Source organism: Rhipicephalus microplus, chromosome 9 (assembly GCF_043290135.1).
Source record: "Rhipicephalus microplus isolate Deutch F79 chromosome 9, USDA_Rmic, whole genome shotgun sequence".
NCBI classification, from domain to species: Eukaryota; Metazoa; Arthropoda; class Arachnida; order Ixodida; family Ixodidae; genus Rhipicephalus; species Rhipicephalus microplus.
In genome coordinates this window covers 37,447,966-37,520,054 of record NC_134708.1, presented here as the reverse complement: position 1 = coordinate 37,520,054, position 72,089 = coordinate 37,447,966, and the positions used below count along the sequence as shown (strand labels likewise).

Sequence of the window (72,089 nt, the reverse complement as noted above, 5' to 3'; positions counted from 1 at the left end):
ATTTTTGGAGCCCTCCACTACGGCGTCTCTCATAATCATATGGTGGTTTTGGGACGTTAAATCCCACATATCAATCAATCAATTTCAACAACCTTTCCCGAGTATCGCTCAAAGTGTATTCTGAGGCCATGCGCCGTGCGGGCGCCTGTTCTCTTTCATATCGCTCGTCATACTGCCTGTTACAGTGCACGACACTCACTCAACAGAACATAGGTGGCACGTTGTTTATTCCAGGTCAGCCAGAGCTTCGGCAAACCCGAGCTCCCGCAGCGCGCTTGCGTCCCGAGACGGGGGAGCCGCGCTTCTTGCTGGTGATGATGATGTTAGTCTCCGACGCCACAGCTTCTCCCCTTAAAATTTCAAATGACCAGGAGTGCGACGCTTTCCCGTCGAGGGCCGCAAAGTTTAAGTTACCGGAATCGGTGAATCTCGCTTTCACCCGAAAAATCTTGACGGGCCGATAGCGTGTTGGTGTCGCACGATTTGTCAACTGAAACGTCCCGCCGTCGCACTTAGTCAAAATGCCGCCGTTCCGTTCCCTAAGTTGTGTCCAGTGTGATCATGCGCTTGTCCAGCTGGTTCCGCACGGTACCTGGTATCTACGTTTTCCGTGGCCGGAACATTCGTGTGCAAACACGCTGTCCTACCGGCCATCGCTGTTCTCGTTCGTTGCACGGCTATGCTCTAACAGCATCTGTGGTCGGCATAATGCAGTCGAGTTTTGTTCGTATTTGGTAACCCAGCAAAAGCTCCACTGGAGATTTACCCTTTTTCACTGGCGTGCGGTGGTAACGGAACAGAAATCTTGAAAGTTGATGTTGTAGCGGAATTTCTTTATTTTTCTTCAAGGCTTCCTTCAACGTTCTTACGGTTCGCTCCGCAAATCTATTCGATTGGGGATGATAAGTCGCTGTCATCAAGTGTTTTACTCGGTTCTTAGCTAGGAAACTGCAGAATTGGAAACCTGTGAACTAAGGTTCATAATCCGCCACAAGAGTACGTGTTAGACCGAACCTCGCCAACACTGCCCTCTGTGCTTCCACTGTTACTTCTGCTGTTGCAGATTGTGTTAGAACTGCTTCCACTAACTTTGTTTAAGCATCTACAACTACCAATATCATGTGTCCATCAATAGGACCTGCATAATCTGTGTGCAACCAGCTCCATTTCTCTCCTGTCGTGGGCCTTGGTACAGGTGTTTGCGCTGGAGGCATCGCCGCAGCCTGCACACATGCAGGACATCCACGCACCAATCGCTCAATCTCACTGTCTACAACCGGAAACCAAAACAGAGTTCTCGCCACGTCGCCATACCTGGGTGTGTTTCATGAAGCAAGTCCAAGATGCGTCGATTTAGAGCGCTCTTTCTGTCTCGCCTTTTTTTTTTCTCTTGGTCAACCTTGCGCCACGTATTTCAGCCTAATATGTACCAACTAGCCCAACATAACGTACTATTAAGGTGCATTGATTTGCCTCGAATGGTGGCGTCCCTGGACCATTCGAATCACGCTGCATGGTAACAAGGCCACTAACACTACTCGTCGCTTCGTTGCGTCACTGATGTATCGAAGTAGGCTTCGAGGCGAACTTAGAGCGTTGACCACGTTCCCTCAAACACTGGTGGTCGTCCACCACCCATGGCTCTGCGGGTCCAGGACTGGTTGAGGTCCTCGTTGTCCTTGTCGCCATTGTTACAGTGCACGACACTCACTCAAGAGAACTTAGGTGGCAAGTTGTTTATTTCAGGTCAGCTAGAGCTTCGGCGAACCTGAGCTCCCGCACAGGCGAGCGTTCCGAAATGGGCGAGCCGTGCTTCTTGCTGGTGATGATGATGTTGGTTTCAGATGTCACACTGCCAGTAATGCCACGCTATACACTAGTAGAAACAATCACACAAATCGGCCATCGGTAATTAGTAATCACTGGTGTTCGTGTAATCTCTTGAAAATGGGCGCTATCAGGGTTCCCCCAGCAGGCAGGCGAAGTTTTACCTTCCCCGCCCCCTACATCCCCATTATCAATGGTCGAGTCCTGAGGTCAATGGTCGAGTCCTTTGCCTGCTTAGCAAAAATGAAACAAAAAATTGAAGAAATAGGATGATTCTCTTAATGGCTTCTTTTTGTTCCTTGACTGAGCTTCAGTAGTAACCTCAAAGGAACAGTTCTTGGAATGCAACAGCTGGGGTGCTTGGTCGCCATGATCATCAAAAAAGTATGCGTGATGATGACCTAGCTCTTTAGAGAAAAAAGAAATAGGTGCGAGTGAGGCAGCACCGTTTGTATACCCTCTTAAGTGATTCGGGGGACGAGGGGTTGCATATTACCCTCTGCCTACCAAGTGTGCACGCCATGCTAGCGAATAATCTTGACTAGTCACGTCCTGCGCGTCACTGATTTTATTGTGATGACATTGACAATCACAAGCTTGCCAACCATTTTTGCGCGGTTTGCATCGAGTGGAGCCGGCAGCTGTCATGGGTGAACATCCGATTAAACAAAAATAAGTAAAGGCGCATGACAATGGCAATGCCGAACTTTCCTGAGCAGGCAGGCTGTTTTCAGTCTTGAACACCAGAATAGCTGTCCCGCTAGCTTTTTTTGACTTTCCAGCATGTATTTTTTAGGAAATCGGTCCACTCTTATATGGCACCCACTGTTTTTGTTCAGACACCCCTCCGTTGGTGCAGATGCTTACAAAAGCGTTTCACAGAAAGAGTCATTCTGTTGCAAGGCACTGCCTGGGTAACAAGAACAAGAACTCCACAGGCGATAAAAGAAACTCGAAATTTTTCGCTTCTGCAAATCTCATTGATTCCAATTGAAAAGCCTTGTCACAATTGTTTGGCCGGTACATCGAAGGCTGGGTATCACCTTGTACATTCAATCACTCCTTTTAATTTCTTGCATATACCGCCCACTCATACTTCGCATAAGGGCTGGTTTTGCCCAACTGTTCTAGTAATTATTTTCTATGTTTCACGTGCCGAAACCATGGTATGACTGCGAGGCAAACTGGGCCCGTTTAATCCACCTGGCACTCCTTACCGAGCACCATATTCTGCCCACACCGCATCAAAGGGACTTCCGTACTAATACGTTTGCCAACCCGGCATTTCTTCGCACTTCTTAGCCAATAATGTAAGGTGACCGATTTACATTTTTTGGAGGCTTTCTTCGAAGGACAACTAAGCTTGTACCTTTTCACGTGGGAATGCCCCAAGCCACCCAGCCTACGTAAATGCCCATTGTCTCTATCTTTCCGGAGGTAAGCCGCTCTTTCCATGTCATCTTTAAGGCCGTTCGACGTGACACAAAACGAAGCGATTTTCAGGATGTGAATTGGCTCGCATTGAAGAAACGTGTTCTTCAATCCCACTGCAGCAGTCAGTGGCGAGCGATCAACATGGTGGAAATTACTCGCTCTGTTCGCAACGGTGTAGTGACATTTCGGCCGGTACCTAATCGAAACAGCACCAGGAAGGTCGAGTCGTTAAAATTGATTCGTCGCGTTTGCTTGGGTCATGACCGATGTCACGCACTTTGAAAAGAACTAAGATCGAAAGGTGTTCCTAAAGGACCAAACATGCGGGCTCTTCATTACCTTTCATGGAAACTAAATAATAATATCGTAACATACAGATTATATTTTTATATGAGAAAAACATTCTTCACCATCTGCCGCTAAATATGGCAGCAAGAGACAACGCTCGCTGCGCCAGTCGAAGTGTGACAATCGCAGACCGTTTGCAGCTCGTGTGAAACTAAACTGCTATTATTGGTGGTTGCGAACAGATTAAACAAAGGGAGTTTTGTTTCGCTGCTTTCGTGACATGTTAAACAGCCTTATACAGCCAGCCAAACTCGATTGACCGGGCCAGTCAGATAGCTGTAGCAAATGGGGCCCTGACTTAGTACTCCATCCTATGACAGTCAGCAAGGACAGTGGAACAAAATGAAGTTTTGTACTACTACTACTACTACTACTACTACTACTACTACTACTACTACTACTACTACTACTACAATTACTTTCCACTAGAAACGGCATGCTAAGTTATTTGGTTGGATTTTTTGGCAAGTCCTGTGCCAATAAATCTTTCGCATCAGCATGGAGAAAAACACACACTTGATTTTTCATGTTTCTGTTCTCTATCAAAAGTCATTGCTCCATGGCTGAAGAAAGATACGATACGTGCAATTCGCTTTTGTTGCCAGAACAAGCTGTCTCTGTTTTTTTAAAGCCATAGTTCAAGTAGTAAGATCATGGCCGATACCTCTGTCATAGTAAATGGTACAACAAGAAAGTGAAACGTGTCTGCACAAAGTAGTTTAGCATTGATTGTGTATCATTTTGCCAGAAGGGTAAACACAGGTGAGGGAACGAATGCTATAGCAACAAATTTCAATAGCACGCGAAGAATGGCAAGCAATTCAAAACTCGGAAACCAGTTCGACAGATAACTTCCGAAAAATCGCGCAAAAAGAACATATATAGTACGCGCGTGAACTAACAACGCTCACAATAATGGTTACTTCTTTGTGTGTGAGTAGCGCGCAGCTCTTGCAAACCTAACAGCCGCAGGGAGCGAGGTGACCTTCGTGCTCTCTGTGCCTTCAACGCATGCTTAGGTTGAAAGCCGTTGAAATATTCCACTGAACTAAACCCGACACCCATGGAACCTCTGTTGATTACTTTAACTACAGCTGCCATCAAAGAATTCGTGACGTGACGCTACAATGCTGCGTCGGTTGTGGGTTGACGTAGCCTTTACCAACTCATTCAGTTATCACACTGGTATATAGGCCTGTTCTTGAGTACGCGCCGGTGGTATGGAGCCCTCATCAGTATTATTTAAAGAAACAAATAGAAAAAAATTCAAAGGTACGTGGTGTGATTTATATGCTCCCGGTATCGAAGGACGGAATCAGTTACAGAAATGCTCCATCCTTCTGGCCTCCATTTGTTAGAAACGCCCAGACAGAAAAATCGTCTGAAGCTATATTATTTCAAATTCTAATGCCCAAATAAATATTAGCAAGGAAGTATACTTACTACCACCAGGTAAAAAGAGCTCAAGAAGCAACCACAACAGGGCTATTCAAACGTACAGGACTCGTACGAATAGATTCAAATACTCCTTTTTTCCTAATACAATTGAAATGTGGAATTAATCGCCGGTAAGTGTTGTTGACCAGAACGATTTGTCGACATTTGAACAGACCTTGGATGAATATCTGTACAATTGTAGCGTTTGAACTTGATCCATCCTGTATTTGTGCATTTGCTAATAATGTTCTTTTTACTATAATGTTTTGTTATGTTACCCTCTCTGTAAGAACTCTCGCATGAGAGTTGACAGTATTGCTAAATAAATAAAATATATAAATAAAATAACTATTATAACTAATACCAATATCTTACTGGGGTCAGCAGCGTCCTGTCTCAAAGAGCTGCGCGCAAGTATTTAAGGCAGTGTTTCTCACATCTCATGTATAAAAAGAAGGACGTTACAAACCACCTTTGGCTCAGCGCGTGCATACATAAAGTGGTAAGAGCAAAAACTTACCACCTGACAAGGAAACGTGGAAGAATCAGTGTGAATAGTTTTGAAAATAACAGCTGAATAAAGTTAACAACATGTAACTTTATATCACGCAAGTGATGCTAAGCTTAAAAGTTTTCACGCTAATCTCCAGCCTTTTCGCTATAGGGTGCAAGCCACAGTATAGTTGCTTGCTGTTAGGGTAAATTTGCGGGCAATAAATTTTTCAAGAAAAGTAACTCAAAAGCAGTAGTCTACATTTCTATAATTGTGCAGTTATGTTTCTGTGGTTCACTAGTGTAAATATTTAAAATGTAAATAAATTGATTTTATTTGTAATGAGTTACTTATTTTGTCCGATCTGTACTAATCTTATATTATATGGTGAGGGGGGTGCCTCAGGACAAAATGTGCTTGAGATGAGTCACGCCTGGGTAGCCCAACAAAATACTTATTAGACAATTGCATAAATTCAATATAAATTAAAAGGCTCGCACCCATTGTTAGATACAATTGTAATGATAACCAACAGATAATGATGACAAGAAATGCATAGGCGTGTCATCAGGAGTAATTAAAGGCTAAATGAAAGAAAAGCAAGAGAGAGAGAAATAAATAAAAGGAAGAGACAGGGAGGTTAACCTAGACGAACTGGTTTGCTACCTTGTACGGGGGTAACGTTCCACCGGCCGGGCCCAAACCTGAGACCTCCAAATAACACTTCCGACGCTCTACCACTGAGCTACGCCTGCGAACATTTCTCTGTCCATATTAAAGGGAATGTTATGATGCATAAAGTCGCAGGCTCTTGCTTTTGATTTCCGCCGGGACAGCTTAGGGCTCTTTGATAGTAGAATACATCGTACTGTGAATCGTGGAGCATTTTTGAAACGCCTTTGATCCATTCACTGATAAGCAAAACAAAAATAATACGACGTAGTGGGCACTTGACAACTATGCTTGCAGTCGGCATTCAATGATACTTTGAAATGATTCATGTAGTCATTTGTTTTTCTTTTCTATGACATGACTGAGGCATGCACCGAGAACAGAAGACCGAAACAGGTTAGCCTTTCAGAATACGATGCGCACGCGGCCCGATTACACTATCGTGATCTGATCTCGAAGGCGAAGCTCAAGTGGGCTCCAATTTCGGTATACATACATACATACATACATACATACACACATACATACATACATACATACATACACACATACATACATACATACATACATACATACATACACACATACATACATACATACATACATACATACAACCATACATACGTACATACATACATACAACCATACGTACGTACATACATACATACAACCATACGTACGCACATACATACATACAACCATACGTACGCACACACATACATACATACATACATACATACAACCATACGTACGCACATACATACAGACAGACAGACAGACAGACAGACAGACAGACAGACAGACAGACAGACAGACAGACAGACAGACAGACAGACAGACAGACAGACAGACAGACAGACAGACAGACAGACAGACAGACAGACAGACAGACAGATAGACAGATAGATAGATAGATAGACAGACAGACAGACAGACAGACAGACAGACAGACAGACAGACAGACAGACAGACAGACAGACAGACAGACAGACAGACAGACAGACAGACAGACAGACAGACAGACAGACAGACAGACAGACAGACAGACAGACAGACAGACAGACAGACAGACAGATAGATAGATAGATAGATAGATAGATAGATAGATAGATAGATAGATAGATAGATAGATAGATAGATAGATAGATAGATAGATAGATAGATAGATAGATAGATAGATAGATAGATAGATAGATAGATAGATAGATAGATAGATAGATAGATAGATAGATAGATAGATAGATAGATAGATAGATAGATAGATAGATAGATAGATAGATAGATAGATAGATAGATAGATAGATAGATAGATAGATAGATAGATAGATAGATAGATAGATAGATAGATAGATAGACAGACAGACAGACAGACAGACAGACAGACAGACAGACAGACAGACAGACAGACAGACAGACAGACAGACAGACAGACAGACAGACAGACAGACAGACAGACAGACAGACAGACAGACAGACAGACAGACAGACAGACAGACAGACAGATAGATAGATAGATAGATAGATAGATAGATAGATAGATAGATAGATAGATAGATAGATAGATAGATAGATAGATAGATAGATAGATAGATAGATAGATAGATAGATAGATAGATAGATAGATAGATAGATAGATAGATAGACAGACAGACAGACAGACAGACAGACAGACAGACAGACAGACAGACAGACAGACAGACAGACAGATAGATAGATAGATAGATAGATAGATAGATAGATAGATAGATAGATAGATAGATAGATAGATAGATAGATCCGCATATCGTGCGCATCGTTGCATCGCTAAAAAAAGACTTCCACTTCCCATTTAAAATACACACTTTAATCGCTTAATCGCACTTCGAGGGTCAATATCTGTACACCCAAACTATGTGCAATCATTGCCATGGTTAATGGAACGTTTACGCAGGGTTATTGTTCCGGGGCACAAAAAAAAAACATACCCCACGTGAGAACTCAGTGTAGGGCAAAAGATACATCGTTTAATTCACTTTTATATTTTCATAGAGTACCAACGTGTCGCCCCCTGCTCTATTATTTACGGTCACGCCATTTCATTATTGCTCGCCACAGCTGCCTACCCTGAAGTGTTTCATTATGAATGCAGACGTTATGAATGCCTCTTGGCTGGCATGTGTACGATGAGGAGCTGACTGCCGTTCTAGTCACTTTATATGGACTTATACAAGTATAATCGGCGGCACGTGTGCGGCTTGTATTGGTGTTTTCGACAAGTATAGATAGAGGTAAATAACGCGTGATATTCGTAGGGTTTTAAAATGGCTGTGAAGCTGAATGTATTGACAAAAAATAAAAGAAGAAAAGCACTGGTTTTGTAGACGGGTTTTTAGGACACTTTTCATAATAAAAAAAGAGGGACAGGAGTCCACGGAAGCACAGTCTGGATCCCAGTGGTGCCACCGAAGAAACTACACGTCAGTGACAACGAAAGAATGCATTTACAGCTTGCACACAATGCCATGGAGGCAGGTAGTCATAGTGCTAGTTCTCCAGACTGGCTGCTTATCTTCCAGGGTGGTCCAGTGGCAACTGCTGATCCACAGGTCGCAGGATCAAATCCCGTCCACAGCAGCCGCATTGTTGAAGGATGCGAAAACGCTCTACCTTCGTATACTTGAACTTAGGTGCACGTTAGCGAACACCAGAAGGTCGAAATCTCCGGAGCCCTCCACTACGGCTTCTGTCATCATACTGTCGTTGTGGGGGTGCAAAAACCCACAAAGTATTATTAACATGGCGGCTGTGATGACGTTGATATCTCGTTATCACCTGATGGCTGTTTCGCTTCAAAGCGACAACTACTCCACCGAAATGTGATTAGTCTTTGGTGCGTGAACAAAAAAGAGTCTGTACGTAATGTACTAACAACATTAACCTAACGTGGCGGAACAAAAATACGCTTTTTTAGTGACATCTGTGAAAACAACCCAATGGCCAATTCGTCGCTGTTAATTTCAAAAGAAATGGTTGTGGCTACGTTATCTGAGCACGCACCCTTATTTCTGTGACTTCACGTCATAGCTTCTTCCAATAGCTGAATTACGTAGGGATTCAATATTGGTACCACACAGCGCAAATTTATTAGTATTGTCCTTAGGGTGTGCTCATGGGCGTATAAGAGGAAGCTTGTGCAAAATTTTCTGCACCGCGTGACTTGACGTCAACGTGTGAGCCCATATAAAACTGTCACTAATGAAATGGTACTACTGACAAAGATGGCGGCGTTTTTCGCAACGTCGGAAAGCCTGCCTGAGGCCCTTAGTTTTTAGTTAAACATGGTAAACCATGTTTAAGTAAAGAAGAGGAAGAAATCGTGAAGTAGAGAGAGTTGACAGGGAAAAGATAGAAAGAAAATCATGAAAGAGGAAGAAATATTTGAAAGAAAGCCACGCAAATCTAGACACAAAAAAAAGAGAAGGAGAAAATGGGGAAAAAGAAATGAGGAAACAAAATAATTGGAAGAGTTTTATGTTTTGCTCATTTAAGTGATCACCAAAATTTCAATTTAAAATTTGTAATATTTTTATTCTAGAACCTTCATCACTCTATTAGTATATGTGATTTCATAAGACCACTCAATTTTTGGGCAATAATCTCAGGGGATATGAGCAACGATAAAAGGTGAGCAGCCGTGTGCTTCCTTCAAGCTTGGCATCCCTATTGCGAAGCTGCTTTGAGTATTGTGAAAACGTCATAGAAATTGGCGTTGGCAGAATAGACAAATTATGCTTACGTTGCAAACTGGGAACGTTATATGATTAACAACTTACTGTACTTTAGGATCACATTCACACCGCAAATGCTGAAAAGAGTGTAAAGGGCCGACGTTTCCCCGAACTAAATGATTTATGGACAGCCCGCGCTGAAAGCATGAAGCTAATATAAAGCAAGAAAAGCGAAAACTAATATTTTCTTTCTTCACGTTCATTTTGTTTTAAACGTTGCGCAGATATCAATCAATCCCTTAGCCAGTTGGTGAATAGAAGCACCATCAACTAAATTTGCGCAGCGCACGTCACTGTGTTCAGACACGCAAATGATATTCTGTCGTGCTCACAAACACGTGGTGAAACGTTTCGCTCTATGAAGCACATTTCGGTAGAGCGTGCAAACAAATCAACGCCCTTTTATAACGGTAGGAACGAAGGAAGGGCACTATTCGCACATGGCAGACATACTACCTGAGGTAAAGTACTCACGCATTGAAAAGCGAAAGGACGTATCTCGAAGTATGAAGCAACTATAGCATAGCCCGGTTCCAACAGAGGGTTACATTACCCGAAATGATACATTCCGATTGCCTACACATGCGGCATGGGGTGTCACTATTAAAACAAGGTGACAATAGAAGTTAACACTCACTGTGACTAGAGGACTGGTTTCTCATTTATATCCTTCACAGCTGTAATCTTTTTATGTGATGCAGCATGTTACTTTCTGTACGTTGTCTTATAAAGCGCATATGTTTCTTTAGAGTCAGCTGCGAATAGGCTAAGTGCTTTTTAGGTTTATTTTTCCGGTTCTTCTGCTTGGTCTAAGGTCACTGTGTATCCATACAGTAAAAAAAAATCTAGAGGGAAAACATAACGTGTCTTCTGCTTCTGCACTCCAATACATCTGAACAAAAATATCCCATTTTAAACAATATAACAATAGAAAAAAAAACAAAATACTAAAGACACATTTCATCATCTCCCACTAAGGGGTACCATACCTAGATGCCAGACAGCGAGCGCTAACGCTTACACTGGCGGCGACGTTGAAAGTGACATTCATCACGACGTTGCGCAGGAGATAAACCTTGGGAGGCACACAGCACGTAGTGATGGACCAGTGTTTCCAACTGGAACACGCCAATCGCTGATGATGGGCAATGAGAGACCGATGTCTCCGATTGGACACAGAGACTCGCAGTATGCTTTCGGTTTACGTGCGTGCTGCGAATTTCCATTGCTCGACAAGGAACAGAATTCTCCCACTGACACTACCTTGGAGGTCAAAATGCTGTGCTTATATGTAGTGTCGACAGTGCACTGTTGTGCAGCGTGAGCAGTCGGCTTTTTCAGTCAAAAAACTTACTAGTAGAAGCTGCCTGTGTCGCCGTCACCAGGCAAGAGAGACGGAGGGGACACGAATGCACAATGTGGGTGTAAACGCCGCAGGAAGGGGTACCTAGATGAGAAAGAGGGAAGCGAGCGTAAATTAGCAGACGCTTCCTGCGTCGGCGTTTGGAGGTGAGAGAGGGACAGCAGACGCGCATGCGCAGTAGGGGTGGTCACGCCATACACCGGATCGACCTCGACAATAAGCTGCTTCGAATCTAAAAAAAATCTAGTTATCAAGACGCGTTCTGCTTAAGTCAACGGTAGCCATAAACAAAAGGGAAGAAATGTATGCGTTTTAATTGATGTTCGATGCATTTCTCCATTTTATTTCAGAAAGCACCAGCACAATTCACACACACTCGTCATGTATACATATATACATAATGTGCACACAAAAAGTTGCGGAAATGCTGACAAAGAGAACGTGACCTGCATGCATACACTAATTGCGTGTCAGCTCCCGTTTTATTTGTCAGCGTTACTTTAAGGTCATAATAAAATATGCTATATATGTTTTCTGGCTCCAGTGAGCGGAGAGTATCGCCATTATGGTTAAAAAAACTAATTATAAGGTAACGTAGTCACGAGTCGGCTCACTCCAACTCTGACCAAGCCATGAGTCAGTGAGTCGGGCTGAGTAATATTTCGGTGAGTTTGAGTATGAGTGAGCCTAATTGAGGGAGGTATTATGGAGTGTGAGTCCGAGCACATTTGCTTGAAAAAAAGTCGGAGTTCATGTAAACCCCAAGCATAAAATATACTTCTTGGGCCCAACAGAACAAATCCCACCAGAACACACCACACCTAAGTGATAATCCCACCAGAACACAGCAGATCAGGTTTGTGTGTCCACCGGAAAACGCCATTGTTCTCCGGTGTTAATATCAAAACGCACCACAACACACCTAGCAAACTCTGGTGGGTTTTTCAACTGGATGGTAAGAATAAAAGAATCGCAGTTAGAAGATAAGTTCGTTGGCAACCCAAACAAAAGCATTAAACGACAATTCTCAGTACAAAATGTCAGAAAAGAGGACATCACAATTGATGACAAGGAAATTATACCGACACAAACAAAAGAAACGAAATGAATAATTCAACATTGCGGAATAACGAACCCATGCAGGTAGTTGCTTGTGCATGAAGGATTCTTGACATGGCTGTCACCTAAAGACACTTATATTATCGTTATAGAAGCTCTATTGGATTTACTGCAAACAGATTCACTCAATGTAGATGCCGACCGTTCGGTTGACTAACTAAGTAGTAGAAGTAACGCCCTTTTATTAGATACCATGTGTTTATTCCCCAGTCTGTTATAGTATTAAGTACAAGTTTCCAGAACGTACTTTGAAATGTTCATGAAGTTAAGCATGGTATATACTGACATGACGAAAACGGAACATGAAGTGCACATAGACAAGCCTCAAAGACAGGCTTACAGGGCACAAAAACAAAGAAAATAAGGGTGGAGATGGCTCGTTATCCACGCATTGTCGCACGTGTGGGCCTGTCTGTGACACTAGCTTGTCTGTAGTCATGCACAAAGGTGAGACAAAGTGGTCGATCGTAGAATCGGCTACCATGCATGAGCTAGGCCAGGAAATGTGTCAGGGCACCGTCATTATGATTCTTCCGAAAAGAAGTGTCATTTTTTTGACTCCTCTACATATGTGCACGCCCAAATCCTTTATTTTCATGCATACAATCAGTGATTCGGCTTTCAAAAAGATAATGTTGAAAGTTAGCACTTGCGCGTTTGTTCTTCCTGTCGCATCGTCGTCATTTCAGTGCCAAGCTTAACATTGCGAACGCGTTACGTCAACAAGGTCAACAGTACATTCTTGATAAATACTGGAAGAGTTTCGGTTTTCACGCGATAAAAAAACAATTTTCGAAGAGAATATTTTCGTTTCGTACATCTCCTCACAGTGGGCAACATCGTGGCCGTGATACGCTCGCTGGCGTTTCTGGTGGTGCCTGAGCCTGACGCACGACGTACTCTTGTGGTAGCATTGGACTCGGTTGACACCTGCTTAAGGTTAGCGGATGGTCTTAAGCTGGACTACCTCCGAGAGGTGAGTACCATAGCACCTGCTCCTCACCGAAATTTTGAAAAAAAAGAAGTGCAAGAAAAATCAAGGGAATATTGCCGTGACAACTTAGCCGAAATTCGTTTGCTGTTGTAGTTTACTCTTACATTTCGTTGTTTTATTGCAGTTCATTGCTGCGATTCCGAAAGCTCCAGACTGTATGGAAATGGTGTTCACGGCCAGGAGCAAGAGGCAGCAAAGAAAGGTAATTAGATTCATGTCGACACCTGAACAGCTTTTATATCGAAATACACAATATGTGAATTAGAAACTAACTTCACGATGGCAGGAGTTAGCCGTTTTTTTGAATGGCAAAGCCTAAAAAGAGCATTTAGCCCAAAATGAATGCGAAGAAGAAAAATAAAAACGGGGAGGGGCGTGCTACGCACTCCTTTAACCATTTGTTATCGGACATAACAGAAGGTTTGAAGTTTCAAAACACTTGAAAAAATGCTGCCGATACCACAAACGAGCCAGATGCTAGCATAACAGATTTTCGGCGGTCAGTTAGAGCTTCGTTTTCCATATTGGGTCGTGGCGTCGTGACCTGATATGTTTCCACGTGGTAGCAGTGCGTTTCACAGTTTTGACGTTTATACTCCCCTTCTGCGTTGCAACATTGGTTTTAGAAATGAGTGGAAGAAAAGCAGACAACTTAGGCTGCTGGAGTCAGTGTCTCAACGGCTTACTGTGCCACTGAAGTCGACGTCAGGTTCTCGATAGAGAGCTGCTTATACCCGGGTAAAGTGCGAAAAAAATTAGTGTCCTGGCTACACCTAGAAATTTTCGCTGCACCTGAGTAGGAGGGTAGCAGGTGACCACATACAGAGTAGTGACGTCGTAGAGAAATAATGTCTTTGAGATCAAAACTGGTTGCGGGAAAGATGACGTAAAATGTGGTCGAGGTACTGTCAGACTTCTGGGAGAACTTCTTGTTAAGGTTCGGGTGTCTCGGATCTTTGGTTTACGCAAAATAAAAATAAAATAAAAACACCAGTCAGTACTTCTTCTCAAGAAAATAGGACTTTTTACACTGTCCCAGCGATCATTGTTCTTGCATATTCTAAAGCTGAGGGTAAATGAAGGGTTGGTCGCCATTTTTCTGTTATGAGTGCTAAAGCAAAACTTGTGCCTTTGCTTCCTCTTTCTTCACGCCCGCTATATCTCATAACAATGTTCACGAATAAAACTTAGTGTAAATTTTTTTTGCGCAGTGCAGTTTGGCCGATCCGTGCTTAAATTGCAAAAATTGATACCTCATTTAGCTCCGCCAATTTCTATGATTCTTTCTTAAGTTTTTTTTCTCTAAAGAAATGCATCATTTTTTTCGAACAGGCAGCAGGTTGCATCATGAAGAAAATTCTGATGTTCGAGGTAAAAATATAAATTTTGAGATCAGCGCATTCAGCTAGATCAACATATATTACCATCTCCTGAGTAAGAAGGATTCATTTCTCATGATGAGAAAATTTGACAAATAACAATGTCACTTTCCGTATAGTCGTCAAAATATTCGTGTAAATTGGGAGCCGTGATTCCATAGACGACTAACGTTGAAATTTAAGTGAACTGTTTATGTTGTTTAAGTGCAGTCGCCGTTCAACGTACTGAGCACAACGACACTCTGCGCTTCATTGTTGTTGCGAAGCTTGTGATTGTGTGCAACAAGAAACAATATTAACAGAAAAGTTAAAACATTTCACCAGCATCATGAGAAAATTATCATTGTTGTTATGTATACGTCTTTTTTGTTGTCATTGAAATTGGATAAACACAATATACCAATGGATCAAATCATGAAAGTCGCCACCTCCATCATACGTACCACTAAAAATATTGATCTTTTTTTTGGTATGACTGTTAAAACTTGGTAGAAAGTCGATTTCTTCTAAGGTGAAGATCTCATAAGTAATCAGAGCAGAAAAACCAGAAAATTTTTTTCTATTTCAAAAGTTCAATGAACGTTACATGATACGTAATCATGGGGTAGATAAGCACAATAACAATTTTTTTTACTTTGTGACATCAGCTCCTCTAAAGTCTTGAATACTAATATGGTGCTCACATTAGATGGAAAGAACACTGTACATGGCAGTTTCCTACCAGGAAATATATATTTTTGACATGTTATGAAGCCATAGAAAGTCACTTCATGACATATATGGTCACACTTAATAAGTTATCTATTACATAAGTCTGCTATATCACTAGTCTGTTAGGTATAGTTCTAAAACAAAGAGAGAAGTGAACGCTTTTGTAAAGTAGGTCAGATTTCGGATTTGCCAGCATTGTGTCTTCCCTTATTCACGTTCAAGTACCGCTAACGAGCAAGAAATCTCATAACATATATCTTGCCCAGTGTTTTACGTGTTAGTTCCACGATTTGAATATGCGGCCCGTCACAGAGCTGGGGAGGGGGTTGAAGAAGGTGTAGTATCAAACCTATTAGCCGGTGTAGCACTTTGCTATGAAATTTAAGTGTCACCATCATGGCTGGCAATCGAACCCGTGTCCTCGAGAGGGTTGCTTCAAAACACGTAGGAAAAGTGAGATAATAAGAACTTCGGTGGAACAGTCAGTGCACCTGTGCCAGCCAAGAGCACCAGAAAGCTCACGCCAGCATCTCGGTCATTTATGTACCATTAACAAAGACATTATTTGCAGATTTAACTGATTTAACACCGGGAAAGTGGAGCTGCATACATCAACGCATTTTTTCTTCTCTTCCACCGATGCTCCGTGTGCCCTTCCTACCTCTCTTCTATCACCACCACCAAATATACTTCGGTACGCGCTACCATTGGTTGAATCTTTTCACTTGCACAGCCAATCGCACTCCTGCTCTCTCGTCTTTACACTGCCAGCTCAGCTCCAGCGGGTTCTGTCCTCGGAATAGCTCCACCATCCATCCACCTTTTTGTCCTAGCCTCTACACGTTGCTAACCTTTATTTACCGCTACCAGCTCACTACTCTGTGTTTTGGAACAACAGAGAGGTGAGCAGGTTGGTAAGTATCTATTGTAGAAAACAAGTAAAGCATTCAAACAAGGACACCTGAAGGAAGACAAGACGCCACAGACACCGACTAACAATTGCGAAGACGCAATACGGTGCAAGAGAAGGAAGACATAAACTCAACAAAAACCATTGTGCGCCTTTGCAGTTGCTAGTCGGTGTCTGCGGTGTCTTGAATTCTTTCTTCCGTCCATGTCGGCGAGTAGATTAGTGGTGTTGCTATGCTCTGTCTTTAGATAACACACTTTTCTTCATTCTCCCCCGCAAAAATTTACCCATGCCCTTCTTCTCCTAAGGCTTCGTTCTCGCACCTGGATTAGAAAGTGCGGATGATGATCCCGAGAGATTTAACTCTGACGCTAAAAATCTCCTCTGTTTTAAAAAAAGCCGCATATATATACGGATTATTAGTTTAGCCGATGTACAGTTGATTGTTAACTGATTAGGTATCACAAATAGCCAGCCCTAGAGGCCGCGAGGTCGCCTTGTTGCATGTCGTTTTGCTTTTGGCGTTTTTGCAGATTTTTGACGACAAATATTTAAACACCTGAAAACGTACAGTATTCCAAGCTTTCTTTACGAACATATACGAACATGCCACCTCGAGCATGACGTAATAGTAACACTGTCGCAATACAGTGATGGTTGCTTATAATACTGTTTTACTTCCTACTTTTTCTTTCATCTTTCGCTTGCTCCCTAGAGTACAGTTTTGTAGCTCACTGTAGTACAGCCGTGTTTGTCTGGTACTGTGTGTTTAGAACAATTGAATAACAGTTTAGAGTTCTGCGTGCTCTACTATGGGAGAAATGGGAGAACATAGAGCCATCCCGTGGGCTTCAAACTTGATGAGTGCCTGTTGACAAAAATTACGTCATTACCGCCAGCATGCGAGCTGATCAGCGCGAACTTGAATTTCGCAATAAGCGACGTTGGGGACGTTCAGGTTTTCGAAGCACTGCATTGTCACCGGAACCAAATACTAAACCACGCTTATGTTATCTAATCCTGAGAAGCCTACATGCTCGATCTAGTTACTTTGCAAGGTTCTGCCTATGAAAATATTTTATTTATAACCTTGTCAACAAAAAAGACTGAATTGCAACAATAAATTCATTATCAATGTTGGTCTTTGATGTAAGAATATCAAGGTAACGAAAATATATGAAGCATGTAAACAGGAACAAGGGGGTAGAACATAACTGAATACAACATCGATACTGACAAGAACTGGCGGATTGAACACACACAGACTGATCTTCAACAAAATGAAATCAGCGCTGATTTCATTTCGTTGAAGATCAGTCTGTGTGTGTTATCTTCCCCAATCCTTGTACGCGGCCCTGTAGTTACATTAAGTTATGTACCACTAACTTGCCCAAGCTTTCACGCTTCTCGAAAAAACGTATTGAGTGCCAACAAACAGGAAAGTAAGAGAGGCGACAACATAACCTGGACATTTCGACAAAAATGTCTGGATGTCGACCTGTTACACATCTACTAGAAGTTCTCTAGCAAGAGAAAACCAGGTTCAGCTTTAAGTAGTACCAATTAGTACAGCAATGTATGAATGAAATAAAATGCAAAGTCATTCCGCTCTGTAAAGACAAGAATACGCGAAAATGAAGTCAACAAAATAAATAGAAGGCAGCGCGCCCAGCAAACACAAGCAAGCCACATCCGAAGCCGCAACCTCCTAACGTTGTTGCTTTGGTCCAAATTCTCAGCATACCCCTGTATTCATGTTTTTGTGGCGGGGCTTCAAGATTGCCACGTTACGCTCCCCTTTGTTTTTGTTCGCCCAATGCCAGGGAAGTTGTGGAATGATAGATGGCGGTATCGCAGCGCGGGTCACACCTTCGCATCATAGAAGCAACGAACAATGGTCCTAAGACAAGCCCTCTCCCCTCCCCCTTCACTATTTACGTTTATGACAAAAAAGTGCTTTTTGCCTCCTCCCACTCCCTCTCTACACACTTTATGGCGAAGAAATTCGAAAGTGGATTTGCACAATTAGGAACATTGCCTTCTGGCTGCTGCTAAAACAAAGATGGCTCCTGTCAGTACATAATCTAACCCCCCCCCCTTTGCAGGCATGCTTCAAAGAAACCTTCCTGATGTGAAGTGCTTCAGGCATTTCTTGACGGTGTGTTCAAGCCTCACCGTGTGAAAAGAAGTACACACGAAGACATGCGCGTAGGAATTGATGAAAAATGTTTGCATATAAAGTTTGAAAACAGAAAGGAAGACTGAAGAAACTCAATAAAATCATTAATCAGGAACATCACTCTCATAACGGGAATGTCGCCTTGACGCGACAAAACTTATGTCTCTTTTCCTCACTTTCTTGAACTTGAATAAACGCATATTACATCATTCTGAAGACCGCACTAGTTTTTTCTTAAACTTCGATGAACACATTGTCACAAGTATGATTCAGCGCAATTGATGAGAAATTTTTGAGTAGCAGATGTTGGCGGGTCCAAATATTCGAGAAGTGTTTTCTTCTTCAAGACAAATAATGAGAACGCTTGGCGATGAACTTTCTAAACCACCATGCGAGTCTGAGAGACGCTGTAGTCCTGAAATCCGAACACCTGGTGTTCTTTAGCGTGCACGTAATTATAAGTACACAGGCCTCAAGCATTCTGGTTTCAATCGAAAAGATGGCTGCGATACCATCTGGTGGCCTTCTGATGAGCACTCAGGCGCCATGAGCACTAGACCACCCTGCCAAATGTTCAAGGTAATTTGATGCCTCAAAGAAGACAACGTTTGTTGAAAGGCTGGCTACAGAAATACCCCCGCGTTCACGAATTCTTAAGGCGAAAGCCCTAGATCTAGATACCTGCTCAAACACGAAAACTGAGTGGTGGCGTCGGTGTTCCCCGTTAGGGGCGTGAGAACGATTGCAGTAAAAAACATTATGCACCATGTTCCCGAGGGAAACCCTGCTGGGATGCGAAGCAGCAGTAGTGGGCACGGATTCGACCCTATTGAAGTGGGCTTGAACTCGGGTGCTAGAAGAACAGTTTGAAGTGAAACTCGGTGTACCATTTACTTGAGTGAACGTTTGTTTGAAACGCAAAGACACGGGAAGCGGATTATGATTCGTGTATGTTCCATCGTAGATAAATGAGCCTAAACAGTGTTTCCACTCGATGTGCGGTCGAATACTGCGGGCGGTGGAGAGGGTGAAGTGAGCTAGATTGTGTTGCGAGTGAGCGGAGGAGCCGGCTGCTGTGAGCGGCGGAAGTGCTGCGAGTGAGGGAAAGAGTTATGTCGGTTTGCACCTGCGAGGGAAGTGTGCGAGAGAAGCGTGGCATCAACGCCCAGCTGCAGTGTGACCTACTTGGCACCACTCCAGCATTTGTGGCGAGAGAAACGCGTTGCTGCGCATTCGTATGGACACTCATACGTATGGTGTTACACACGTGAGTCAAAAAGCTACTTCGCATCTAAAATAATGATCACGTGATAGCGTCTTTATTTGCCACCATTGTTACAACAAAAATCACCAAAATTTGTGATGTCACCATGTCAACATTACATCAACTAATGTGACGTCACATGATGACGCAATGAATGCCATCGCCACTTAGTCGAAAATGGGCAGATGATAGAGGCAGGCCAAAGACAGGTGAAGCGCAGAAAGGTCGCAGTTCATCCAATTCTATATGCGATACAAAACCACACCAGGTGCATAAGGCTATTACAAGGAGTTCGAGACTAAAAAAAACAGAAGATCGCTTCCGCCAAGGAGTCGCCTTAGGCGCATGCACAAGGGGACCCAAGTGATTTTCGCTACTCTTTAAGCCACGTTTCAAGGTTTCTTACCAAGTTCCTTGAAAAAAGTAATTCACGAAGCCTGAGCCACCCTACATCAAAGCCACAGCAAATATCTGTAAAAGAACAACCATATATATTTTTTGTTCCATATTTCTCTGCTTACACTTCCGCTCTTGCGGTTTGATCTCTTTTCTTCTGCAGAACAACCTGTGAGTAGGCAGTACAGTGGAGTATGGTTGATATATTTTTCAAGGATGGTCATCGTGAACATGTATTACACAAAATTTTTATCCACAGAAGTGGTCAAAAAAGGAGAGCAAAGGGATAATGTGTAAGCGACTCACTTTTATTGAGCAACATTGCACTAGCTGCTCTATTCATCATTGGAGGTAGTTGCCATGCCTTTCAGTCTCAAAACCAACGAAGCTGTGACCTCAGCGGCTCTGCAATGTGCCAAAAACCGCTTGTTGGAACGCGTTTGTGCTAGTATACACTCTGAAATGATTTCGGGAGTAATTTCATGGTGGACCAAAAAGGGCGCTTTGTTCGCACGAGGGACGAACGGCGAGCAAACTTTTTCTCACCACATGGCAACAAGAACGCTTTGCTCCCTAGAGGGAAGGAAAGCGCCCCTTTTCGGAGTAAATGCAGAAATGTATGTCCCGTGTGCAAACAACCCCCATCGGTGCCTACATAACCCTGTTTCCCTCGAGAGAGGGCCGTAGCAAAGGGTGTTGTGGTTGGTGCACAGACGGCCAAACCTCTAGCTATCGAGCGACCACTTTTTTGTATGTCAGCGTCATATGACTGAACGAAGATGCAAATATTTTTTTGTGAGCATGGGCTCTGTGGCAAACAAATTTCCGCATTATTTTTGGAACTTAGTTCAGTCATTAGAAAAGATACATAAAAAAACTACCGCTCCGGCATGGTAGTTAAAGGTTTGGTTGACTGTATGCACATGCTAGTTCACTGATCGTAACATGAAATCCCTTGCGGTTGCATTAAAGTTCTTGAAATTTATTTCTGAGTGTGATGCCAGCGTATCGACTGTACATGTTATCACATGCATGTAGAAACCTCGAATCGCTGGTTATGTCAACCAACAACTGTTTTTTCTGCCATTGAGAAAATCACAGAGAAGCGTGGGAAAATTGCTTCGATCAAGGCGTGCAGTGGGCGTATGGCGTAGAAGCTGCAGTGGTGCTCGCGTTCTTGGGTGAAAATCTCTTATTTTCTGTCAAGTTGTTTTTGTAATGCCTTCGTAACAAGTCGCCCAAACTCTCAGTCCTACTTGAAACAGCGGATACTTAAAATCATTCGGTTCAGACAGGGTAGTTTATTGCAAACTGGTAACAACATTTTAGGCGAGTACAACTGTCTGGTGTAACAAAATCACTTCAGTGGCGCGTACGAACAAGAGAACATAGACAGGATGTAACACACAGCACTTGAATATTCTCACACATCACGAATAACTAAAAAAACAAAGAGAAAAAGAAACGAAAAAAGCACAAAGTTGGAACTGGTTCACCTATTACGTGTGACAAGAAGAAATTCCCCCCCCCCCCTTTTCCGAGTTAATATGGCAGTAAAGGAAATTCAATATTCCCATTCCAAACTAAAAAAAACGTGTATGCCACCTTCTGATGAAGGCTTCTTCACTCTGAGTTTCAATCTGTTCGGTGAGGTGTAAAACCATGAATGATCATGCTGATATTCTGTAACGCTGGGTATGCAGCTCGTTGGGGTCGTCGCCGTGCTTCGGCCATACAGCGGTGACGCCACAAGACGAACATTGTGACGTACAATACGAGTTGCTCAAATGAGCCCCTTCTGCGCTGTTGGCCCGAAGGAATTGACACTCCGAATTGACGACGCATGACGTGCCACACGCCTTCGGCCGCTACGCATTCAAACATTGTGTGGCGAATCGTATCTCTTTTCCCCCAGTTTGGGCAGTGGTCATTGGGAACGGCGCCCCACTTTGACAGTCTCTGACGAGTGGGCAACACATTTCATCGCCAGAGCCAATCAAATTCCCTAACTATTTCTGGTACGTGGTTGTTCCGCCATTTCTTCCACTTGCTGGACCTCTATCTCTGTTTTTCCTCGTCAGTAAACAAGCGACTGATTAACATTTCGCTAATGCGTGCAGGTGCGACCTATGCAAAGCTTCAGACGATTCAGACGATTCTTCGGCGGCGTCGCCGTCAATCGAACGCTTGAGGCCCTCTGCCGCTTTATAAAAGGAATGTGGGTGTTCCGATTGAGGTCCCCGGTACCTTTCCGACGTGAATGAGGCTCCAAGAGTTACAGTCCAATAGAGCAATAAGCTACGACCAGGATAGTCACTGTCCTGAAACAATTTGTGAACTGTTTTAGCTGCAAGTGCCTTTGTGAATGTCGCAACATCTGACAGACTGAGTCCTCCACAACGTTTTGGGAGCTTCAGGAACTTTTGTTGAACTTTCGGTGTTTTCCCGTCCCATAGGAAGGCTACAACCAATGACGCAAGGCGGCTCGCAAAAAAAGTTTAGGTATGAGTGCAATGTGCCCGATATGAAAAGCATATGCGCATGCTTTGGTTTTCACTACCATCACTTTGGCGTCAAGTGACAAATTGAATTGATTGATTGATTTGTGGGGTTTAACGTCCAAAAACCACCATATCATTATGAGAGACGCCGTAGTGGAGGGCTCCGGAAATTTAGACCACCTGGGGTTCTTTAACGTGCACCCAAATCTGAGCACACGGGCCTACAACATTTCCGCCTCCATCGGAAATGCAGCCGCCACAGCCGGGATTCGAACCCGCGCCCTGCGAGTCAGCAGCCGAGTACCTTAGCCACTAGACCACCGCGGCGGGGCAAGTGACAAATTGAAGTCAGTGGCATATGCGAAGACCTGCGTGGCTCAATGTACGGCGTCCTCCAAATATCTTTTGGCCACCTCTTCGTCTTGAAAGTACACCCCGGGAACTTTTATGGCAACCACGTATTGAATACCAAGCAGCAAAAAGCCGTGGAAGCCACCGAAACGGAGGGCTTGGCTTTTCTCCGAATTCAGGAAAGCACTCGATAAACTGCCACACTCTTCCAACAGCTCCAAGAAAGCGCGGTAACTGGCTTGGTTTCGCACGAACACAGAGATGTCATCCGCATTAGCGCCGATTCTAACTGACCCCAGACCTGCCATTAGAAAACTCTGAATATTAGTGCACTTTGCCACTTTCCTAAGGAGAGGATCTAAGGAAAAAACAAAGAGCACCGGTGTGATTGGGCATTCCTGGCAAACACCTCTTGTTACTGGAAAGCTTGTTGTCTCCACGCCGTTGATGAGGAGTCGGCTGGTCATGTTGATACAGCGGACGTACTGCGCAGGCAAGCAAACATTCTAAGTACGCATTATAGGTAGTTATGTTCGACCCTGTCGAAGGCCTTAGCTTGGTCTAACGACACGAAAGCACCCGTAACGTTTTTGGCGTTGGCATGGTAGAAAAAATTTCTTATCAGAGTCAGCGTCTGAAAAATCGACCTACCCGGCACTGCACACGTTTGCGTGGGTGACACTATATCAGGCAAAAAAAGGTTTTAGCCTCAAGCCAAGGATCGTAGCTACAAGTTTGAAGTCCCTGTCAAGGAGGGTAATTCGGCCTCCGTGACCGTGGATCGTCAGGATCCATGCCTTCCTTTGGCAGCAAGACTACACGGCCCTCACTGAAAGACCTCGGTTTTTCCCCATCAAAAATGAACCCGTTAATCATGTTAGTAAGTGCGTGGCCTAGGACGTCGAAGAAAGTTATATAAAACCCCGTCAGTAATCCGTCTCGACCTGAAGCCGTGGTAGTGTTCATTTTCCTCAAGGCTTGCCAAACTTCATCTTTCATCGCCTCAGCGCAGAGCATATGAGACGCCTCAGGACACAGCGTGGACAAGCCTTTACAAAAGTCTGCGATTATTTGATGCTCGTTGCTGTCTTTGGAGCGATGGTCTGCAGAGTAGAGCCTTTCAAAATGCGCCCTGAAGACCTCCTCGATTGATTTGATATCTGTGACGATGCTTCCACACTGTGTCCGCGCTGCACCGATAATACTGGGCGGGTGTTTCCTTCCCCCTACTCGCTGTGCGTATGCCAAGTTACCTAGTTCATCCCTAGGCAGGTGCAGTTCCTCTGTGCGTTTAAAAGCCCCGGACCTTGCCCTCAAGAAAAGGTCGTACTTAGCCTTTTTGGCCCCAATGTACTCTTGCATTGTGCCGGTTAGATTACCTGCGCGCTCAACAATTTGAATATGCCTCAATGCTTCACTTATTTGTGCTGTTAGACGTGAATGGCATATTTTCCCTGCCTCGTGCGCAATCACACGCCATATGGCCTTCAAGAAATCCCATGCTGTCGGCGTAATTTGCGGCGTGTCTTCCAAAGACGCATAGATATTCATGCGCATTTCAGATACCGAAACTTCATCATTTAAAATTGATGAATCCATTCGCCACAACTTGGAGCAATGCCTTCCCAGCTGGGCCTTTAAGGTGAACAGCACTGGCATGTGGTCACTGAGCTTGCGTTGCCCAGGCGCTAAAGAAATGACATCGCATGTCTCTAAACTTACAACGAGCTCGGTAGGGATATAGACTGTCAATCCTGCTATGAGACCAACCCTGAACGCGCGTGGCTCCAGAGGTGTTCCCGTGAAGCGTTGTCCATGCATCGACAAGCTTCAACTCTCCACATATTTTCTGCAACTCGTTTGAATGGAATGTGCTTCGTCCTTGACTAGGGCCTCGAACATCTCGAATTGTATTAAAAACACAGTTGAAATCACCTAACAACACGCACGGTGCTGAATTTAGCAGGAACCATGGGGTCCCTCTAAAAACGTCATTGACAAGAGACCTATTCGCGGTGCGTAAAGGTTGGTGAATCGGATTTTCTGGTCGTTCATCTACATGTCCACCGCAATAACACGGCCTTCTGCATCAAAGAGGCTATGCGCACCCCGCCTGAGCCTCGGATTGAGAAACAAAACACCGGTGCCACGTGACTTCGTCTACGCAAGGAGAAAAAGGCTTCAACCGAAAATCTAGTACGGAAGGTCATGACGTCATACCGCGTTCGAAAGTTGGCATCTTGCAGAAAAAACACGTCGACCCCGAGCAAGTGTGCAAGGTTCATTATTTCGCCTTCTTTTACAAGATCCTTGAAACTACGAACATTGCAAGTCATAAACGATAGCCTATTCATTTAAAATAAATTTAGGGGGAAACTAAATAATTGTTTTTTTTTCTAACAGCGTTGAGTCAGGGGACGCCATGGTCTCTCCTGTGTCTAGCGGCAGTAGATGAAGTCAACGTGATAATAATCGAAGGACCGGTACTGCGATTTTATTCTTTTTTATTGGTAGTGAACTGGTTGCTTTATGACTAGTTCTTTCTGTCCAGCTGCCTTATTTTAAAGCCCTTACCATGCAGATGAAAATATTTTTCATCAATGTAAATTTCACCTGTAATTCTATGAACGATTCAGCACGCACAGTGTGCTTAGGTCGATAAGTGCGTTTATGCACACTTGTTTTAACTGAAGGAAGTTTTATTGCGTTATATTGTACGGCGAGACTCAGTTTCATTTCAACTCTAGGTGCGAGAGCGCATTATTAGCCCTACTATTGACTCACTCGATAATGAACGCTCGCCATCGTTCAGCAGCAGTATATTAGGATAAATGCGCGCGAGAGCAGCAAACAAGGCATATACGAAAGAATGATTCGACCAAAGTAACGCTTTAATTTTGTCAACTTGCTCTATAGCTATTGCTGATGTGTTAAATTGAAAATCAGTGCATTGCTCCAGCAGATTTTCTTAGATATTTTAATCTGATATCATGGTTCGAGCCTAAAGAATCCCTAGTAATATTAGCTACCTTTTCGGTTCGACTTAGCTTCGATCAAAATTAACGAAATAAAATTTCACCCGAAGTTCGATACCTATAATTGAAAGCTTCACGATAAGATACCGTATTGAAGAGATGGCATCCGCTCTTAGCGACACCTTGACAGAATAGAAACGAATAAGTTGAGGAGATTAAGGCATAATGTCACTGTTAAGAAGCTCGAAGGCTTGTTCGAAACAATGCAATGTTTAGGCATTTCAATACAAGAAGAGGAGAATATGATCCGATAATACCTTGACTAGGGAGAGCTTGATTTATTCCTGGAGAAATGCAGTGCTACACTTGGACTAAAACACGAGTCACAGATAGACACAGACTAGCACTGGCTTAGAGCTCAAGATGGTGGTCATGTCTATCATTGCCTCCGGCCTTCTTTAAAGCCACGCTACATTTGAATAGGGTGTTTTGCAACCTCTTAGTGCAAACCAAGACGTGTTATAGGCATTTACCTGCATCAATGGAATAGGGCAGTAGAAACACGTAGCACGCAGTGGCACATATGACCAGTTAAACGTGGAGGTCATAGCCGGACTAATGGCCAAGAGGGCTCAGTCCTCCTAACTACAATAGGTCCCGCCATAGTGATAAAAGGTGTTGCTCAGAGTCTGTACAGTGATTTCCTGCCCATCTGGCTCATGACGTCAATCTATTTCGCACCCGTTGGCACAACCTAATAGTCAACCTTTTTAGATGCGGAGCATCTTATACTCGCGCCTTGTAGTGCGCCGTCCGCGTCGTCCGCGCCGTCCACACCGCTTCTCGAACATTCGACAGCTGACGCGCGCGCATGCGCCGTCGCGCCGTCGCCCACTCTTCCACCATCTGTGCATCCCTTCCTCCTCTACACACCGCGCGCGCTTCACTCCTCCACCATCTGTGCACCCTTCCTCCTCTACACACCGCGTTCGACATCTACAATTCTCCTGATTCTCCAGTGGACGCGCATGTGGCGTCGCGCTTCGAGAACATTCAACAGCTGACAGTGCATGCGCCGTCGTGCTGTATATATACTCAAGGTCGGCGCTCGCTCGCTCGGTTGCCGCTCGTCGGTTGGTTTGTACGGCGCGTCGACGTCCAAGGTCGCGGTGAAATGAATTCCAACGAATCCACAAACACAATGATCGACGTCCCTTCGACCAGCGCCGCCCTTTCGCATACGTGTGTACGTGTTCACTCAGTTAACACCCCCTCCTACAACCACGTTAACCAATTTAGCCATCGACCCAAGTAAGTCGCAATTTAACACCCCATTTCACAACCACGTTAACCAATTTAGCCATCGACCCAAGTAAGTCGCACTTTAACACCCCGTTAATCAATTATATGGTCCGCATCCTCCTCAGTGTTCCCCCGAGGGAAGCTGCGGGCAATTTTTCAGAAAGAATCTGCGCTGGCCTCTGAACTTGTACGGAATGAAAATGAAAGTACCTTTGTTCACAACGTTAGAAATAGCTGTGGCATGCAAGGAGGCGTTATATGCTTGAATTAGACGCTATAAATAACAATACTGAAAACCTTAATCTCGTTCGAGTCATTCGTAAAAGACAGATAAATGTACTGACCTATATGTGAGCAGTACTACTGTACTGATTAGTCCCGCAAGCAGCGGCAATTCCCCCAGTGTATTCGGTTAAGCCGGACGATAAAGTTGCTTTCAGGCGTTGCAATTGTTGAGGTATTAGTAACAGTGCAGGGCAACGCGAGCCATTCTAATGAGAAATCGATAACAACACAAAAGAATGGAGAGACCCGCTTATCATATCAGCAAGTTCGTGTGATGCTAGGGGGGTCAACGCAGTAAGGTAAATATCTCTTGTCTCATACACTCATACACTGTTGACAAAGCGTTAAAACAGCTTTATCAATGTTGCTGCATTGTTGTGTCATTATTTGGTGCTACTAAGGATATCATTAGGGTTTTTATAAGGCAAGCCTACGATCACATTCTTCACAGTCTACGAACATGTCCCAGTATGTGGGTCTTAAGCCTTTCACTGCCAGACAACGCTCCCGTTGTGCCATATCCCATACCTATATATATATATATATATATATATATATATATATATATATATATATATATATATATGTGTGTGTGTGTGTGTGTCTTAGCACTAACTTGCATGTTCGACAAGACGAACAAAAGTAAAAAAATCAAAACAAAAAGGATCTATCATCAAATAGAAATAATTAGCTCCTCATTAAGCATTATGCAAATAAAAATAGAAAAAGAAACATTTTGAGAAGTGTTTGATAATATGTGCAGTTTAACGTTCGAAAACCCCCATATGATTATGAGAGATGCCAGGTGGGTGGCGGCGCCGGTACTTTTGGCCACCTGGGGTTCTTTAACGTGCCCGCAAATCTGAGCACACGGGCTTACAGCATTTTCACCTCCTTAAAAAATGCAGCCACTGGATGGAGCTGGCATTCGATTCCGCAACATGTGGTTCAGCAGCTGAGTACAAGCTGTCATTCGAATTCTACGGGGTAACTTAGATAGATGTCCAAAATGCCACTGGTGTGTAACAGCGGATGTCACTTTTCAGATGTACGGTTGACATGAAACACAATATTCGGTAGCAGACAAGTTTTCATTTTCTAAAATCTGTAATATCCTTATTTTTAATACAATGGCATACTACTTAGCATGTTGTTCTCGCTCATATTTTCGTAACAGAGGCCAAATGGTAAATAGCACTTTAAATGATGTCAACTAGTCCATATTTATTTCCGACATCCTATAGTCATCAGCCTCTCACTTCTACTCATGCAATATTGTTTCCCAACTTAGAGAGAAAACTCTTGCATTAGATGTGCCTTACAAGAGGAGCTTACAGAAAGTATTTTATTTAAATCTTCTTGAGTGAGTGAAACACCTTTATTGACGATCCGGCATAAAGGGGGAAGGAGTAGGAGGATTAAAGCGGGACGCTAGTGTGCTCGGACGTCCCGGAGCAGCAACCTACTCGCGTCAAACCCGTGGGGGCCGCTGCTTTCGGCCGCTGGCGTTCCAGGATGCTAAGTACGTGCTGGAACACGTCTCTTTGATTGCCTGGCTCTTGACTGATGATTTTGCTGCTTATAGCAGTTGGCATTACTTCTTGGTTACCCGGCGGTGGTGCACAGTCGCAAAGCAGGTGTCTCTGGAATCTTCTTAAATAAACAGACATGAAGACTACGGTGTCCACATGTCTGGCGCTGCATCAATTTTATTTTATTGGAAGGTCAAGAAACATTTTGAAAAATCGCGAAACTGTCTCCTGGACCAGGTAGCAATATAACGCTGATAACGCATCGGTGCCTCGTAAGTGTGAGGCCCACGGGACGGTTTATGTTCTCTTGTAGTAGAGTTCCAAGTATACTCTAAATTGTCAAACACTCTTTGTACCACGTCCCCCAGCTGATAATACTAATCCACAAGTAAAACAGTGTTTGGAAGTCATACTTGGGCTCTTCAAATAAGCAAAATAAAAAAAAACTTTCGCTGCAGAGGTACATGCCAGGACAGGTTTATGTTATCGGTGCGAGATCACAGACTGTTCAAGATCTGAAAATTTCATGATACTAACAACGATAGCTGAGGATTTACGCCTTGAAAGCACGGTATGATTACGAGAAACATCGAAGTGGAGGGGTCGAGAAATTTCAACCTTCTGGTGTTCTTCAAAGCGTTCTGACGTCTCTCTACCCAAGCGCCTTTAGCATTTTACCTGAATATAAATGCGTCATTTTCATCATCTAACCTGGGTACGCAACAGAATGGCTTATGACGTGTGCTCAAAGCTACAAACGCCAACGCAAAGCTTGGCGCATCTTATTCTAAATCTCTCTAGCAGCTTTCTGCCTGTTACAGAAGACAATGTACTTCCTTTTTATCATCAAAGAACTTTGCAGGGCTTAGACGTAGTAAAACACTTGTGACGCCGTGACGATTGTGGCGGATACTTCAAGAAGGCGTTGCCATCCGCGTTTTTTTTTAGTGCGCGTGTTCTCCTAGTACCAAGAAGATAGGAAAATAGCAGAAAAAGAAAGGCAGACAAGTAAAAAAGTTCAGGACAACTGGTTTGTTACCCTACACGTGGGAAGGGGATGAGGATGATTCAAACAGAAGAAGAAGGTGAATGTAGGCGCATGACACGGCTCGCACACATTGTCTTCTCGCAGCAAGCTTGGCGTTTTTGGTATCGTGAATGAGCAATTAGCTTATGCAATAAAAGTTGTAATTCATTTCAAGATACTTTAAAGTAAACTAATTTAAACCTCGCAGACGTACTGACACAGACATGTTTTATGTCACCCCCCCCCCCCTTTTTTTAATCAAATGAAAGGTGAAGCCGCTACATGCTGGTAAGTGTAAGTGCGTTCGAAATATCAATTAAGACGTATTTTTACCTGCTAGGTTTGGTCCATATGGTACTCTAACGCTACGACAAGAGAAAGCGACGCTACCCGTGCTGCTCAACTCTAATGGTACGGTGGCTACGCACAATCGGCTTTTGTTTCTGTTTTAGGGGCGAAGCTCCTTAAAGCGGCACCCGTTCGTCCCTCATAGTCGTAGTCGTAGTCGTACTCGTAGTGTGTAACCAGTCTCACATTTAGACCTGCAAGGTGGTGCCGGTGGGAAATTTCTCCTGTGCGTTGTTGAACAATAAAAAGTTTGCAGTGTGCGCGTTAACTAAAAGCCGAATTCTCCTGTCTCTCATTTTTCCTTAGCAGCCATTGGCATGTACATTGAGCACTATCTGACAAAAAGGGTTGGTACGTTTTACTCGCTGGGCGCAGCCTCATTGGATTTAGAAAGGTTTAGCAAGCGTTGGGCCGCAGTGCCATGAATACAGTGAACTTGTATATACCATGAACTCGAGGTGGTTAAAGGTGGGAAGTAGACCCGAAGCGCAAGCCGTAAGAAAGTGTGCGTGTGCCACCTCTCGTTTAGTCCTTCGAAAGTCCGCTGGATAGCGGTGCTTCTGTATAGGGAATATATGATGAAAAGGTGCGAGATGGTGGTACTTGGAGTGTTGAATAGATGGACGAACGGACACACGGACACATGCATAGATGGGCGCACGGATGGCTGCACGGACGGATGAACGCATGGAAGGATGCAAGGGTGGATGCATGGACGAATGCAGTGACGGACGCACAGATGGACGCTCGGACGCATGAACAGACACACGCATGGACGGGCGGATGGACGCAAGGATGGTCACACAGACAGACGCATGGACGGATGGAAGCAAGAACTAATGGACGGACGGATACTTCGCCCCACTCTCCATCATTCACTCCGTGGATATGCTGCCATTTTTTTGTATCTGACATCCTCACATTTATGCTTAATGATGGGCTAAATCACCCAAATTGTCACGGCAGCCTGATGGCACGGTAGTGTCGATGTCAGTATCTGCGCCTTGTGAATATTGCCTAAAATCAAAATACTTTTTTATCAGTATTTGCAAAAAGCTGATAAGTAGAGCGAATCAGTATGCATGTGCGACAAAATGAGGCATCGCGGAACAAAAAACTATTCACAGCTAAAGGAATGAGGATATCAACGCTTTTCCTGTAGTAAGGCGACAACGTTAAAAAAAATGAATTTCGCAGCAATTCCGCTGTAGGCGTCAGTATCATTGGTTTCGAGCGAAACATCGTATTGTCCGCGAGCGAATAATCAACAATTATGCTTACGAAATAAATAATAAAATAACATAACAAATGACAGAACTACTTCGGTTCGAATGAGAATTGAGCCCAGGCAGTCTTTGTGAAAAGTTGACGTTCTACCCAAAAGCTGCGTTATCGCTTGAACCTTGATCGAAAAGAAAAATAACACTATATGAATGTCGTGTATACAACATGTTATCATCAGCATCAGAGAAAACATAAGCAAAATCAGCAGCTTGAAAGAGATTCGTGTGTCGCCTTGCAAACGCGAAAAGGGCCCTTACCTGATTCACGAAAGGAATAATTATTTTGCAGTGGTCACTTGACTGTACTTGTAGTAGACCCTCTAGGATAGCTTGAAAAGTCTAACGTTACTGGCGCAGTCATTCATTTCTATGCATCACGGTTCAGGCATCACCGAGAATCATGGCGACCCGGCTAATAGTTGAGAAGCTGATGTGAATGAGGCCCTACTAAGCTGTCATATCTACTCTCGAAGGCGAAGCTCTAGTGTGCTCCAATGTTCTTTTGCGTTCGATTTGTTGTGTATGTTTATTTTTTCTGTTCCACTTTATCTTGTTCCATTTTATCCTTATTTACTGAGGTTCACTGGCTCAAAGCCATATACATGTACATCATATTCGCACGGTGGGGCAAACTCAGCTTCGGAGATCGGTCTTACTGAACCTTAAAATATAAAAGCTTTTTATGAACCTTTCCGGATGGGTGGACAGCAGCCACCTTTTCCAAACAATCACGATGCTTCGTCACACATTCGCACCCTTCTTCAGGCATTGTCACTATCAATTGTGGAAGAGGCGTTGTTTCTTCTCTCACCTGGTACCATCTATTTCATCGCGCCACTATGTCTGCGCACGTATACTGCGCGCAACGCTCTAAACAAGCGCTTATTTTCAGACCGGGAGCTCTGAATGTACGAAAAAAAAAGCCTCCTCCCCAGGTGAAATTGACACATTCAAAGAAGGAGTTTGCTCACAAAAATAAACGTTACGTTGGAGACAATGATGTTGCAGGTGTGAGCATACACTGACTGGAGAAGCAAACTTATAGAGAATGGAAGTTCGCAAAAATAAAACGCAAGCTAGACATAAACGACAGTCGGCTTCCTCCCTCAATAACGACAACGCCTGGAATGATGAAGAGTGCCGAATGGTGGCCATAGAATTTACACAAAAGGCTCAATCATGCGTGACTGAAAGTTGTCGAAGCCTTTGTGAAGGAGCCTTAAGAAACGTGAAGAGAATTTTCATTTTTGTGCGTAGTAAATGCTCCAGTTCATACGACCAGAAAAAGAAAAGGGAACCTAGCGGGCACCGTTGTAACGTGGCGCACATATTTCCTACCTTAACGCTTTCACCGAAGAGTACATAGGCATAGACGCTAGTCGCAACCGAGCTTGGTAGTTTCGGATCATAAGACGTGCGGGACGCTCGCTACAGCACGGGTATAGGTAAGAGATGAAGTCCATGTTTGTTTTGGCTTTGAGCTTCGCCACCGTTGCTTCGTACGCACAGGGCGAAGAAGATCCGGTGGGCGGAGAAGCCCTTCCACCTCCGGACGTAGGTGAGTGATCTTAGAGGAGAATTCGATAGGGAACTGTGGCGCTCTGTTCTCCCACAGACTGGCAATTTGCTGTTGTTTGAGGGCTCGATCCCAATTGGCCACGCCGGAACAACTGCGTCCCCCAGTTGGTGATGCATGTTGTATCACAGCGAAGTGATAAGAAGGTATCCATCAATAACTGCTGGAGTTTTCCGTGTCAACACCGTAGTTTAGGGTACCGTAAATTCTGAGCACCTAGTGCTTATTAACCTGAACACACATTCCAAACCTCCAGCTCTTCACATCCTTGTTGGATGTTACTGCCATGGTCAGGATTACATCCCGTGTCCTGCAGGTGAGTACACGAGTGCCATAACAATAAGACCACCTTGTAGGTTAGGTCGCCAAACTAGTGATCAATCAGAAATGCAACTTCACAACACAAGGGTGAGGAAAAGTTCGTGAATTTGTCAACGTTTTCTCAGAATCGAGACGCAAACGTTGAAACAGTAGAAAACTGGATACCTCGTTGAAAAACTGCCCCAGCATGAGATGTGTCCAATTTTGATGACTAATTGCGATTCCATTAGAGGCGTGAGAGGGCATAGGTCTACGCAGATTTCATTTAGATGGTATTACCGGGTGTCATGAAGTTTTTGTTTTTGCGGGAGAAGTCTAGGAAGGACGATTAAACTAAAATGTTAGAAACACTGAGTCCTTCCCTTAGCAAGCTCAAAAGCGGACTCTCTCGCTTTAAGAAGTGACATTTTAACTTAATTTCAACCCCAAAGTGCCGCTAGACAGTCTTGAGAAAACCAGAAATAAACCCGGCTGTCTAGAAGCTGATTCTTGACAATTTCTAGGTGAATAGTTGCTGAATATTTCTGAAAGATTCAGTTCCTTTGAATCTTCCAGGAGCGTGCAGGTTTTATTGGCACCAATATTCGACACATTCCCAAGATTCAGGCGAAGTGGGTGCCGCAATGTTTCAGCTGTGAACAGCGAACATTCCCACGCGTCAAGAGTTGTGGCTGCCCAATGGAAAATTCTACAACGGCCCAACATCACTCATATGTACGTGACATGGTCCCTTCCTACAACCAGATGTTTTCCAACTAGAAAAAAACAACAACTTGAAGGGACATCATATCGCCCCGCGGCGGTGGTCTAGTGGCTAAGGTACTCGGCTGCTGACCCGCAGGTCGCGGGATCGAATCCCGGCTGCGGCGGCTGCATTTCCGATGGAGGCGGAAATGTTGTAGGCCCGTTTTCTCAGATTATGGTGCACGTTAAAGAACCCCAGGTGGTTGAAATTTTCGGAGCCCTCCACCACGGCGTCTCCCATAATCTTATATGGTGGTTTTGGGACGTTAAACACCACATATCACTCAAGGGACATCATAATCATCACACTTTTGACGTCAAACATGCTGTTGAAAGCTGTTTTTACAAACTATACCATGCCTTTCTTCGTGAAGTAGAAAACATTAAAAAACAATGTATGAAGGTTGTCACTTTGAGCAGGAATTAGATTGAATAACTGTGTAGATTCACAGATCTGCGAAAATGCTTTCATGTGCAAAGTCTGGAAATTTCAGCACACCTGTATACTTGTTGATTGCCTAGCTGCTGTAATTACTGGAAAATAATGTTGTGAGTGACGGGCTCTTCTGTCCTATTTCAAGCCCTTCAATCTTCGTTATGAATCTTTCTTTTTTGCATTTAATAGATTGCAAATGATCAGTTTCGCTCAGAAAGACGACTGTTATTTTATGCGCCTTGTTATATTTGTAGTCGTGTGACTGCAATGTTGGAGCTCTCAGTGCGCTATTTTATGTAGTCACTTTTCGACTTAAGCAGACCATTTTCGACTATTGTCGTCAGTTGCTGGCTGGAGTGAACGGCCAATGGTAATGAGTCCTACGAAGGCGATATTTATTTCCCCTTTTTGCATTTTTATAATTGTTGCGGCTTCACACTTCATAACTCCAGCACAGTAGAGGAGAGGGCAATAGATTTCGAGCACCTCAAATTTTTCAACGGGCACCGAAATCTAAGTACATGGACTTCTAGCATTCAGGGTCATCGGCTGTCGTGGCCGGGATTCACTCGCGCGACCTGCGTATCTGATTTCTCTTTTAGGAGAAACAACAAAAGTGATTATCCAGTACGGAGCTGGCTGCATGTGGGTTATTCTAGTATTAACCCTAAGTTAGCAGCTTTTTTTTGTGTTTCTAGAGCAAACATACTTCGTAATTTTACAAAACTACTACGATGCGATTTGCTTTCTAACGCAGCGCTACCGATTACTGACATTTTTGTGTGCAATTCTTGTTCACGCAGAACATAATATTGTGGCTGTTGCCGAGATGCTCGCTCGTTTTGTCGTAACGAAGGAAGAAACCCTGCATAATCTCCACGGCCACTTGAAGGCTGTCGAAACGTGCTTGAGAAGAGGCGGTGGCCTGAAGCTTGACTTAATCCACAAAGTGAGTGACCTATTCTAGTCCTCTTGAACATCGTACTCTAGAACATCGTACTCTAGAACATCGCTTTGAATGTCCTGCTCAATACGCAATCGTGATGATTTCTTTTATTCAGGATGGTAGAAAGACTCAAAGCCAACGCATCCTGTAAGATATTTTTCGAAGATGAGCCTTCAGTCTCTTACATTCCTGAGAATGGTTTTAAAACATGGAGAACGCAGCACGTGCAGCAGGGGTTTTCAAATGAAGCTTGCTGTTAGTATAGAGAGTGCTTGGCGACTCTCACTTACCCCGAAGAAAACTGGCTTTACTTCAAAAAGATGATGCGAAGCTCTTCACTTCAATATCAGCTACATAATGTCCAGAAGGTCCCCGATGACGCATAAGGCTCAGCCTGACGATACCGATGTCAGTGTGGCCCGCCTTGGGGCTAAAACTACAGGGCTTCAGGACACTAATAAGTAAATTGTCCTGGATGCAAAAACCTGACTGCCATTTTTGCTCGTAGCAGCGGAAATCTTTGACACTGAACTGACTGACTGAACTGACTGACTGACGGAACTGATTGATTGATATGTGGGTTTTACCATCCCAAAGCCGCCATATGATTATGAGAGACGCCGTAGTGGGGGACTCCGAAAAATTCGACCAAATGGGGTTCTTCAATATGCACCCAAATCTGAGCACACGGGCCTACAGTATTTTCACCTCCATCGAAAACGCTGCCACCACAGCCGAAATTTCGGACTGACGGAAGCCGGACTGACAAAACTGACTGAAGCAAATGAAAAAATCAGATGGAAAAAAATCAAGAAAAAACACAAAAAACGAAAAAAAGAAAGAAGGAAAGAAAACCAGAATAGGATAAAGAAGAAAGAAAGCAAGGAAGAAAGAAAGCACACAACAAAGGAACAAAAAAGAGAAAAAAAAAGAGATAACCAGAAAAATTAGGATATAAAAAAAGAAAAAAAAGGAAGAAAACTAAAAAGACATCAAAGAACAAAACGAAAGAAAAAAAAGAAAGAAACGAAAAAAGGCAAAGAAATTAAGAAGGAAATAACCAAAAAAACTTGACTACGTCCGAAACTCGGATGTCAATCTTCCTTGGCCCTATTTTCATGATAGGAAAACAACTCCTCTATTTTTTTGTTACTGAATGCCCACATAACTGCTTATCTAAGCCAATACTAATAAAAGTCACAGATTAGCTATCATATGCTTGGTTGCACATGTGGATATGTCGCAGGACTTAGCCCCACCGATGAATACACAAAGTATGAAAGAGCATGTGTGCCCTCATTTGTTTCTGCAGGTGTGTGTTGTTTACGTTGCCTATTTTTTCATCGCAGTTCATTGCTGGCATTCCTCAAGCTCTAGTTTGTGTCGATATGGTGTTTAATGGCCGAAACAAGTCGCACCAAGAAAAGGTACGTCGAACAGCCTTCTGGTTTTATTTTTAGAATTCTAGAAATATTGCCGCATTTCACAATATTTTGGAACTCGCCACAGATAAAAAAAAACAACACCAGGCTTGACTAATTAAGATCATGCAGTTGCATACCCCTCATGGTACGTTATTCAACGCGAAAGTCTTATGCGAAACTCCGCGAATATATGGTAAAATACCGAATTCCTGAGATGGTATACCCATCAGTGTAACGCCGAAAGGAAACGTGACCTATAAGAGCCTGCAGGAAAGTTAACACGTGAACCTGGAATGTGCACTGTTGCCTCAGTCAAACATACAGCTAAAGGTAGCATCGTGAGCGATGTAACGGGGGGTGCGGCAGCGTGACATCATCAACATCATTATCATTATTATCATTATGATGGAGCCAAGAGCAATAGTTCTCCCACGCTCTGCCTATCAAATCGGTCTTGTGCTAGCTGCTAGCACACCATATTCGGAAACTTCTTGACGTCATCAGCTCACCCAGCTTGCTGTCTCCCCATCGCGCTTTCTCGTGACACCTACACTTTTACTGTTAATAGTAAATCCATGGTTATCTTGCCTGCATGCTACACGCACTGTCCTTCTATAGTTTCTTTTTGATTTCCACCAAAATGTTCCTAACACAATTTTGTTTCTTGAAACACTCTCTTCTCGTCTATTAAAGTTACGCCTCTCATTTTCATTTGCTGGCAGCGTTCTCCTCAATCAAAGTTGACCCTTCTTTGTAAGCGCGATAACCAATTATGACCGTGTTGAACATAAGCTCAAACCTCATTGAGACCGACACTCACGTGGCGCCGTGAAAAAAGCAGTAATATTAAAAAAAAAACCCGAAATTTTTTATACACACACACATCTAGGACGACTGGAAGGTGAAACCCATATTTTACTCAGTCGATGTACATTGTTCGTACGCCACCACCCTGTAAAAGCTTTGTGCACTTATGGTGGTTTTACATTGCCTCCAGGATCGGTGGCACCTCAACTGTTTTCGCACTGCCTCAGAGATGTGCCTATGTTTGGTCAAGCGTTTATGTCATAGGATTACGTCATCACGCGGTGCCAGTCGCGATAACGTCACGATGCCAACACAAATTTTAGCGACTTGTGACGTGATGTTCCATTTTGACATCTTCACGCGATGATGATTTTTTTACACTACTCGTGTCGACACCGGTGGCAAATGCTGACGTGGGAACGCCGGCTAATTTACACGTTTGATGAGGCCTCTAAGCCTTGATAAAGTGGAAAAGGTGACACGTCTCCGCGAAAAGTAATCACTTCCTTCAAGCGTCTGTTTTTTTTTTACAGTGCGTGAATTTTATGACATAACTAACCGTTTCATTTTATAGCACATGTTATGGCGCTGACAGGCAAGTAACAGCAGTGCCGGTCTTTAAAATAATGTTCATTTTTGCTGTACTTTAGCTACATGAGCCATACGTACGCACCCACAAATCAATGGGAAAGAGGCATTTTGAGTGGAGCTCGAAAAAAAAAAGGAAAAGTTTCAAAATAACAAAAATCATTTCCATTTCCAAAGTTTATATTTTTCGTAGTTTATTTCTTGAATGCCGTAGCTTGTTTGGGCAAAAGTAAATTTCAACTTAGTCAAAGCTCTCGAAATGGGCCCACAAACTCTCGTCGAAGCTTTCGCCCCGTTCGTTGGTTTGTGCTAAAGAGCAATAATTCTTCAAATGAAGTCTGTTTCTAGTACTGTCGTGTTTTTCTTGTTTGTCATATTAAATAACGAGTTTCAATGCATTCCCTAACAGGCGTCAAAGTGTTTTGTCAAGAAAATTGTGGGCTTTATGGTAAGTCTCTTTATTTAAAGTTGCTTCAACAACGTGTTTCTTGAAGTTGTATGTTGTGTCGTAAAGCGTAATTGTACACTACTTGTCATTGCATGAGTATGAGCAGTATAAATATTGCGTGTTTCACATAACAGAAAAAACTTAACAGTACAAACGAATGGGATGTGTCGCAGCCACTTCAAATTTATTGTGGCCAGCGACGCTGAGCAACGAAAGTTAATATATGTGCCTTCGTCTAAAATCAGAGAAAAAAATGAATGAGGAGTCATTTCTTTTGTCTGACACAACCTAAAAAAAAGAATACAACAAAGCTGAGCAAGGTATGGGGAAAGCTATTTACATAATTAAACTGCAGTGTAATAATTATTATACAAACAGAAACGACTTAACGGGAGTGAAAAATAAACTTGCAGCAGCTAGCAGCCCCACATCCCACATTCAGACAACCCGTCCGACGCTTTATCTAAAACAGCGCTCACCTTGTCTAACGCCTTGTGATACGCCGTGGGTATCCTGGTCATTCATCATTGAAAAACGAGACGGCCGATCAGTTTTCTTTTTTTTTGCATAAATACAAGAAATATATTGCACGAAATGTCCAATAGAAGCGGCCCCAGGATTTCTTTTTTCACAGAGTGCGGTGGAGAGAACACACGAGAAGTGATTGCTGAAAATCGGGTCACTGACCAACGTGCAAACGAAACAAAATGACACATTGTCTCTGTTGTAGTCTATAGAGATGGGCACGGGAAGCAATTTTGCGGAGTGGGCCGGACCGGGCCTGGGGCTTGCCGGGGGAGGGCTAGTCCGGCCCGATAACGTAGAGAGGACCGCCCCGCCGCGGTGGTCTAGTGGCTAAGGTACTCGACTGCTGACCCGCAGGTCGCGGGTTCGAATCCCGGCTGCGGCGGCTGCATTTCCGATGGAGGCGGAAATGCTGTAGGCCCATGTGCTCAGATTTGGGTGCACGTTAAAGATCCCCAGGTGGTCGAAATTTCCAGAGCCCTCCACTACGGCGTCTCTCATAATCATATGGTGGTTTTGGGACGTTAAACCCACAAATTAATCAAATCAAAACGTAGAGAGGACGGGCCGCCCAGGCTCGGCCCGGCATATCATAACCAAAGCCCGACCCGGCTTGACTTAATCAATGACGCAGAAATCACACGGCAACAGAAAAAAAAGAAAAAAAATAGCGGACCGTCCTTCCCTGTAGCTACTCTTTTTTTTTTCTTAAAGTTGTACAAGTGGAGACCGTCTGAGTGCAAAATAATTCGCAAATTATCGTGCTGAAACAAAAGTTGTTCGTGGGTTCGGGCTTCTATCGAGTCCGTGTTTTCTTGCATAATGTGTTCTGCAGCATTGAAGCTGGGCTCACTCCTGTCGCTTCTAGCTAGAATCGCCAACATCTTTTTTGCAAGTTCAGCATGTTTCGGATAATTGTACTTTATTCCCCGCTCCAAAAATCAAGCATTTCTGTTTCGGAGCACGCGCTTGGTTATTCATTGCATACGCACGTACTTGCTAGCTTCATCCTGGTTATGCGCTTCATCATCAATGCCGCATCACTGGCTGAACAATTCCATAAGCTGAACATTCGCAAGATGTGAGAAAAGTGTACTCTTACCCTAAAAAAAAGCACACAAACGAACAAGGACAATTCCGACACATCATCAATACTTACGGCTTGATTAGGGCTTTTCACCAGGCCCGAGCCCAGCAGATGAATAAACAAGCAAGCTGGAGGCCGGCCCGGGCTTGATGTGAAAAAACGTCGTGCTGCCCAAACACACCCGCTCATCAGAGCTTGTAGACTCTACAAGCTCTGAAGCCCCGATTGCAAATCGGCATGCACCGGGGAAACTGGAATATTTTTGCAGGATCGAGTCTGCAGCAGCACGAAAATGATGTCGCCAAGGGGCCACACACACTGACAAATGCAGTCACACAGTATACCGGAAAGATGGGCACCGAGAAAAGATCTGACAGCGCTCGAACCATGGTCACTACAAAAAACTTGACAGCGAGGCTCAATCTTCACTCACTAATAAGAAAGACAAGTAACACAATCATTGGGCCATTTGGCTCACTAAACCATGTGTAGTGTGCTCAATGCCACTTACAAACTTGTTGCTCAGCCGTCATTCCATAGTGAACAACGGATTTGTACAGGTCCCGAAACGTCATTTTGTTTTGTTTAGACGTTACTCACGGACATGCTTTCTAGCAATGTATTTATTTGGCCAGATGATGTTCCGTCGAGCTTTGGACTACACGAACACTGAACTGACTTTCTTGTAGGTTGGGGGGACTCAGACATTCTGTTATAGTTGTTTTTTCTCTTTGTGAAAGGAAGAAAAGCGCAGAGGGAAAAATTCAGGGAGCAATGGGGAAAGGAATGCGTTTCCTAGCGCACTGAAGCTGTGCTGTGAAACTTATACCCGTATAAGTGTCGCTATAAAATAATGTGTCTTATTGTGTGCCGAAAAAAAGTCTTAACATGACGAACACTAATTCGACACTCATAAGTGCAAAAGTAAATATACGATAGCTAGAAATAGACAGGCTTTTAATATAGAAATCTATTATATAACCTGCATATTAACTTGCTGTTTTCTTCTTTGAAACAGAAAAAAAACCGAGTATCTGCGGGTCAGGTGGAAAAAATCAAGAATACCATCGTACGTATCAAAACAAGTAACATTTCATTTCATTGGATTGATTTCATTTTATTGGATTGAATGGAGCATTCAGGATTGAATATACCTCATTTTGCTCTCTAGAATAATGTTCCGTTAAAAATTAGTTATGCATGACGTCTATGCGCCAGTAGTGCCTAGGACAGATTACCATTGCGCTTACCTAGCAACTAACTGCGACCGTAACGACATGAAGTGTGGCGATTAAAATTACGAGTGATGAGGTGTTTCTAGGATGCTCAGCATAGCACCTGCTCATTATCAGTACACGACTGCCATGAGCGCAGCAAAAATGTTCCCGTATTCATTATCATTTGTCAATTGCTTTCAAGTAGGGTGACTGAATCTCCTAATGCAGCCACTGCACTGATGCCTTCTGGCGGACACAATATATCTGTAACTGCCAGCACGACGTATTTGAATACCTCTTCTTTATGTATGATTACTTAAAATCCTTCTCTTTAGTGCCGAGAATATCCTCTAATGAGTACACAAACACTACATGAATCCGGCAATGCGAATACTTTTTAAACGTTCAGGACGTGCTTACGGATCTCACTGTTGTTTGCAGTGCACTATAGCGTCGAAATGAACAAAAATAAAGAGCGTCAGACAGAATGACCATTTTTTACTCCAGCAAAGACGCCTTATCATTATTGGCAAATCAGGAAAACAAGGCACTTTTGACGAAAATAGGGCTTCCCGTGAAAAACCTGGCCATCTTGTCTGAGGTATTTCGTTGCTTTTAATACCAGCATTGGTAGCGTATTCTTTTCCTGTCAGCTGCCATCGTCTTCAAAATTTGTTTAGGAGACGCAACTGCTCCTTCATTTAAAAAAAATCGAAAAAGAGAGTGACATCCTCGATCCAGACCGCCAATAAATTTCAAAAAATACCGTATATTCCAGAAGCAAATGATGATTGTTTGAACCAGTTCACCCAATCAACTATAATGAAGGATGATGCATGGGTGATGTGCGAGGAAACAAGGCGTTCTGCTAGGTTTCAAGCGTTTTTCTACGTTTTCTCTACATGGATGAAAGCGGAGAAGCGATAAGGTTTGCTTGGGTAGCGCTAGCTATGCGTAGATCTCATTGCTGAGACTTTCACTGCCACCCAGTTATCCTGACAGGTAGGGGAAAACCTTGATGTACCCACTGTGAGCTTCATCATCGACGGCCAACTATTGTTGCAGCACGGCAACAGCATTGGAGCTAGACCGTTCGTTCTGTATGTGTAGCAATATTCGCCAGAATAATTGTAAACCACAAGCGTTCGTCAACGTTACAGTTGAGCCCGAAACTTCAGCCGAGAAAATGGAACTTAAGCGGCACGTCGGTGCCCCCAACCTCCGGTAGCGACCACTTTGGTAGTTTCGCAGCTTTTTGCCGCGCTTTTGCCGCGTACGGGTCCGCTTCCTGGCGTCGACGTGCCACTGCAGCTTCGCGAGCCCACAACCTTGGATCTGCTTGTCAGCGTTGCCAAGCTGCCGTCGCTTTCCGAGCCCGCAGCTAGGCATGCATGTTTTTTGTTTGCTTGTAGCCTGAATGTCATAGCACACACCCACTCTGGAGGATTGGCCACGAAGAGAGAAATAGAGAGAGATAAAGATGCAAGGAAAGGCAGGGAGGTTAACCAGACGCACATCCGGTTTGCTACCCTGCAATGGGAAAGGGATAAAGGGGAGAAAAGAGGTTGTAGAGAGATGAGAACGTACACACAATCATGAGCACACTCGGGGAGCACACACAGTCTACAGGCGGTCGCTCAGGTTTGTTGACTTTAGGTAAATTAGCAGTGCTTTAGTTGCTTTCTGCGCAACTGAGGCAGATGCCCAAGGTCCTAGTATCTACTGCACACAAAATGGTCCGGAGTCAAGTTGATTCAAAACCATCCGGAGCTGGCATCGCTGTGTGTCGTAGCAAGCGCAGCTGCACAGGACGTGTTCGATGGTCTCTTCAGCTCCGCAGTAGTAGCATGTAGGAGTGTCTGCCATACCAATGCGAAAGGAGTACACCTTTGTAAATGCAACACCCAACCAAAGGCGGCATACCAGTGTCGCATCGGAGCGGGAAAGTTGTGATGGTAGCTGCTTTAGCTTGAGCGAAGGATCCAGTTCATGAAATTGACACCTTTGGAAGCTGGTAGACGACCAGAACGTGCGTGTGAGATCTCGAGCCAGCAGGTAAAGTTGTTTGCTGCATCATTCTTTGATAGAGGAATCGGGACTACACGGGTTTATTCATGGGCTGAGCGGGCTGCTTCATCGGCTAATTGATTTCCGGTAATACCAATATGTCCAGGCAGCCATTGATATATAATATCATGACCTCGTGCTAGAGCTTCATGATGGCAATGTGATATTTTTTGTACCAATTGGTCATGACTCCTCCTACGCATGGCAGACTGCAAACTCTGAAGCGCTGCCTTCGAATCACAGAATATGACCCATTTTCCTGGACCTTCTTGAACGAGATATTGTAAAGCAGCCCTTATAGCAGCAAGCTCTGATGCCGTAGATGTAGTCATATGCGACAACTTAAAGTTGATTGTCATTGCTGCAGCCGGAATTACAGCGGCACCTGATGAGCTGCTGGACAAGACGGACCCATCCGTGTATATCTGCGTTCGGTCTAAGTACAACTCATGTAATAATTGCAGTGTTGCTTGCTTCAATGCTACTCTGGAGTGATTGCTTTTCTTTTTGATTCCCGGAATTTCTAGACGTACTTGCGGCTGGTCGAGGCCCCACAAAGGACATGCCATTCTCGCAGCTGGTGTATATCCTGATGGAATGCTGTTTAGGTGCTTGGCTATGACGTCTGAAAACGTAGCACGTGGTCTTCTGGAGGGTAGAAGGGCCAAGTGGTGGTCGGCGACACGGCTAGCATGTCGAATGTGCACTCTGAGGCAATCCACAACTCTATATGTCCTGACCGGATGGTCTTTGGCAAGCATGATTGTGGCATAAGTAGAAGCGCATCGTGGCAGTCCTAGGCAGATACGCAGTGCCTGACCCTGCAAACTCTCCAATGAATGAGTATTGGATTTGCAAGTGTTAGTCAGTACCGGCAAGCTGTAGCGCAGTAGACCCAGAAATAGGGCCCTGTACAGCTGTAGCATGGAGGCCACAGAAGTTCCCCATGCTTTCCCGCACATGAATTTCATTATATGCACAATAGATAGCAGTCTATTCTTCAAGTACGCACAATGTGGGCTCCACGAAATACTTCTGTCGATTATTATGCCCAGGAAACGATGCGTCCGTGCATATTTGACACTCTGTCCATTGATGTAAACAGGGTATGGTGTCATTGGTTTGCGTGTAAACGCCATCAACGCGCACTTCTCAGTTGATATAGTTAGGCCTTGTTTCTGAAGGTAGGCTGTTGTGAGGGTTGCTGCCCGCTGTATTCGTCCGCGCATCTGAGGGCGATTAACTGCAGCACTTCAGAGGCAAATATCATCGGCGTATATGAATAGGTACACCGACTTTGGCAGAACCTTCAACAGACCAATGAGGGCAACATTGAACAATGTGGGGCTTAAAACACCTCCCTAAGGTACTCCGCAGTAGGTGTAATGTTCAGCAGTTTTACCCTCATATGTTTGCACAAGGAAACACCTGCCAGTTATATAATCTTTTATCCAATGAAACATTCGTCCACCAATGGCCATTGCTGCGAGAGAAGTGAGGATGACATCGTGAGCTACATTATCATATGCACCTTTCACGTCTAGAAAGAGTGCCACTGATATGCGTTTGCGACTTTTTTCTTGTTGAACAAATGTCGATAAGTCAAGCACACAGTCGATGGAGGAGCGGCCCCGACGAAAGCCTGCCGTGCAAGAAGGGTATTTGGTGTATCGTTCCAAGTACCACTCGAGACGAAATAGAAGCATTCTTTCCATCACTTTTCCGAGGCAGCTTGCGAGGGCAATAGGGCGATACGCTGTCAAGTCCAATGGTGATTTTCCCGATTTCAAAATTGGTATTAATCGACTTATTTTCCATTCTCGGGAACACTGACACTGAGCCAGGAGTTGTTGAAGCATGTTAAAAGTTCTTTTCTGGCTTTTTGTCCAAGGTGTCCCAGCGCACTATAAGTAATACCATCAGGACCTGGCGATGACATGCGCTTAGAAGCGACTAAAGCCCCTTCCAGTTCTTCCATAGTGAATGGAATGTCCGTTTCTGGTAATCGCGTCTCAGGAACGATCACGGCGTCGATGCTCTCGTTCATAATATTCCCGGCAACTCTCGTGCAAAATTCTTCAGCCACCTCGAGTTCTGTTTTTCCATGACGGAGTGCCAAAGCTTTAAAAGGGTGCCGTTGTTGCGGAGAGGAGCGAAGACCACCAACTGTTCTCCAGATGTATGACAGCGGTTTATGAGGGTCTAGAGATTCGCAGAATGCTTTCCAGCGTTCGCTCTCTAGCTTGTAATTGCGTCGTTGAATCTTTTTCTGGAGCCGCCTTGCTTCCCTCAGATCGTAAATTGATCTTGTGCATCTGTATCGTCGTTCAGCACGCCTTCGTATAGCTCGTAATCGTTCCAGTTCGATGCCAAACTGTGTTATTTTAGACGAAAATGGTAATTTACATTTGGACGCTAGCATAGCTTCCGCTATGGTATTTTCCAGGCTGCAGGCGAGGCCTTCTTCGCAAGCGTCCTCAACACGCGATGTAAACATCGACCAGTCAGTGCCAATTACAGCACCGGAAGAGAAATTTTTTATGATACCATCGATCGTCACGTAGGTGGGTATGTGATCACTCCCATGAGTCTCAATATCGCAAAGCCATTTAACTTTGTGAGAGAAGCACCGTGACACCAATGTCAGGTGAAGGCAACTGCCATACGTGAGACCCCGCAGATACGTGGGGGTACCATCGTTCATAATGGAAAGGTCCTAATCGGAAGCGAATGTAACAATGTTCCGGCCCCTGGCATTCATCATAGTGCTCCCCCAAAGCATGTGATGGGCGTTGAAGTCACCGGTGATGATCCAAGGCCCATAGGTTCTCATTAGGATGTCTTTTAATCTGTCGCAGTCAAATCGCGATGACGGAGATATATATCCACCAATAAGCGTGAACGAAACTGCATTCTTCTTCACACGAAGACACACGTACTGATTGTCGTCATTTGAACTATTGAGTGCGAAAGATAAGTCAAGTCTGTGCGAATGTAAACAATTACTTTGCTTCGTTCTTCGCAAGCGGCTGAACAAAAAGCTTCATAACCGGACAATCTATAAGTCGTTGATACGTTTGGTTCACATATAACAAGTATAGGGAATTGATTGGCCCGGACAAATTGGCGAAAGTCCGAGATACGGGACTTCATGCCTCTGGCATTCCACTGAAAAATCGACGCACTTTTAACTTCAGTGCGGAAGATGAGATTTTGTTGAGCCATTGTGCTTATACGAAGTTAGCAAGTACTGGATTCAGTGAATCCAGTATTTGCAGTGCACCACTCTTAGCAGACGGAGATTGTATGCTGCTCAGTAGCGTGCGAATCGTGGCAATTAATGATTGCATGATTGCAGTCACTTGCCTGTCTTGGTTGGAAAGATCTCGAACCGGGATTGCGGACTGGCCGTCATGAAACTCCTTCGGTTCGCTTGATGCTGCTTCCCTTTGAAGTGCAGGCCACTCTGTCGCAGTTAGGGTATGCTGACTGGCTTTGTCCTTTACAGCCTTTCCCACGGCATGTGTTCTGGCAGTCACTTGCCTGTCTTGGTTGGAAAGATCTCGAACCGGCATCGCGGACTGGCCGTCATGAAACTCCTTCGGTTCGCTTGATGCTGCTTCCCTTTGAAGTGCAGGCCACTCTGTCGCAGTTAGGGTATGCTGACTGGCTTTGTACTTTACAGCCTTTCCCACGGCATGTGTTCTGGGAGGCAAAGGAGGTGGTACTGATGAGGGATCTGGCAAACGTGTCGAGGAGGTAGCGGGCGTCCTTGAAGACCGACGTCGACGTGAACGACGCCTTCTGACTTTAGCTGCGGCTTCTCGATGGGATGAGTGATCGCGCACCAGCTCCTTCAAAATGGCAATTTTCTTCTGAATCCGCGGGCAGCCCTTCGATGTGGCTTCATGGGATCCATTGCAATTAGAGCATTTCTTGACAGTTGCGACGCACTTATCCGCTTCATGTGGCTCGGCGCAGCGGTGGCATACCACCGAATTCTCACAGACGCTGCTCACATGTCCAAGTTTCATGCATTTACGGCACTGGAGAGGCTTTGGAATGAAAGGCCGCACAGCATGTCTGAAGTACCCCACCTTCACATGAGAGGGGAGTGATGTGCTCTTAAACGCAATCTTCACACAGCGAGACTTGCCTAGCCGGGTGACATCAACAATAGGAGTATCAGTTGTTGACTTGACAAGAAATTGTAAGTCATTATTGGAAATAGCCACATCTATGTCGTAGATCACGCCGGTTACTACATCACATCCCAAGGGAACATGAGAGCGCACCTGGTTGCCGTCCAAGTCAGTTACACTGCGCAGAACGCCCAACGCACTTGCGTGCGAAACGTCCACAGCCAGTATATTCTTTCTGGCGTTCACTCTTATGTCCGTGATCTCATTTTGCACGAGCGGTTCCAGAGACCTCGACACAGACTGTCTGTTAAGGCGTTTCATGCTGACGGTAGGAAGTGCAGGCAGAAACAGGATGGTATAAGTGTTCGATTTTGGCGCTTCAATTACAGTTTGAATAGTTGAGGATGAGGATGTCCTCATGTTCCTCCTCTTCGCTTTGCGGCTCAGCACAGGTTGGAAACCGTCATTTGAAAAGTCCTCACTGCTGAGATAGTAAGCATGAGTATCTTCACTGTCGCTGTCACTCGCTTGTCCCATCCGCTTCCTGGAGGCGGCCGCCGCTGACGCCGCTGATGCCGGCAGGCGCCCGGGGTGGTCTACGTCCATCCCCTCCAAGGGAGCAGCGAAAACTGATCAACAGACTTAAATTACAACTGAAATACGCCGGAGTTAGCAGAAGTAGCTCCTATTCAAAACACACTTCTTCGTCTCACAGTATCCTTTTGGATGATGGCTGCACTATTACTTGCCAACGAAAAAGGATGTGAAAGAAAGAAAGCATTACAAGAAATAGTGAAAAAAAGGAAATAAGTGCTATTTCTATAACAATATTCTGCTTCGATATATATATATATATATATATATATATATATATATATATATATATATATATATATATATATATATATATATCCCACAAGATAGCTCTGTTTACCTATGCTGATTAGTTTGGGATGTTCATCTTTTATTTCCTCTCATTTTAAAACTACTTCCAGAGTATTTTTCCTGAGTACTTACTAAAGTGGACATCATGTTGAAATGCGTTTAGTCGGTTGAACGAAATTACACACCGCATAAAATACATCTTTGCGCAATGTCTCAAAACTACGGCACCGCAATTTAGAACAGTTCCTGCGGTTAAACTTAAACATAGCTTCGCAATCGAAATAGCTAGGAGTGCTTTTCTAATTACTGTAATGTTATGACGTGATACAATATAATCTTCAATAGTTTCTGATTCTTCACTGAATCGTTACACCAGTTCTGCAGTTCTGCCACCTTTTTTTTCGCTTTCTTTGACGTAGAAGAGAATAAAAAGTCTCGCGCGCCAGGAGCGGGCGACACCGGAGCGCTGCTATCGGTCCTCACACAAACCCAGAGCATGCGCCGGTGCCAAGCGCTTTGTTGTGTTCACTGTCGAAGAGATAGATGGCGCGCCGGTCGTCAGCACACGCCGCAGTGCCTCTAGCGGCGGCTGTATCTACTACGTCACGGCAACTGGGGGACAAAGCTCGACACTAAACAGCTTCGCTCTTGAACGAACTTATCACTTAAAGATGTTAAGCACTATTAAACAATTAAGGGAGAAGCCTTAGAAGCGTCGCCTATCGCAAAATGTCACAGCTGGCGCCAACACGATGCTTGCAATAGATTGTGAGATGATGATGTCATCACAAAGTTACCCGTCACCAACATTTGTTATGTCCCTATGACTCGTTTTAGGTAAATGCATATTGCAACATCTGACATTTCTTAGCATTTCTCGAGGGTCGCAAAAGTGCAGTGGTAATACGAGAAAGTTGACGAAGCGAATGTTTCCGTTAACATCGGTCTGACGGCTGGTCTTTCGACGAGAACACGAACTAAGCGATTGCTGATGCCAGCTTGACACACTATTTCACTGTATTCTGCCGCTACTAAACAACACGTATGTAAATTTTCGCTTGCAGGAGTGCTTGACGGACAGCTTCCTGTTGTGAACTGCTTCCTTGGTGTTGTGCTGTGGTGGCTTCTGGTAACCAATCTGCGATAGAGTTGTGTAAGGAGGAGAAAAAAAGAAAGGCCGACGAAAATGTTTACAGGCGCAACAAAAAAGTATCAAGTAATGAAACTATTTAGAGAAAGTCAATACAATGACGGTAAAGGCTGCCGTGAACAGCCATCATTCATGCGAGTTCAATGTGTTACTCTGAATAAACACACATTTCGTTAAAGTGTGCCTTTATGTTTCGCGTTACTTATGTGTCAAAGGAAATCACCTCTTATAGCTCCGTACTGATGGTTAATCAGCAAAGCTGAAACGTGCGTCTTCGCTGTTTAGCCCTTAGCCCCAATGATTCATTAAAGTTGTTCTGAATTATTGACCAGGTCTGCTGACAAATGTAAACTTGTTTCTGCCGCTTGTGTTTTCGGCCTGGTTCTTCAGTAAAATGCTCCTTGCGGCTAGTTGTTACAAGTTGAACAGAGGTTGTGGAATTTGCAGAGGACACATTTATGGGGGCACAGAAATACGAAACAAGAATTTCGCGCACCACTTTGGTGTTTATTTTTTTTTTGGTGCCTTCGTAAGTACAGTCCTTTTGAAAAGTTAACAAGCCATGCTGCCACTGTAGTACGTGCAATAGTGGCCTGAGAATTTTTGAACCCCTGTGTATCTGCCGTAACACCTTAACAGTGCAAAATACCGTAACATCTGGTTTGTACTTCACTTGCAGTCAACCAGGGGTGAATAGTGGTCCTTGCCCAATATTTTTTTGGCACAGAGAGTGAACAAAATGTCTCAATTTTTTTTGAAAATGATCATAAATGACCATCTGTTTCTGCTTTCCTTGTGAGAATAATGCCACACTCTTTCGCCATGTTCCACTTTTGGTTACAATTACTTACAGGGGGCAATTAACTTTGTGTGTCTCAACCTGAAGATTATGCCGAGGCACAGCCACTTTCACTTGTCGATTCAATTTGGCAAGCTTTCCGAATAGTACAACCAGCAATTCGAATAATACAACAGACGGTCAAAATATACTGATTACGAGGTTAAGACGATGATAAGACGCTCGTCTTCGACCATTCTACTTTCGCTGCTTCTGCCTGATTTACATCAAGTGTTCACGCATTGTTTGAATGTATACACAGCCTCTGTGCGGTAAACATTTCTTTCAGACTGTCAAAAAGACAAAAAAAAAGTCACAGCCTTGCCACAAAGGCGAATAAATGAATACAATCGCAACAAATTGGAAGGTCACGCGCAGAATAGCAAGCAGATCGAAACGTGCCCCGCGTTTCTCACGCACAAATGACGCACGAAGCGTACTCACAGGTACGGATGCACGCGAATAACTGCTGATTAAGTACCAAGTCCTTCATGGTTACTCTAGAGATACAAAGGCTCTTTTAGGCCCGCACCTAGAGTAGGCCTTTGACAACATCTAGCCCGAATTCATCTAGGAGACTGTGGCGAAACTCGACCTTGGGCTCAGGCTGTACAGCTACATGAAGTTCTTGTCTGAAAGAACAGCGAGGCTGCGCATCGGGAACTTCTTCGCTGAAGATGTACAACTTGAAAACTGAGGCACGCCCCAGGGGTCTGTGATTTCTCCGCTGCTGTTCAGTCTCTGCATGGTCGCAATGTCGAAAAGACTGGCTAGCGTGGACGGCACCAAACATACTATCTACGCCGACGACATCACAATCTGGGGCATTGGCGGCAACGAAGGCTGGGTGCAAGATGCCCTTCAAGAAGCAGTCGCCGAGGTGGAATCGTATCCGCGCCAAACAATACTCAGATGCTCACCCGCGAAGTCGGAGCTCCTGCTCTGTAAAAAAACGAGGTGGACGACCTAAGGGATGGAAACCCGTCGAAGAAAGTGATATACACATTTACACGAGTGACGGGGAGGAAATTCTAAGGGTAGACACCACCCGGATCCTCAGCATGTTTTTTGAAGCGAAGGGTGGCAACGTCACCGCTCAGCGGAAGATCGTCACTAAGACTGCCAACGCTTTTCGAATGGTCAAAAGAATCTACGGGAGACATAGAAGCCTTAAGGAAGACAATTCGTTAAGGCTTATCAATGCGTTTGTGCATTGCGTTTGTGCATTGCGTTTGTGCATTGCGTTTGTGCAATGCGTTTGTGCAATGCGTTTGTGCAATGCGTTTGTGCAATGCGTTTGTGCAATGCGTTTGTGCTCTGCCACCTCACTTACACCGTTGCCCTGCACAACTGGCTTAAGTCTGAGTGATACAGGCTCGAAGTGATTACCAGAAAGATCGTCAAAAAAGCACTGGGGCTTCCCGTACGCACACACGCCTTGAACTTGCTCACGCTCGGTGTGCACAACTCTTCTGCCGAGATAGCAAAGCGCAGCAACGCTCACAGCTGGCACGGTTGTCCACTACGACGGCTGGTAGGCGCCTAATTTGTGAGCTAGGTTTTAACCCTATGGAGCTGGAAACAAATAACGTGCGTATCTCAAAACATATACAGGAAAATCGTTTTGTTGCCCCAATACCCCACAACACTCACCCTGTATACAATGAGGGACGTCATCGGGCAAGGGCGACGGCTCTACTGAGGCGACTGGAAAAGGCTGTCGTAAATGCAAGTTTCGTTGACACTGCAGCATATCGAGACGGAAAGAAGTTCGCAGTGGTGGTCGTGAACCAGAAGGGCTTGACTATGAACTGTGGCACGGTACGCACAATGAACCTCCAGGTGGCCGAACAAGTGGCCATCGCACTCGCTCTACTAAATGGTAGGTGTGAAGAGGTGTACAGCGACTCCAAATCCGCAGTCAGAGCCTTTTAAAAGGGCCGCATACAAACACAGGCCGCCAGAATCTTCAGATTCCCCAGCGATGCGATTGTATCTCGACCCATATATTGCTTCCCCGTGTGGGGGCTTTTAAACGGCGTTGCACTGAACCCGAACGAGTCCGCCCACACAGCAGCGCCTGCGCTCACTAACCACGCTGCTCTCGACCTGGGTGACGGCTCCTATGCTGATTACGCGGGACATAAAGACACACCTACTAGAAACAACGAGATTACCAACTATTACTACATGGCATGGCGGGCATTCCCAATACCATATTCAAAGCTCAATAGAGCACAGGTCGTCTTATTGCGCTTAATTCAAAGCAATTTGTACACACCGTTAGCATACCTAAATGCAATTTATCCTCTCAAATTCACTGATGCCACCTGCGCCGCTTGCGGGCAGACCGCTACATTAGCACACATGCTCTGGTAGTGCGGGGCACTTGGACCGACTTATAGCAAACCCGAGTGGGATGCGCTTCTGCGCAGCCCAGAACTGCTGGACAAAACCCTGGCTGCCCAGTGTGCCCGCAAAAGGGCCGTCAGGCTAGACCTGCTGGTCCCCAAGTGGGAGTAGCCGGGTGACGCGTGGCAACCTCAGCGTCTGCACTGAACCATAATAAAGTTGTTTTCACTCACTCACTCACCCAAGCGAACAAGCGTCTCAGTTGTTACTCCGCTCTGTCTGAAAAACGCGCCCTTTTTGCAAACGGAAGCTGTGCAACGATTGCAGTGACCTTTGTGCGCACCGTAACTACAACAGAATCGTTCCAGCGCAAGCCGAACGCCAGCCAAGACATATAATCTTCCCCACCGGGAGATAAGGGCGCGTGAGAGATCGCGCAATCACCTCCTCCCGGCGGGCGAAAGTGACCGTGAGAGATGAGAGCCACCGCGCGCGCTTTGCGCCATCTTGCTGACAAGGCTGAAAACACGAGATCCCCCCCCCCCCCCACGTGATGCTCGCCAGCAGCGGTAAGTGGTAGATATAGATAGCTTGCCGTTTGAACGTTGCAGGAGGTACTCAGTGGTTAACGCCTCACATTCACGTTCGATTCCATGCGCCGGAGTCGTTTTTTTTCTCGATTTCTTTCTTTCTTGCGTTTTCATATATATACAGATACGTATACATATACGGTGCATGACATTGACGCCCACGCCGGTGGCGAAATCTAGCCGGGAAGGTCCATATACTTGCTACTGCAATAAAATAGAATGAATTAAAATATTAAACTTGTGAGTAAGCGCTTAGGATTCACGGGAATGTCTCGCAGAGCTCTGCATTCGTTTTTGGGCACTACACCTTCATTCTATTACGTAACAGCACGAATCAACCGAATGTCACTAAGCCTGTAACAGTGTGGTCTTTCCTAAGGTTAAAGCTTTATGAACTCCATCAAACACCAAATACGACCGTCAGCAGTGGTACAGGCGTCAAATTGAGTGATACCAATTGTTATTACGCGATGACCTCACCACATACGTCATGGAGACGTCACAGATCGCCAGAATTTGTAACGTGTTCATGAAGTCATTGTGACATCACACAATGATGTGTCCTCCCATGACATCGTAACTCCGTCAAAGGTGGGCCCATCAAGAAGGCACAAGCAAGTGATATTAAAAAAAATTGGCCCCGTATCTCCATGTTTCATTGCAAATGTCGTCGAAAGGCGATAGTCTTGCGTGTGGAGAGAGCGAACAAAACGTTTATTTGATGTTCTGCGCGAGAAAGTTGGTGAATTGAATTCTGGAAGCACGCTGTTGTCTTGTGTGAAGCACTGAGTATCCATTCGTGCAGCAAAGGTCAACGAGCGCATCAAGGCATGTTAGACACGAGCGCCATCTGTTAGTTATATTAGAAAACGAAGGAAGGCATGTGAACCCACGGAGAAAAATGCGCACCTGATATGGATGTGATAAGGTGTAGAACGCAAAGTGACGGGCAGGTGCCACTACCGTGTCGTGTTAGCAAAACGTTGGAAACACTTGCCATTTTGAGCATCGCGTTGCACTGTCAGCTCAGCGTGATAAACGCTATAGGTCCTTAGAATTACTTATGTGCGCCTTCTCTAGTATGAAGCCACGCATATAATATATGGGCGTGTTGTTAAAGCGCCTCAGAGATGCGCAATAATTGCTTTTAATTGAATATCGCTCAAGTATGAACGCTGAAACTTGAGCAGTATTGGTTGGCGCTGCAGATTGGGTTAACCGTTAGACGTATCGCTTGATGCCGTTTGGGTATTGTTACAATGGACAACAGACCAATGTACAGACAGACAGACAGACAGACAGACAGATAGACAAAAATTTTTGTGTCGAAGTACCCCAAGAAAGACTATCGTCTTTAAAATTCACAGTGTCGCCGCAAGGGCGAAGGAATAAATGTGATATAAACAACTTCGAATGTAACGCTTAGAACGGCAAGCACATCAAAATGTGCAGTGCACTGCTCACTCCAAAAACGACACACACAGGACGTGATCAAACTAACAACGTTTGCAGCTCGACACTTAACATGCTGTTTAAACAAAAACGACGCGCTAAACATAATCACGCGTACAGCTGAGTGCAAGCTAGCAAGTGTCCTAGTTGATACTTCGCTGTGTATGCAAAGTGTGTGCTTTTCGCTAACGGGACCTGAGCAGCGAACGAAGTGATCGAATGCGCACGATTCTCTTCCAGCGAAGGATAAGCGCGTGCTCACAATCAGTTACCCTCCACCCCCTTTGCGGGGCAAAGCACACGTGGTAGATAAGCGTGCGTCGGTGCAGCGCGACAAGCCCGCTTATCGCCTATATAAGTCCTATTACTCAAGAAAAGCCTATATTTCAAGATCAGCTTTAAGTTTGAACTTGTGAGTTTCAACTTCTATGCCAACATTACTCTTTGTAGGCGATATGGGGAGTGCAACGGAAAGGTAAGCTGCCTGTGTTGGAACAAAAAAGAAAAAATCAAATATATATCACCTCGTCGCCTTCGAGTAATCGCATCACAATGGGGAGTTAACGCTACTTTGGTGATAGATACCCTACACCACTTACATTCCCGATGTGTCAAAGCCTTGCACCAAGTGTTTGATTACGGCTGACAATAAAATGAAAGGAGGAATATCTTGCGATAAAGATGTGCTGCTCTCAAGGTTTCCGCCACGTGGACGCGTAATGTAGGCATTCCAACCAGATATGGATGAGAGCATGATGACCGCTACCGACACGGCCTTTGTGATATCAGCAAACTCTAGAGTCGGTATATGGCTCCTTGCGGTGAATTTCATCAATAAGTGCCGAGTGTGTTCATTGAGCTATAAGGAGGGGCTGGCAGTAACTTCGAAAAACCATTGGAGACGCCATGGGTGAGCGGCTTCGGACGTGTTTTTTATACAGCCATGTTCACTTACTTACTGTTTGTTGTGATCTGGTTTAGACCAATCATCGAGCTGCGTGCTGCGTCACGTCGTTGATGGCCGAGTTGACGTCACTGCGCATAGGAGGAGGTTGGTCACGTGTAGGAAATATGCGCGAGCTCGTTTGGAGGGTGTAAAAATTAAAAATTAAATTAAAGCCTGTTGACACAACAGCCTTACGATCATTTTTATACTGAAGCCAAGAGCTCACAAAAGCACGCGCTTTTGTTGGCGGCGTAATCTTTAGCGACCGCCGCCACCAGTGTCAGTAGGAGCTATCGGGTACTCAAAAAGTGTAACAAAAATTGCCCGCAGCTTCCCTCGGGGGAACACTGAGGAGGATGCGGAAGCGGTTCCGCCAACAGTTTGGCCGGCGCTGGTCGAAGGGACGTCGATCATTCTGTTTGTGGATTCGTTGGCATTCATTTCACGGCGACTTCGGACGTCGACGCGCCGTACAAACCAACGGACGAGCGGTAACTGAGCGAGCGAGCGCCGACCTTGAGTATATATACAGCGCGACGGCGCATGCGCTGTCAGCTGTCGAATGTTCTCGAAGGAGAAGCGCGCGCGCGGCACAGATGGCGACGGCGCGACGGCGCATGCGCTGTCAGCTGTCGAATGTTCTCGAAGGAGAAGCGCGCGCGGCACAGATGGTGGGCGACGGCGCGACGACGCATGCGCGCGCGTCAGCTGTCGAATGTTCGAGAAGCGGTGCGGACGGCGCGGACGGCGCACTACAAGGCGCGAGTATAAGATGCTTCCGCATCTAAAACAAAGATTTCACACAGATTCCAACTCAAGTTCCAGTGTTTTCAGAAAGGTATCTACCACAAATGCACGTCAGTACACAAAGTTTTGCTGAAAAAAGATCCTATACAAGCATCATGTATGGAGAAGAACGAGTTAACACATGCAGTATTGCGTGATAAAGGAGCATAATCGCAGCAGGTGTGACAGCATGTGAACCACGTTGCGCGTGGGTAGTTTCAGCTCTTCCATTCCTCGAAAAAAGCCCAACCATAATTCTTCATTGTCCTGGAAATCGTGCAGACCAGCGAAACAGAGTGTCAGACTGCGCAGGTGCGCATATACCTGTGGGAGCGCGTAGGAGCTGCTTCACTATACTTTGTAAAACGCGATGACTAATGGCGCAGTGGGTACTTCACAACTCCACCTTGAGGCAATCTCAAAAAAAAATTGCCCGCAGCTTCCCTCGGGGGAACACTGAGGAGGATGCGGAGCATATAATTGGTTAACGGGGTGTTAAAGTGCGACTTACATGGGTCGATGGCTAAATTGGTTAACGTGGTTGTGAAATGGGGTGTTAAATTGCGACTTACTTGGGTCGATGGCAAAATTGGTTAACGTGGTTGTAGGAGGGGGTGTTAAATGAGTGAACACGTACACACGTATGCGAAAGGGCGGCGCTGGTCGAAGGGACGTCGATCATTGTGTTTGTGGATTCATTGGAATTCATTTCACCGCGACCTTGGACGTCGACGCGCCGTACAAACCAACCGACGAGCGGCAACTGAGCGAGCGAGCGCCGACCTTGAGTATATATACAGCGCGACGGCGCATGCACTGTCAGCTGTTGAATGTTCTCGAAGCGTGACGGCGCATGCGCGTCCACTGGAGAATCAGGAGAATTGTAGATGTCGAACGCGGTGTGTAGAGGAGGAAGGAAGCACAGATGGTGGAGGAGTGAAGCGCGCGCGGTGTGTAGAGAAGGAAGGGATGCACAGATGGTGGAAGAAGGAGGAGGAAGCTTGCGGACGGCGCCGCACTACAAGCCTCGAGTATTAGATGCTCCGCATCTAAAAAAAAGTGTACGGCTTTTTCTACGATGTCCACGCTCCGCAAGTTTACGTGGTGACTTCGCTGCTAACTGTTTTTGGATGTGGATATATATATATATATATATATATATATATATATATATATATATATATATATATATATCGTCAGGCTCTGCCCACCGGAAAATGTGGCAAATATTTGTATAATGGAACGTTTTTTTTTTGCACCTGCAAAACGCGTTATTGCTTTCCCAGCTTCAAATCGCAGTGAGCGTTGGTGACGTAAAAAAGGTATCAAGGAGGATTGGTGGGTAAGAATAAGAAATAAATTTTTTCAAAGAGAGCAAACAAACAAACTCCGTTTACCAAATGTTTCGTTACAACAAAGCTGTGACAGTCTGAAAGTAGAAGTAGGATGGTATTTATTTTGCTTCATAATAAAGTGAATAAAGACAAATCAGTAATTGGCTCGATATATTTATGATCGCTTGTCCCTCGTTTGCGCAGCTTTACCTTACATGTCAATCAAGTGCATCCTACTGTTCTTCGTCATGGCCTTGGCTACGGCATTGCTGGACCCGTGTCCCGAACCGGAATCCCTGAGGCCGTGTGGCTGCGACTTCACCGGAATCAACTGCTTGAAGGTCAAGAACATATCGCAGCTCGAGGCTGCGTTCGGCGGGACCAAGAAAACCATGCACAAGGCTCTCTGGATCCAGGGTGTGCCCGTGGACGCTATAAATGCCGATACCTTCGGGGAGTTCGTCTTCGGAAAAGCTTACATCGAAGTCTGCAACCTGACTTCTTTCCAGCTGTCTGCACTGAACAACTCGGCCGAATATTTGTCGGAGCTCAGCCTATTTGGAAACAAGCTGACGAGTGTCGATTACAAGAGGTAAGTGTTTCCAGCTCTTATTAAGGTGAGCGCATTAGATAGCTAATTTAAAGGGGCCCCAACGACTAATATTATTTCGACGTCGATTGCTGAAATAGCTGCCCAGAAACTTCATAGCAATACTTCTGCGCCTACGAAGTGCTTATTTTGAAACAAATCAACGTTTTAGCCGTCCGCGTCATGTTGGAAAACTTCAAATCAACTGCCAGAAAGCAGTTTTTTCTCCCGTCACTCTTGTGCCCAACGTCGGCAGCCATTACAGTCCATCCACCGACGCTAGTAGCAGCAGAGCGAAAGTAAAGGGAGCCACAGCAGCAACAACGACCACCGAACAATTTCCTGCGTTCAAATTACTCAGAGGCTCAAGCCCATTTTTCTTTAAGGTTAATGTGTCACGTGTTTAATGCCTTCGTGCATCCTCGAAAAGCTGGTACTCGTACCCGTAATATTCTCGCTAAGAATTAAATATTGCAATATGTTTCCTAGTATTATTTTTTTCATGTGATCTGCAAGAGTCCAATTGTGGGATTTTAAAAGAAATTGAAGATAACGTTTTCTAAATATTTCTATTTCAGTATACTTAACTGTCGCCAAAATCGAAAGTTTGAGGCCATATATAAAAATATTTATTTGAAGTACAGCGATGGTATTGGCAGGCAATATTGTAAACATTAGGTTGTTATAGGCTACCAAGTTACGAAACACTAGCTGGTATGTCTTTGGAGAAACATATTACCATATATAGCAACTTATAAAAATGCTACATGTTCAGATAATCTTCAAAAACAGTCTGCTTCAGACCTCAAGTTTCGAACAATGCTGCTTCACTTTTCACTGCGTGTACATTTTGTGAAAAAAAAAAAGATTGTCTTCGTAACGGTGATATTTGTGTTTTTATATTGCAGTTAACTATCGAGCATGACAAGAGACAAAATTAGTTCCTTCGTACAAAATTACTCCGATATTTGTTCTCTTAATTATGCAGTTAATAAATAAGCAAAGTTCACTTTCGTACTACCGGGTGGTATGTGCACAGAATATACAACACTCAATCAAATCTAAAATATCGACTTTCGCACCCGTGTCGATATTTCGAACTGTGCTTTGGAAGCGCACGACTCTGTCATAAGTGACTGTATATTAAGCAACCACGACAAAATCACAAGATCTATATCGTGTTTCTTTTCACGATGATAGTTATAGCGCGAGAACAGAACGATGACAAATAGACAAGAAGGACACGAGCGCTGACTTCCAACTGAGCTTATTGCGCAGAGCGTGAAAACTTATGTAGGAGACAGTAAACCATGTGACAAAAACCATGTGGCACAAAGAGCAATGCATGAGCAAGGGGAAAAACAAAAGTACAGAAAAGGCAAAGAAAAGTTTGTGGGGAACGAAACAGGAAAGTAAAAGTAAAAGTAATATAACTACTTGCGCACACCGAAACCTTCGAAGAACCTTAGTTCCTTCCCGAAAAATGACACGGAGGTTTGCTTAATGCATGACACCTGGTCGAATGCTATCTGTTTGCATGGCACCTGTTCGAGTGCCACTTATCCTTGTCTTTTTTTACGTTTTAGTTTTTTCCTTACTCATGCATTGCTCTTGTCACATGGTTCTGTCACGTAGTTTACTGTCTCCTCTGTATGTTCTCGCGCTCTGCACAGTAAACTCAGTTGGAAGTTAGTGCTCGTGTCCTTCTTGTCTCTTTGTCGTCGTTCTGTTCTCGCACTAAAACTATGGTAAAGTCATACCAACTGGCCCAAACTGCCACACTTCTGTTCACAGTTGTGACAAATGAGACAGCGTTTGCCCGAAAATGTCACCACCGACAAAGAATTTCGGTTCGGGTGGCCAACTATTTTCTTACTCGTTGTGGGTGGAGTCACCCGGGAAACTGGGCACTCTTTTCACAAAAGCACTGCTGTGCGAGACAGAAATAGTGCAACGATTTTATAGAACACAACATTGCGCTGTCTGAAAATGTTGGTAGCAAAGTCGCAATACACATGGAGGAAAAAACTAGGTGGGAGCACACCTAGAATCCACAATGCAACCTATTGTAACACCGCTACCTCCTCATGTTCGTGTGAAACATCCCATCAAACTCTTGGTTGTTTTTCGGCGGCGCTTATAGCGAAAAAAATTGACTCAGTTTTGACAAAGTGGGCGTTCGGCAAGTGCACTCGGCCACTGTCTACAAGCCAACCTCCTCCGATGCCACTTTCCTCTATTTTTTCATATGCTTCTCATTATTCCCGACATGCCTTTGTTTAATTTTTATGGCTGTGCTTGAAGCTTCCCGCGAGACGCTTCTTTGAAGTTTTTCTTCCTTCCTCCATTGTAAGACATAATGACCTTATGGGACACTGTCACATACATTGTTTTATTGCACCATATTTGAAATTTTATACCTGGGTGTAAGCTAATTAGACTGGCCATTCGAGCCCTCTAGACCAATCATAGCTGAAAGAAATGTATAAATCTACAACTTGACTGAATTAGATAACACCAAGAATAGCATCCAAGTCTGAACGTGTCTCCTTCCGTCTGGTTCGGTGGCACAGGTTTCCAGTGACACTCTTCGCCTTTTTCATAGACCACTCATTCAAGTCCCACTGCAAGTTATTCAGAATCCTTGACAAAAGTAAATATATAAAAGGAATGAAGCTTGTTCAAATCAGGGTACATCTTAGCATAAACAAAGATCGTTTGAGAAAAGTTCATACTGTTCTGTATAAACAATAATTAGTCTAAGCAGCGATTGCTATAAACACTTCTACAAGTATAGGTGCAAAATGAATGATTGAGGTTCAAAGGAAGCGCTAAGCCTTATATTTTAGGCCTAAAAACCTCATGAAAGGAGAAAAATTACCGCTGGCGTCAACGTGAACGATGCAAAAAGCCACGCGACTATGCAATACGGCTCGAGGACTCCATTTCATATATTACCGTGCCTTCACAGATAACAATAATTCGTGACTTTCCTACGACTTCATAACAATGTCACCACGTGATCACGTGATCGTTCTAGATGATTGCACGGTCAAATTTGTGCCGATCCCAGACACAGTGCAATGACAGGGCCGGTGCAGAAAAGCTGCCATGCTTCTTACATTGGATGACATTGGCAGGGGGTGGTAGCTGGGTGGGGGAGGGGGGCAGCTGCTTTTGCTCTATCATCTAGTGGGGCAAGGTGCAAAGTCTACCGCATACTTTGACCTAATAGAGGGTGGGCGGGCTCCGTTATACATTCACCCTCTCTCCCCCCGAAGAACCCTACGCACGCCTATGCTGAAGGTGTAGAAAGGAAATATCTCTAATTGGTAATGTCTATTACTGAGAATAATTGCGCACTGAACCATTGTGACTCAGGTAAAAGTGTGCGCAGCAGTTTGTGGGAATTCACAGAATAAGCTTTTCCTACCGATTGAAATTCCGCCTGGAACTTCTGCATGTCTCTCTCTTTCTGTCTTGCTGCAACATCCGTCTTGTTTCTATCACCTTGCACGCAGGATCGCTGTTTTCCAGAAGCTTCGCCTCCTGAACCTGGCCCAAAACAACATCGACCACATCCCAGCGTTCGCGTTCAAAAACCCTTCGCTGGAGAGGTTGCTGCTGAACACGAACCCAATCAGCAGCATCGGAGCGTTCGCTTTCAGAAATCTGCCCAGTTTGAAGGAAATCGAGCTGCGCTCCATTCGCGTCAAGAGGCTCGCCGCTTACTCCTTCACCATTCCCCGGCATAACCCGTTGCTGCAGGTAGGAGCGATTAGGAGACATCCAGTAGTACATTGAACGTGGAGGCACTTTGCTGGAAATGATTAGCACAGCGTTCACTGGTGACACACTGCTAAAGAGACGGTGACGGGAACCCATGTATACGAACACTTATTCTCGACCATAGTGGCTGCTACCATTACCACTTAGCAGCCAGCGTTCCTTCACAAAGCGTGGCCTCTTCTACAGCAGTACAAACTGTCCTTATATGGGTTAGCATAGAATTCTGAGCCCGCACGACACCGCACTCGCTCAGTAGTAATGGCGCATGCGCCGCATGCACATGCTTGGCTTGGCGTGACGTCACGGCGGAGGTAGAGATGTCAAGCCACATAATGCTAGCATCTCTAGTATAAACGCTGTTAAAAGGCAACTCTGGTGCATTTCCGACCATATTGCGATAATGCCGTTTTGAAATAGTATTAACATTCCTGTAACATCTCGGATGGTTCAATGTACTGAGAGATTCGTCAAGTATTTTACTTAGCAATAAACAATGAGTCACAATAGAAATCGAAACGGCATGCTGCTCCGCACTGGGTATGGGATGACGTCACGAAATACGCGACACGCCACAATGGCTGGCCAGGAGGTAAACATACCAAACGTACTTCTTTTATCGCGCGAAAAGCAAGCTAGATATGCCATCCGACGCGGAATCCGGCTGTACCAGCCCATATGACTTTACCAGTCACGAGTTCAGCGATGGCTACAGCTGCTACCTGAGCGCGCAAGCATCGCCTTTTGATTTCGCCCATTGCCGCATGAAGCACATAACGCACCCTGCATTGATCTTCTCGGTACTTAATATATTGCAAGCTTGTTGTAGGTCTTGATGTCAACGACGACTAACACGTGGTATGAAGTGGACTGAACCTAACAAGCAGACTCACAGCGTCGTTACTTTGTAAAAGAAAGCGTGCGTTGCATCCGTATGAGGAGGGAGGCGGGGTTGAAAAATAGTAAGTACGCAGCCTATAACTCTTTTACTGTGGGGAAGCCATCTCCTGCCCCTGTTTTAAGGCCTGTGCTTAGAACAATTCTGAGATAATTTAGAGTACCGTGTGCGGGCGAGCTTTAATCTGTTTTCGTAAAACTGGTGGATGATTTAGAGAACTTCATGCACTCAGCTATAAGAGTGCAGAGAGGAGCCCCTAGTCCCAGAAGGTAATGGGGGGGGGGGAGATCAGAGAAAGTGGTTAATGATTTAGAGTACTTGGTACTCTACTTGGTACTTGGTAATATGGGAGAGCACAAAGCGGCCCCATGGGCTCACTAGATGAGGCTGGATATGTGCGTGCTTAGAAAAAGCGGTTAACAATTCAGTGTACTTAGTACCCTACAATATATGTGAGAGCACAATACTGGCCCTAAGCAGAACAGTAAGTAAGAATGACGATGAACACAAAAGGTCGGATGTATGTTTTGGAAAAGTGTTCAAGGATTTCGAGTATTTCGTAGTGACCCATGAGAGAGCAGTTAGCTGTCCCCATCCCCAGCAGTACGGACCCCGCAAAGTTAGATTTGTCGAATATGTGTTAAGAAAAAGTCAGTAACGATTTAAAGCACTAGGTACCATGCTACGAGAGAGCATGAAACCATCCCGTTGGAATACGTAGCTTGTTTGCCAAATGTGTGTTAAAAAAAAAGTGTGTAATAATTTAGAGTATTAGGTACTCTACACAATGGGAGAGCACGAAGCCATCCCGTGGGCATCACACCTTTGCGTTCTTGGTAATCACCTTTGACATATTCGACATTTACGCTACTATTACGAATAATTTGCAAGTGAGAGATATATTTGGCAGGTGATTTTATCCAAAAGACACAAGTTTATGACGCTGGTTTTTGGTCAACAGACTTGAAATTTTAAGAAAATTTCAGCAACAATTACAAGAATCTTTGAGAAAGGACGTAACTTTTTATGAAGGGATGATTGAGTTTTATTCAATAATACGCGAAGTGCTTACAGTGGCAGAGTAAAAGCGCTTAATGTTACACAGGAGAACACCTAGCCAGGCTCACTTATATCGGTGAATAGGAAGAGGCCCGCAGTAGTTGGGGCGGAAGTTAAATTGCATGTTTGATAGATACCATCGAGCGTCGTAGGCATGCTGAGTGATATACCGAGGCTCTTGCAGTGCCACGTGGAAGTCTCCCAGACGCACTTTGGAAGGCAGTTTGGAGCTTTTGTGCCTGTTGTCACGTAGTCTTAGAAGGCAGTGGTGAGGTCTGGGATGGGCTGAGCGTATACGCTTCATGACGTCGCTACATGCGCCTCGGTTTGTCGACAGCGCCAACCGCTGTTTACAATCATTGAATAGGTGTATGAACTGTAACTGCGTATCGCATTTATTCCTAAATTGTAACCAACCATAGGTTAAAAATTGGCCCTGCACCTGCATGTAATCTGCAAATGTCGTCGAAAGACGATAGTCTTGCGTGTGGAGAGAGTGAACTAAACATTTATTTGATGTTCTACACAAGAAAATCGGTGAATGGTATTCTGGGGTCAATGCGTTAGAGTGCCTCGAGCGCGCAGCGGAGGCGAACAAGCACATCAAATCACGTCACACGTGAGACATGAGCGCCATCTGGCAGTTTTATTTGGAAAACAAAGCGCTGGGCCCTGAGGTGGGCGTGCGCGCCCGTCTCAGAGGTGCTAAGGTGTAGAACGCAAGGCGACGGGTAGGTGCCACCACCGTGTCGTCTTTGCAAAGCGTTGGAAACACTCGCTTCTTCGTGCAAGCGTTGCATGATCACCACAGCGTGATAAGCGCTACGGTCCTCAGAATTACCTCTGCATGCCTTTTCTAGAAAAAGACGAACATGCAGATTATACGTGTTGTTTTGGTGCCTCAGATATGCGTATTAATTGCTTTTTAATTGACAATCACACACGTATGAACGTTTATTCTTGAGCAACATTAGTGGGCACTGCGGATTGGGTCGGCCGTTCGGGGTATCGGCTGGTGCTGTTTCGAATACCCAGTTCGCGGTAGCGTTGGACAGACAGACAGACAGACAGACAGACCAAAGTTTTTGCGAAGGTCACCAAGAAAGACTATCGTCTTTAAAACCACTATGGTCCGAAAGACTTGTAGCTCGAGGCTGTGCTTGGAAAGGTACGCGGTACAGCCCCAATGCTTACCGGAGGATTTCTGATAAACACGCAGATTACTCTGAGTGCCGGCATAATAGAGAGCATCGACGAGAAGGCGTTCTACAAGGTGGCACCCTTGACGCTTCGACTCACCATGAACAAGCTGGAAGAGTTCAGCGGTCCCGTCTTCAAGCCCCTGATGGAGGCAATGACGTTGAACGCGAAGCGGATCAATAAGCTAGGGCAGGCCAAGATCGAGACCCGAGGTGAGACGTAGTGACAAGTCATTTCGTCGAATATTCTTGAAATCGTTTCTAAAGACAGTCTGCCTTCTGTCTCCGAACTATCTCGTACCAGATCGAAAGACGCCACCCCATGGCAACCAATTTCATTTTGTTCTATAAAAGCTAAGCTATTAACCAGTACACCTTATGGTTGTAGAGGTATGCATTAGAATATTGATTGATTGATTTGTGGGGTTTAACGTCCCAAAACCACTTCTGATTATGAGAGACGCCGTAGTGGAGGGCGCCGGAAATTTTGACCACCTGGGGTTCTTTAACGTGCACCCAAATCTGAGTACACGGGCCTACAACATTTCCGCCTCCTTCGGAAATGCAGCCGCCGCAGCCGGGAATCGAACCCGCGACCTGCGGGTCAGCAGCCGAGTACCTTAGCCACTAGACCACCGCGGCGTGCATTAGAATATAGATTAAATCTATGTTATACTACCGACGGAAAATGATTAACAGGCCCAAATGTACTTCTTGTTAAAGAACAACAAAAAACAGCTTTTTATATCTCCTCAAAATGCATAGAATATTTTCGATAATGTATCGTAAAACGCTGAAGACTACCTTTTGTTTTACAATGTACGTGCTTCATGTGCAAAAACTGTTACTAGCACTGTTACGGCTTGTATAAACCTTTCTCTTGATATTTGTGTCAAGTACGTCATTCAAGGGGGCAAGCTATATTTTCTTGATTTTGTCTAGTCATGTTAAGCGTTCGTAAGTGAGCGTAACTTCGAGAAGCCACAGAGAAGGCCCCTCTTCATAAGCACTTGTAGACCAGGGGCCTCCAACTGATCTAAGATTCCGAGCCACAGTCGGAAAATTTGATTGATATGTGGGGTTTAACGTCGCAAAACCACCATATTATTATGAGAGACGCCGTAGTAAATTTCGACCACCTGGGCTGCTTCAACGGGCACCCAAATGTGAGCATACGGGCCTACAACGTTTCCGCCTCCATCGACAGTAGGAAAACTCAAACCCGGAGGGACTAGGACAGTGAAGGTTGCTCAAGCGAAAATGGGAGGAGGAGAATGGCCAATTTTAAATATGCAGTACTTGAGGCAGCAGGACATCGTATGCTGCCGTCATGGCGTGGCAAAACCAAGGCGAAGCCACGCATAGCATAGCCATTCATATCGCGGGCTTATTTTAAGACAAGCAAAAAAAAAACATATATCGAAGCGCGAGCTCCTGCCAAAGAGATGCCTTCTTCCTCTTGGTCTTAAAGCGCATTGACAAGTTATTTTACTATTATTATTTATTTAGTTGTTTGACAACACATGATTGCCCTGTTGCAGGCAAGGAGGTTAAAAAAAATAAACCTTCTTGGGAACAGGAGTTGAAAGGCGACATTGTGAGTCACTTGACTAGGCCTCTTGCACCACACCATACATTCTTCACACAGAGTGACAGTATAAAAAACATATAAGAACATATTCACACTGCGGATAACTAGGAGAAAGCTCATACGAAATAAAGATTACAGTAAGGCTTAGAAGATGGGTTAGATTACGTACACGTTTCATTTCAAAGCAAATAAACAAAAGAGATAAAAAAGCAATAGTGAGGCAGACACCGATGTTCTATATGGGAGCGTAGACAGACGTTTCTGTACATGAATAGTCACAAGAGCATGTAGTACGCAACATTTTATACATGTAATAATTGAGTCACGAGGCAAAAATTGTTGGGGGTAAGGTATTTTTGAGAATTAGACATGCCCTAGTTTGTTTTAGCGGGACGGTTCAGTGCTCTTCCCATAGTTGAGTACGAAGTACTCGCGATCGTTCAACTTTTTTTTTTCTAAACACACGAGGTGGCGTCATGCTCTTTCATAGTACAGTGTCTGGTACTATAAATTGTTAACCACTTTTTCTCAACACAACTTCTGGCCCATTTTGACAAGCGGTGTTTCCCATTCTGGACGGCTTTATGTTCTCCGATAGTGCGGTACTCACGTACCTAAAATCGTTAACCACTTTTTCTAAATACATATAAGATTATGGCTCTGGAAACAGCCCCCACGGAACGGCTATATGCTGTCCCATCGTAGAGTACGAAGTATTCTAAATGTTTCAACACTTCTAAACACACAGGAGAGAATGGCATATTTTACTGCACTCACACCTTGAATAACAATATGTGCTCTAAGAAGTACATCTTCGACTTTTTCATGAAAGATGATATGAAAGAATCGTGCATTATCAAAGTTATTACTTGGGGATGACGGTTTAGCAGATTAGGGATTTGCCATTTCAAAAATTTCTGATTATAGGTAGTCCCAGTTTTTGGTTTCAAGAAAGCGGGATGTCTAAAGCTGTAGTGTTGAGCGCTTTAGTATAGGTAGCGAGAAATCGCTGAGGGTCCATTTCTGTATCCGAAAAATATGAGCTCCGAGAGACGCTGGTTAAACATCTCACATATGCGAAAAATGTGCTGTGATAAAAAATGCGAAGATTCATGTTCGTGTTCGATGCGCTATTTTTTTTCGTGAGATACGAGTTGTTTAGATTAGACCGTGACGTAACTCCCTGAATGAGAACACAGTAGTGCGAACTGGAACGCACTGAATAGAATCGTAGTTGGTGTTTTAATTAGTTCGGCCACAAGGTCCAGTATCTGTTTAAAATTCCTACTGATTCGGCTATGTTGCTTACAAGAAGCTCTGCAATGATCCTAAATGCCGAGCACTATATATAAAACCCGCAAAAAAGTTAAGAAAATAAGTAAGTATGCGAGTATTTGAAAGAGATAGAAAAAAAGAGAAAGATTAGGAACAAAACTAGGAATCAACAGACTTAAAGTAAAGAAAAAGAGAACACTTAAAATACTAAGAAAAACCTAAGAGAGACAAAACGGGCTGCTCATCTCCGCACTTCAGCTTCGGCCCGGCTAGTGCAAAACTGCCTTCTTCAATAAGATTTAGCAACACGTTGCGTGCAACGTGCCATTGACGTTCCGTTGTCTCTGTGGGAATGGTATGAGTTCCGATGTGGTGTAAAGAAGACGACCGAGCACACTGGTGACTCTGCAGGAACGGCCTCATTCTTTTCGTTATTTTCTGAAGGATCCCGAGCAAGCGTGAGCTCAGCACCGATCTTGCTTGCACCGATATTCCTCCTTTCCTTTACTCGAAAGCGCGATACACTCACTGAACTTCGTATGCTGTCACTTTGCAATACTGATACTAGTCTTCACAATGAGTAAAATCTTGGCAGCAATTATAACATGTAGAGTTTTCGTTTTCATGACGACGCTTGAACTCATGGTAGAACGGGCTGCCTCACAGAAAAATGAAATCAAAACAAATAATACAAGAGAACTTCTTTTAGGGCGATTGGATTCTTAACTTGCTTAGTTCAGAAAAAAAAACACAATCGCTTTGATTTTAAGTATCGTGACCTCATGTCGACAATTCTCTACGGGGTGGGTGCCCTCCCAAGCCACTCTAACTTCATTCTGGCGAGCACCAGGTTGGAAGTGCGCTTGTACCTTCTCAACCAGTAGGTACCTGGTGGCAGCAGTTCTCTGTCTCCTAAAGCAGCGGCGGATGCTCAGCTATTTCACCAAGGCTGTGCTGGGCTAAGGTACGCCCAGGGGCCTTCACAGAACCTCACGAGGCTACTTCTCGAGATGAGGACTTAGAAACAACCAACCGGCAGGTCGCTGTACTCCTCTACCAATTGGAAAAAAGTGGTGGGTTCCCGGTCGGCATTGGGAATCGAGCCCTGTACCTCTCGCATTTGAAGCGGGCGCTCTTACCATGTAGATACCGCTTTGGTTGAAAGAACTGCTCTTCTGCAGCTTTTTTTTTTAAATTGAGAAACCACTCGTGATACGTAGGTGTGTGTGTGTTTGTGTTGTAAAATATATGCAAATGAGTGTTTTTTCTCTTTCTCTTGTTCTTCTTCTCTCTTTTTTGCGACATTTTTGTGCGCCCCTGTCATCTGTACCTAGGAATAATTAAAAAAAATTGTTAAAATGTTGGAACCGGTCTCGTTCCTACAGCTGAACCAAACTAAACCTCATTATTCGCAATAGACGATAAAAAGGAAATAATGCGAGTAACACTTAACCACGAGCCAGAAAAACTTATCTGTGCAACCACGGGCCGCATGCATTCCATAGGCCGCGTGTGTACAGCCGCTGTTAAAATTGAACAAAGGTAAAACGGCCTTCAAAAGTGATGACTGTTTTTTTTTTCATCATCCACGCAGGTAACCGATTCACCTGCCGTGGTTGCAGTTTCTCCTGGCTGACGACGCTACAAGGAAGGCCGGACTTGTACCTCATGCTGTTTGACTTCCAATGCAGCGATAGGACTTTAGTATGGAACGTCACAAACTCTCTCATCGGCTGTCCTCGTGGAGGGCAATAAACGCATGAACACCAATCAATCAATCAATCAATCAATCAATCAATCAATCAATCAATCAATCAATCAATCATAACCGTTCTTGGAAGCTTTCGGGAGACCCTGAGGACCACTTCAGTGGCAGCTTACGTCATTCACTGTGGAAGTATGAATACCTGCCCATAAATACAGTGCATGTGGGTAACAGTATAACATCACAATGCATCGCGGAAAGAATGAAACACAAACTATGGGAGATGATTTAGACTTCATGCTAAAGTTTTGAAAGAACCCGACGTTTCGAAACCGACTTGGTTCCGTCCTCAAGGGTGACTGCGGAGCTACGTCTCCGCAGTCACCCTTGAGGAAGGAACCAAGTCGGTTTCGAAACATCTCCGCAGTCACCCTTGAGGAAGGAACCAAGTCGGTTTCGAAACGTCGGGTTCTTTCAAAACTTTAGCATGGAGTTTAAATCATCTCCCATTTTCATACCCAACCAGACAGACTTCTGTCGAATGTTTGCATTCACACTCAACACAAACTATTAATGTCGGGTTTTAACGTTCCAGAACCTCCATATGATTATGAGAGACCACGTGATGCAGCACTACGGGAATTGTGACCATCTGGTGTTCTTTAACATGCACTGACATCACACCGTGCACGGGCCTCTACCATTTCGTCTCCACCGAAATGCGACTGTCACAGCTGCAATCGAACACGCGACTTTCAGGACATGTGCCGAGTATCCTAGCCACTGATCAACCGTGGTGGATAATATTTTTTTACTGTACTGCAAAAGCGCAATGTGTTAATGGCATCACTGTAGGATGTCAGGCCATCTTGCCTTGTTTCATCTCAGGGCTCACGGAGAAACTTACGTACGCACCTGAGACGGCTGCCACCGCATCGAAAGCAGTGTTGTTGACATAGTGGCAGTTGAATAATACAAGGCTCATTGTCCTACATGTGGTCACCACACAAAAAGAAATTCATCGCCAAACTATCCCAGACGTCGACGCGATAAAGAAGACTACTCTAGCCAGACGTTGATGGAGGTCATGTCTCGAATGCGCGCGTGACTTTGTAAATGAGGATGCTTAAACCCGAAGAAGTACTACGTGACCTTCAGGCACCCTCGTGTTATTTGTTATTGGTGGGCTGCGTACGCATGAGTAGATTGCTTGTTGAAAGGGAGGTTTTTCACGCATTATGCTGTCTCGTAAATAGGTATGTGCGAGTACATTTAAACATGTTCACCTGCCATATATCAGAATGAAATGGCAGCGCAACCACACAACAACAGAAAAAGAAGGCACACAAAATACGATGAACTAGCCCAAGTTTTAGTCTTCTCGTTACTTAATGTATTAGTTAGCTAACCACGTCATCACAACGCCTTT

The 72,089-nt window shown here is 44.5% G+C and overlaps 1 protein-coding gene and 1 long non-coding RNA gene across 2 annotated transcripts; both read left to right on the top strand.

Annotated features, from left to right (window-relative positions):
- Positions 1-35,832: 35,832 nt before the first annotated feature.
- LOC142771302 (uncharacterized) lies at positions 35,833-50,438 on the top strand. Its single transcript, XR_012885863.1, has 5 exons — positions 35,833-35,923; positions 37,270-37,347; positions 39,149-39,187; positions 41,818-41,868; positions 50,175-50,438. It is a non-coding gene; the product is annotated as an uncharacterized LOC142771302 (long non-coding RNA).
- A 5,859-nt stretch (positions 50,439-56,297) lies between these two features.
- Positions 56,298-70,729, top strand: LOC119163692 (oplophorus-luciferin 2-monooxygenase non-catalytic subunit). Its single transcript, XM_037415750.2, has 5 exons — positions 56,298-56,402; positions 58,763-59,150; positions 62,669-62,915; positions 66,110-66,302; positions 70,550-70,729. Exons 1-5 carry the CDS (start codon positions 56,399-56,401, stop codon positions 70,708-70,710), a joined length of 993 nt encoding a protein of 330 aa, XP_037271647.2. The 5' UTR covers positions 56,298-56,398; the 3' UTR covers positions 70,711-70,729.
- The last annotated feature ends 1,360 nt before the right edge of the window (positions 70,730-72,089 follow it).

Bases quoted from the DNA above. Each gene is read 5' to 3' on its own strand.
- LOC119163692 (XM_037415750.2), top strand. The intron at 59,151-62,668 runs GTAAGTGTTTCC...CCTTGCACGCAG, and splicing joins ACGAGTGTCGATTACAAGAG to GATCGCTGTTTTCCAGAAGC. The intron at 62,916-66,109 runs GTAGGAGCGATT...ATAAACACGCAG, and splicing joins GGCATAACCCGTTGCTGCAG to ATTACTCTGAGTGCCGGCAT.